At 34.9% G+C, this 72,089-nt stretch overlaps 2 long non-coding RNA genes across 2 annotated transcripts; both read left to right on the top strand.

Annotated features, from left to right (window-relative positions):
• Window positions 1-35,126: 35,126 nt before the first annotated feature.
• LOC148762097 (uncharacterized) lies at window positions 35,127-36,852 on the top strand. The gene is made up of 3 exons (XR_016027013.1): window positions 35,127-35,164; window positions 35,818-35,903; window positions 36,741-36,852. It is a non-coding gene; the product is annotated as an uncharacterized LOC148762097 (long non-coding RNA).
• A 6,457-nt stretch (window positions 36,853-43,309) lies between these two features.
• LOC148762096 (uncharacterized) lies at window positions 43,310-45,035 on the top strand. The gene is made up of 3 exons (XR_016027015.1): window positions 43,310-43,347; window positions 44,001-44,086; window positions 44,924-45,035. It is a non-coding gene; the product is annotated as an uncharacterized LOC148762096 (long non-coding RNA).
• Window positions 45,036-72,089: the final 27,054 nt, after the last annotated feature.

Raw genomic sequence — 72,089 nt, 5'->3', positions numbered from 1 at the left:
ATCCATTATCATTTTCATAAAATAAAATTTGTGCATGAATTTTGAAACAACAACTCGCATGGTGAATAAGCATTATAATCATGGATGCATACTACACAAATATAAGGCACATATTTTGAGGCAAAACAGTGCGAAGGGCTTGTTTCCCAAATTTCAAAACTCTTTACATAAAATTTATACATATATATATTCAAAACAATTTCTAAAAATAATTTGCATTCACAATTCCCTAAAATGTCTACCAGCACATGCTATCCACAAATTTTGTGCTTAACATAAAATATGCGTACATGTATATATATATGAAAATTTTAAAATGGACACCCCCTACTCACCTCACAATAACGGGACATTACCTCCCTATTAATTCGTGCGTGTATATAATTAATCTCATTTGTCGATCACCCATTATCTCCCCCAGTACACCACCGCGGCAAACCTTTCTCATTTACACACTTCCTCACTTGGGCTCGGGTAGTGACCCAAATAATCTGTTGCAGTTCACCAGAAGACTCAGGGAGTGATTTTTTTTTTTTACTCTATTTTGATACAGCACCATTTTGGAGCTCTTTTTCTTTTTCTCTTCTGCTCTCACTTTCTTTTCTTTTCTTGCCCTCTTTCACCGTTTATGTTACCATTTTCACTAAAAAATTTTCCATTTTTACACTTTTTCACCAGCTCTTTCTCTCACATGGTTTAGCTTCCATCTTTATTCTTCCTCCCCCAACGTCGGAGATAAACAACCCCTTTTTGCCTTTCCTCCAAACCGGTGACAAACAACCCAAATTTTTCCTCTCCAATCGACGGTGCACCCAAGAACTTCTCCCCTCAAAACTAGTTGCAACCACCCAAAAACTTGTCCGTTTAAAATTGGTAGCACTTCCTCCTTTCTTATTTCTTTTCTTCTCGATTTTAGCTTAATTACCTTTTCTCTTTTTCTTTCCAGTCGAACCACCCTCATTTATCTCCTTTTTATTTTGTTTTTCTCTCTATCTCTTACAAAACTGACGCACCTTTTCTTTATTTCTCTATTTTATATGGCCTTTCATCTCAATGGCCAGCCCCCTTTACTTTCATACATGATTTAAAATAATAATAATAATAGCTTTGACTCTCTTTTGTCTCCATAACCGATTGGTAACAAAAACAAATTGATAAAATTTTGTTTGATGTGGGTTGCAAGTGGGGCTGATAATGACAAGCTTGCTTGTCGATTCTCCATTTTTTTTCTTTTATTTCTCTTTTGTTTCTCCACTCAACCTGCCTCTCTATCTTTATCTTAAACAAAATTTGTCTCCCTTATTTTCCCAACATGGGCAGCTGCCCAATTCATCACTTTTTACCACACATTTTTTTTCCTTGCTTGTCTTTTCTTCTCTCATCCTTATCTCATTTTACTTCTCACTTGACTTGTCTTATCTTCATTCCCATCCACCACCTCTCAATTTGTCACAACCTATTTCCTGGGCCATGACCTGCTCAAGGACTCAATGGGTTCAGCCCATTAAGCCCAAGCAAGCCTACTAAATTGATCTTATACATTAATCCCTATTCATTTAGAATTCGAAATTCAAAATATTCAAATACCGTTCCTTTAAAAATAATTCATAAAACTCAATCATACATTCATAATGGCATCATCCACCTATATATTTATAGATAGAGTAACAAATGATTCTTAATATTTCACACCAAGTATTCATATACACATGATTAGACCTTGACCGTCAGCGGAGTGACTCTGGATGGGAGATATGACTACTGAATGTCAAAGTACTTGCCCAAAAGATGGGAGTACACGAACACCTCAATCTACGTCTCAACCACCCTTGAATCTGAAAACATGAAGTTGAAAACGTGAGTATAAACTCAGTGAGTGAACATAGGAAGGGAACAAGCAATTACAAGGAATGATTTAGAAATCATGATGCACTTAAGTTCGAAAACAGTGCAACCTAGTTCAAGTTCTTATTAAAATCCTTCCATCAACCCCGGGTTATTAAATCATTTCATAATGAAGGAACCATATTTAGCAGGAAATCAAAAAGAAAGGAAATTTCCAACAATCATCCAAGCAAGGCAGTATAAATAGAATGTTCTTGTTGCAATAAAATCAATTCACATGTAAATGGGAAATTTTCAAGATTTATCATGCCATATAATCACATATTATAATCATAATCTTTCTATTGCATATACATATGCTTAAGCATATATCAATTAACATAGCACCACACCTCATCCAGCTCATGTACATCATCACTGGCATGTGCACTGCCTACTCTGCACATGCACGGTTGTAATTATAACAATAGCATCATTATCAGCATGTGCACTGCCCACTCCTCACATGCACGGTTGTAATTATCACGACATCATCATTACCGACATGCACACTGCCCACTTCACACATGCACGGTTGTAATTATCATGACAGAATCATTACCAACATGTGCACTGCCCACTCCGCACATGCACGGTTGCATTTGCCACACAATGGTACCATTTATGACATAGTATATATATATATCATTATACCGAAACATATGAATTCATCACACTATCCATTTCATAACATAAAAACATTTCTTAAGGGCTTGTTCCTGTGCAAGTTTTTGAAGAAAAACCAATAAAACGTTTTAGACGATTCAATCAAACATAAATGTGTATTATCCCAAGACATTTTAATGCAAGTTCACTCACTTGGCAACAATGAGATTTTAAGTCGATATTTGTTCGGAGGTGTCTTTAACTATTTTCACTGGCCGGTCGCTCGTTATTTACTCCAACATGCCACCACAGTTCTCTAACTTTATCTTTACACTTCCTAGCAATAATGCGAACTCAATATATTTAATTACATACGTATACGAGCAGCACTTCAATCAATTAATCCTTACTCAAATTTATATTTTCATTCTATCATGAAACCATCTTCAATTAACTGACTTCTTAATACATTTTTACCAAAATTACTTACATCCATTGATTACGAAATTCCTTAGATTATATTACCGGTAACTTATTTATGATGTCATGTGCCTACTTCAACCTTTCTAAATAATTTTCACCCAAATCCATCTTATATTTCCACACATAATCCACATATATGGCAGCAACAATTATTCTGACTTTCACTCAATTATTTCCTAGCTTACACGCATCATTATCTATCTAACTTTCAATACTTTGTTTCTCAATCCTCCATCCACAATATTATTTTTTTATTTCTTTCAAACGACATGCCATACAATCTTAACAGTTTTCAACTAGCTTATGCAAATAGATCCTTTCAACAACCATAATTCCATCACAATATTCAACTAACCGTAGGCTTTAAAACGTAGTGTTAAGCTTACCGTTTTCCTTTTCCACTTTGAGTCCTTCATGTACCCATGGGTTTATTGGCTTACATGTTACCAATTTTTCTCCAATCAAGCCAATCTTTGCTGCTACAAGACATTTCTCTAAGTCACTGACTCATTTTCAAAAACTACGCAAGCCAAAAACAAGAATTCTTACCATTCTTTACTCGAATCGCTAAAACCAAGCCTTTTCTTCCTTTCTCTCTTTTTCTTTCTTCTCTTCCTAGGGTTTAGGTGTGCTGGAAATTGGGGTTAAAGGCTATAAATTTAATGCTTAAGAAGTTTGGAGAAGAAAGGAAAAGAAAACATGGAAAGAGAAGTGAAGAAAACTTGATTTCATGGTGGATAAAGAGAAAATGGCATGGAAGCTTCAAGAATGGCGTGGAGCATGGATGAAGAAGAAGAAAAATCTGCTGGGGGAAAGGATAAGGTTGGTCTTGGCCTAAAAAAAATCAGAGTCAAAGCTTCCTTTGGAAGCTTTGACCATACTTCATATAAAATTACCGTTTGGCCCTTTTTTTTGTTGCCTTCCATTTTAATTTAGTCCTCCCAACACTCATTTAACTCCAATTTCATTATATTACCTTCTTCTAAAAATGTATAAATAGAGTATGAAGTTTGTACTCCAACGTGGTGTCCCCATAATATTTAACATATTTATTTGCTCGTGCTATCTTTACTTAATAAAGACACACGGCCCCATTAACGTCATTTTTTCTCCAAAATTCTCTCATTCTTCTTCTCCCTTACTTAGATTGACCATATACTCCTTCATGAAAAATTTTGACATTGAATAAAATGTTAATATTTTAATATTATTTTATTAATAAAATATTATTTTATTCTAAAAATTTCCTCTTGTCCCCTTGGTACCCAAAATACCTTATTATGCTTCAATTGACTTCTAAATCACTTTTTATCTCATAAATTCTTCTCTGATAGAAGTATCATTATTTTATTATTATTTCCTCGTATGCGAATTATTTTATCTCAAACTATTCCTTTCATCTTTCATCATTTCTAAACAATATAATTAACTGCAATTGGCATCCAAGAACCTTTATTAGTCACCATATCAAAATACGGGATATTATAGATTTTTTTTTATTTCTTTATTATTTTATTATTTATTTTATTCCCTCGAAATATTAAAATTTACATGTAAATCCTCAACTTTATTTTATTTACTACACAACCCTCCAACTTTCATATTTTAAAATTTAGTCCTTCCGACACATTTAAAAATTCTAATTTCCTTCTATCTTTCCTCCTTTACACGTATACAACCAAAATATAAAAATTACATTTTAATGCAATATCACCATAATATTTAAATATTTATTTACTCGTGCTAGCTCGATTTAATAAAACACACGGGTCTCACTTACGTCATTTATCTCCAAAATTCATTCGTTCTTCTTCTCCCCCACTTAAATTGATCATATAATCCTTCTTCAGACTGATTCCCTTAATTAATAAAATATTAATATTTTAATATTATTTTATTTTAAAATATTTTTCTCACCTGTAATCGCTCTTTGACACTTAACTTTACATTAAGTGACCCTTCGTCTTGTTAATAAAGTCTTATTGACTGCTAAACGAGGTCACGGGGTGTTACAGTGTGCATCCCCCACATCGTGCACAAGCAATATCATCATCCACACTCCCGCACCCGTCATCACCGGCATGTGCTCCCCCACATCGCGCACATGCTCGGTTTCAATTACAAACGATATTACTATCAATACATATCATATATATTTAGATATATATATATATCAACATAACACAAGGCACATGGATTCATCACGGTCGCATTCCACAACGCAAAACCTTTCATTAAAAGCTTGTTCCCATGCATATTTTAGATAAAGACAGATAAAATATTTCAATGGATTTAATCAAACACATATTCCCTAATCCCAAACATTTTGATACAAGTTCACTCACCTTGGTGGGTTTGTAATTGAGTTTCTTTTCAAAATTCTTCCAAGCTATTGTAGAAGCTCCCTCTTTCTTTCTCTAAAACACGTAGCTAGTGAGAGGAAGTATGGAAGTAAGACTTTTCAAGGGTTTTAAAGTAAGAGAGTGAAAGAGCACAAAAGGTTCTCTGAAAGGGCGCACAAAAGCATGAAAATTGAGCTAGCTTGAGAGAAGTTATGGAGGTTTCAAAACAAGCTTCCATGGAGGATGAAAGATGTAAAACCCGACCCTATAAATACATGTCATGACATACATGCATTGAGTAGCATGTTATTACGCTAGAAAAGCACCTAAGAATAGACGAAACCCGATATTGTACCTAACGGTACACTTAAATTGATTTAACCTCGAACTAGTTCAAATAGGAATTGTAGGATGAAATTTAATATTTTATAGTCCAGGAATGACTAAAAAATGATTGTTCGGAGTTCGAGGGTTCATTTGGGGTAAAATTAGAAATTTTGATATTCAAGGGTAAAATCGTCATTTTGCCACCTAAGATAATAATTTGATCATGGAGTGAAATTTTTGACCAAGATTAACTATTTGGAGTATAATTTAATGATAAGAAGTGAAAAATTTTAATTCTGGTGATTTTTGGAATGTAGGGGCAAAATCGTAATGTTGCCACCCACGGACAAAATTTAAGATTTTGAGAGAATTTAGATCAAATTTGACAAATTGGAGAATGGTATGAGTATAAGGGATGAAAAATATGTCTATGGGCAATTTTTCAGTTTTTTGGGCAAAAATATAATTTTTCACTTTTACGGGGGCAAAAGTGTAAATTTCAAAAATTACTCCACCGAGACTTTGGATGAGTCTGAGAATTTTATCTAAGCTATGAATATATGAGACAAGTGTATGGTGAAAATTTGGAAACAAATGGATGAAATTTTAAAAATGGGCCAATGGGAAAGTAACATGTGGCATTTTTTAATGAAATAATATTATTTTAATGAAAAGTCAGCCCATTTAAACCCAAATTTTGAGTGCTGGCCGGCCATAAGGAAGAACAAGAGAGGAAATAGAGAGGAAAGGAAGAAAAAAAGAAAAACCAAAGAGAAACAAGAAAATTCAAAGGGAAATTCACGGTTTTCGACCGTTTACGCGTCTAACGGTAAGATTTTTCGATTTTAGCTTGATTTCTACCTTTCCTATGCCTTTATTTCCATTTAGCATGCTTGAGGAGAGAGATCAAAAAGTGATATCAAGGGCTGGACGAAATTCTAGGGGAGAGAAATTGAAATTTTTAGGTTTTGATTTTTAGTTAAATTGATAGTTTTAGTTAGTTAAATGTGTTTAGAAATTAAATTGGGCAAGAAATCATTAAATTTTCACAATACCCACTCTTGGCTGAATGCTCAATGCTGTACAATGATGATGAATTGATTTTATTCTAAGGGAAATGAAGAGAAAATGATGAAAAACGATTAAACGTGATAGAAAGACAAAGTAGAAAATTAACCGAGTTAATGTCCCATTTTTGGCCAAATTTTCCAAGGAAGGGAGTGAGCTGATTTTGTTGTTTTTAGAAGGTTATTGGCTGATATTTAATGGTTAGAAATGTTGGAGAGAGAATGGGATGATTTAGAGCTAAAATGGAGCGCGTTAGCAATTTATCGGGCAGAGTGCCCAAAATAGGTTAATACTGCGTTTAAGCCGTTTTAGGCTATTGCATTTCATACCATGCATTAGTATAGGATTTAAGTTAATTATATAGTGACTTAGCATCAATGTGATGAATTGTGTAAATTTTTGTAATGTGTCTAAGAGGAGAGCCTTCCGGAAAAGGCAAAGAAGTCGTACCCGACGAGTAGTGATCGGGGCGCTTAGAAAGCTTTTAGTTTGTACAAACGGTGAGTAAACTTACTATTATTGTAAATTATCTAGAGTTTATTTTTAAATGCCCTTTATGTATTTTATGAAATGAAAACGAGATTTTTGATGTTTTAGGAATAAATGTGATAAATAAAAATATATTGTATTGATTATGAAATTGAGTAATTGGAGGCTACAAATTGACTTGAAAAATATATATTTTCCTAGGAATGGCTTATGAGAAATGAGTATATGTGGCTATATTTTGTGAATGCATTGGGAAATTTATGTAAGTTGTTTTACTATGCAGGCTGGATAAATAAATAAAAGACACGTTATACTGTCGAAATTTTATTAAAATTGGTGGGTTACTCACTGCAGTGACGGGTTTCCGTGGACTGCCTATTAAAGGGGCACGGTAAACCTAGTTATATAGTTACTCCGGTTGTAGAGGCGAGGAGGGTAACTCTCGGGGTAGTATTAGAGCTCACTTCACGTCGAACCCCCACGTGAATGTGTAACTCGGCCAACGCCAAGGAACGGCTGGTTTTTAAAAATAAAAATGTGTTTCACGTGTGAATATTTTAACACCCTTGGCAAACTCGGTTAGATGCCTCAGCCAAGGTATCCCGGATGATTAGTTTTGGCTTGAGCCTTGTTTTAATAAAAGACATAAGACTTAACAATTGTTTTGGTAAATTACAAATATTTTATGGTTTAAGAAATAAATTGAAAACATTATGAATGGGTTGAAATTTATTGTTTAAACTTGCCTCCATTTTACTCGCCTTTAGATATTTATGATAATGTATGTTTACTCATTGGGATTTTATAATCTCACCACCCTCCTTTCCACCCATTTCAGGTTCAGTATAGACTGTAGATAGCTGATCTCATCGAGGACTACCATTGGATCTGCATTTTCCAAATCGTAGGTTCACAGTCCTCTTTACTTTTGTTTATTTGGGGGCTCTCTTATTATTGTAAATTAAATTAAATATTTTGGCTTACTGTATTTCAGTATGTATAAATTTATTTAGCTTTTACGCTATAAAAATTATTCACGTATAACTCTATAAATATTGTTTTATAAGAAAATAGAATATTTCCCTTAATATTTCTTTTATTTTCTTATTATATTCAAATAACCGTAATTTTGTTTTAAATGAAGATTTTAGACTTTTAAACTCATTTTGAATATAAATTATGTATTTTGTACTTGTATATTACGTTTTAGCCAGTTTTGAAATTTTTTAGAAAAAAATGACCAAAATACCCCTGTGTGGCGAAAATTTTATTTTGATTGTTTTTGATCTAAAATAGTATATATTCTCTAAAAACTTGATATTTAACAATGATTGCTCACAGGAAAGGAAAGAAACTGATATGTAAGCCTTGCGGGGTTCCGGTTGGCATTCCGGATAATGAGTGTCAATCGGGACGTCGCGGCGATTGTCATGGGCCTTTGAGGGAGGTTCCGGGTCGTGACAAAAGAAACGTGAGATGGGAGGAAGAAGAAGAAGAAGCTGCTAGAAAAATGATATTTATAGCTAAAGCTTATCCAATCTGTACTCAAATTACGAAAATACCCTTAACAAGTTGGCTTGTTCTCCTCCAATCCTTGGTGCAATCTTTTTACTCTTTTGATACTAGGAAAAAGTCCATAATAGTCTAAAAATACTCGAGTTCATGAAAACTTAAAATTTCAACTCGATATGAAAAATGACCATTTTGCCTTTACCTTGCGAATCATCATTATTTTTATTTTCTTCATCATTTTACCCTTAGTTTCATCATTCATTTATGCCTTAGGCCTACTTCGGTCTTAATATTGTTTGAAAGCCTACTTCTAGAGGCTCACTAAAGAAATGATGAAATTACCCTTGGTCCATGTTATCGAGTCTACACCTAGTTACGGGCCTATAAAGATCGAGGTCTCATAATTTTTAACCAAAACTGAAAAACATTTTGATTTAAAATAATTGATAAGATTATATAATCATTTAAAGTAAATAACAAGGCTTTCAAAGGCATGAGTGATTATAAAAATACTTTTCTTGTAAATAGATGGCTTTTGCTTCATGTTTTCCAATGCTAACATCCAATAATGATCTGTTTTAATCAAAAATGAAAAAAATTTGATTTAAAATCATTTATAAGATTATTAAAACACTTGAAGCATGTAACAAGACTTTTGAAGGCATGATTGACTGTAATGGACTTTTTTTTTTTCGAATGGACAATTTTTGTTTCACGTTTCCCAATGCAAACATCCAGTTATGATTGATTTTAACCAAAAATGAAAGAAATTTAGAAGATTATAAAATAATTTAAAGTGAGTAACAAGGCTTTCGAAGGAATGAGTGAATATAAATGGACTTTTCTTCTCAATGGCTGGCATCCACTTAATGTTTCCCTATGCAAACGTTTAATTATGATAGATTTTTGACAAACACTAAGATATTTTGCCTTAAAATAATGTATAAGATTATAAAATAATTTAAAGCGAGTAACAAGGCTTTAAAAAGTATAAGTGACTATTAGTGGGCTTTTCTTGTCAATAAATTGCTTTCACTTCACATTTCCTAATGCAAACAGCCGATTATGATTTGTTTTAACCAAAAATGAAAAAGGTTTGATTTAAAATCATTTATATGATTATTAAACCATTTAAAACGAGTAACAAGGCTTTTGAAGGCATGAGTGACTATAAATGGACTTTTCTTGGCAATGGATGTCATCTGCGTCATGTTTCTTGATGCAAACATCCAATTACGAGAGATTTTAAGCAAAAATAAAAATGATTTTGATTTAAAATCTTTTATGAGATTATAAATCCATTTAAAGCGAGTGATAAGGCTTTCGATGACATGAGTAAATATATAAACTTTTCTTCTTTATGGATGTCATTCGCTTTCACGTTTTCTGATGCAAACATCCAATTATGATTAATTTAAAAAAATAAAAAATATTTTATAAGATTATAAAAGCATTTAAAGCGAGTAATAAGGCTTTCGAAGGCATGAGTTACTATAAAAGGACTTTTTTATGAATGGATGGCTTTTGCTTCACGTTTCTCAATGTAAACATCTAATTATGATTTGTTTTAACCAGAAATGAAAGAAATTTTGATTTAAAATCATTTATAAGATTATTAAACCACTTAAACTGTGTAACAAGGTTTTTGAAGGCATGAGTGACTATAAATTGACTTTTCCTATCAATTGATACCTTTCGCTTCACGTTTCTCAATACTAACATTCAATAATGATCTATTTTAACCAAAAATGAAAAAAAATTAAATTTAAAATCATTTATAATATTCTTAAACCACTTAAAGTGAGTAATAAGGCTTTTAAAGGCATGAGTGACTAAATGGACTTTTATTGTCAATGGATGACTTTCACTTCCTATTTCCTGATGTAAACATCCAATTATGATATGTTTGAACCAGAAATGAGAACAATTTTGATTTAAAATTATTTATAAGATTATTAAATGACTTAAACAAAGAAACAAGGCATTCGATGGCATAAGTGACTATAAATGAGCTTTTTTGTCAATGCATGGCATCTGCTTCATGTTTCCTGATGCAAACATCCATCTATGAAGGATTTTAAAAAAAAAAGAAAAAGATTTTGATTTAAAATCATTTATAAGTTTATAAAACCATTTAAAGCAAGTAACAAGACTTTTGATGGGATGAGTGACTACAAATGGACTTTGCTTCTCAATGGATGGCTTTTACTTCACGTTTCCTGATGCAAACATCCAATTATGATATGTTTTAAAGAAAAAGGAAAAACAATTTGATTGGAAATCATTTATAAGATTATAAAACGGTTTAAAGCGAGTAATTAGGCTTTCGAAAATATGAGTGAGTATGTGATACCCTGTACCCCTGTATAGTAGTCAACATAACCTTATCGATAAGACGAAGGGCTAATTGACATGGAGTTAAGTGTCAAAGAGTGGTGGTGGGTGAAAGGAATATTCTAGAGTAAAATATTTTGCACGTGAGGAAATGATAATTAAATAATAATATTTTTATTGAGGATGAATTAGTAAGATAAAAAGTGATTTGGAAGTGAATCGAGGCATAATAAGACATTTTGGGTTCCAAAGAGATAAGTGAAAAATCTTGGAATAAAATAATATTTTATTAATGAAATTAATGTAAAAAAATCGTTAAAAGACGACAATGTACCAAATGGTACAATTAAGTTAATTTAAGCCTCGAACTAGATCAAATAGAGAATTTAAAATGAAATTTAGAATATTAAAGTCCCATAATGGTTTAATATGGTGATTTGGAGTTCGAGGATCAATTTGGAGTCAAACCAGAATTTTCTCTGTCTAGGGGTAAAATGGTCATTTGCCACCTAGGGACACAATGGAAATTTTTAGAAAAGATTTTTTTGGCCCCATTTGACTTATTGGAGTATAATTTGAGGGTTTGGCAGTGAAAAAGTTTAATTCCAGTGATTTCTAGAGTGTAGGGGTAAAATCGTAATTTTGCCACTCGCGAACAAAATTTGAGATTTTGAGAGAATTTAGATCAAATTTGACAAATTGGAGAATGGTATGAGTATAAGGATGAAAAAAATGTCAATGGGCAATTTTTCAATCATTGGGGCAAAAATGTAATTTTTGACTTTTACGGGGGTAAAAGTGTAAATTTAAAAAATTACTCCACCAAGACTTTGGATAAGTCTGAGAATTTTATCTAAGCTATGGATATGTGGGACAAGTGTATGGTGAAAATTTGGAAACAAATGGATGGCTAGAATTTAAGGAATTAATAAAACAAAAAAATGAATAAAATAATATTATATTATTTTAGCCTTTAAAAAGGTCAAAATTTCCAGAATTTTCATCTTCTTCAAGCCGTCCAAACCAGGAGAGAAAAGGGGGAAAAAAAAAAGAACCCTAGCTGAAAATTTTGGGGAAAATCAAGAGAAATTAAGAAATCAAGCATTAAAAAGGTAAATTTCATTGATTTTCCTTGTGATTTTCACTACCCATGCATTTTTTCTCATTTCCATGCAAAATTAGAAAGTGGGTATGGACACTCATGCTGACCAAACCTCCATGGATGAGTTTTGAGCTTGAGTTTTGGTTGATTTTAGTTGAGTTAAGTGATTTTAGTTAGGTTATATTGAAATATAACAAAAATAAGCTAGAGATATAATTTTCTCCCATTGAAACCCATTATGCCAAATTTTTTAGGGGAATATTGGCTGCTGATCTTGATGTTTATTTGAGGAATTATGATGAATAATGATGAATTATGAGCCTAGAAAAATAATGGGAATTTTTAGAGCAAAAATACGAATTTTTACCTACTAGGGGTATTTTCGTAATTTGCTATCGAGACTGATAATTTGCACCACACTGAGGGACATTAAGTCAATTTGGGTGCAATTGAGGCATAGAAACTGAAAAAAATTAATTTGGAGTTTAAACGGACGTGTATATCGATTTATCGGGTAAAAGACCGAAATAGGCTAACACCGCGTTTAGGCAAAATTTAGACATTTTGCACTTCATATCATGCATTAGTAGTATAAATTAGTTTATTTTGGTTTAGTACCAATGTAGTAAACCTCTTAATTGTGCAATTTGTCAAGGTGGCGAATCCCCTAGCAAAGGCAAAGAAATCGCACCTGATGAGTAATAGTTGGAGTACCCGAATTTAGTTTTCGAAAACAGTGAGTAACCTTACCATCATTTTAATTATCTAAAGTATGTTTTTTTTCAGTTTTGGTGAATATTATGAAAATGAGTTCAAATGGTAAATTTTTTTGTTTTGTAAACAAAATGAGTTTAAATGAAAATATTTTATAAATTGTCTTGAAATGAAATAACGATTTTGAAAATAGAGTAATTAAAGACCACTTGTTATGAATTAAATTTATTATTTGAATCGAATGGCTTATGACAATATTTGCATGAATGGCTGAATTGATATTTGTGTTGAAATATATAAAATATATATTTAGCCTTGAAAGGCTGTGAATTGCAATAATAGCCATATCATGTTATCAAATTTTATTGTATGGTGGGTTTGACCTGCTGCAGTGGGCTAGGTTCTTTGGACTAGCTTATTAGAGGGGCACGGAATCCTATTATATTTTTTACCTCTGTTGGAGAGGCGAGTAGGGTAACTCCCGAGGTATAACTTTTGGAGTTCACTTCACGCCAAACCACGACGTGAAGGGGAACTCGGACAACGCCAAGGAACGGCTATGTTTTCAAAATAAAAACATGACTTTCTAATAGCCTTGACGGACTCAGTTGGGATAGCCCTCGGCCAAGGTATCACAGATAACTGAGTATGATAATAGTTTTTAGCATGAGCCAAGCTTTTAAAGAAATTCATAAGCCATCCTGATTACTTGCTTTAAATAAATTGATTTCATTTGGTTGAAATAAGTTGAAAGAGGATAAATTACAGTTTGATGAAATGTTTTAATAGTCTCCTTTTACTCGACTTTAGATATTTTGAGTGATGTTTGTCTACTCACTGGGATTTTATAATCTCACCACCCTCATTTCCACCCATTTCAGGCACAGAATACATTGTAGATAACTGATATCGGCAAGGATTACAGTTGAACTTGCCACATCCAAAAACTGTAGGTTCATTTCTTTTGATACTTTTGGTCATTCGTGGGCTCACGTGTCACTGTAAATTAAATTCTATACTTTGGTTATCTGCAATACGGTATATAGGAATTTATTTTACTTTTACGCTGTAAAAATTATTAGAAATACCCCATACTTTGATATGGTGATAAATAAAATTGATCGAATGCAAATTGAGGTCAATTAAATGTTTAAAAGTGATAAAAGACGAAAGGAGTAGTTTAGGATAAAATATTCCGAAAGTGAGAAAATAACAATAAAATAATAATAATTTTATCGGAGGAGAATTTGTGAGATAAAAGGCGATTCGGAAGTCAAGTGAGGCATAATAAGGTATTTTGGGTGCCAAGGAGACAAGATAAAATTTTTAGAATAAAATAATATTTTATTAATAAAGAATATTAAAATATTAATATTTAGCCGGATGTCGAAATCAGTCATGAAGAAGGATCATACGGTTGATCCAAGTGGGGGAGAAGATGACAAGCCCGACTCTATAAAAATATTTATCATGACATACATGGGATGGATAGCATGTTTGCATGCTAGGAAAGTTCCGAAAAATTTACAAAAGTCAGTATTTTACCTAGAGGTACAATAAAGTTGATTTAAGCCTCGAACTAGAACAAATAAAGAATATACAATGAAATTAAGAATTTTAAAGTCCCAAAATGGTTTAATATGGTGATTCGGAGTTCGATGATCAATTTGGAGTCAAACTAGAATGTTTGCTATCTAGGGGCAAAATGGTCATTTGCCACCTAGAGACAAAATGGGAATTTTAGAAAAGTTTTTTTTGGCCCCATTTGACTTATTGGAGTAGGATTTGAGGTTTAGAAGTGAAAAATTTTAATTTCGGTATAATTTGGAGTAAAAAGGTAAAATGGTAATTTTGCCACCCCAGGGGCAAAATTGTAATTTTTCTCCACCAGGACATTTTTCCAGCACATGGTCTTCCTTTATCCTCATTTTGACCATTGACTAATTGTGTGGTGGAGATAAAAAGGATTAAAATTTTAAAATTTTAAAAATAGACCAACAAGAAAATGCCATGTGTCATACCTTTATTATTTTATTGTTTCTTTATAAAAAGGCATAAAATCAGCCCATTTTCTTCATATGGCCGGCCAAGCAAGGAAGAGAGAGAAAGAGAGGAAGAACAAAGGGAAAAACAAGAAAACCTAGGTGAAAATTCAAAGAAAAAGTGAAGAAATCAAGGAAACAAGCTAGGTAAGTTAGAATTTCTTTAGTTCTCCTTGATACCTAGCTTACCCATGCTTTTGTTCTTGATTTTCATGGTTGAATATTGAGTTATTATGATGAATTCAATTCTGAAAAATGGGTATGGAAGAGGAATTGTTGTTAGATTAATTTGATTTTAAGTTATGTTAGTGTTTTTAGTTAGTTTAGCATATTTAGGAATAAAACAACAAGAAAAGAATTTATTTTTCTCCATTACCATTATTGGCCGAATTTTCTAGGGGAATATTGGCTGATAATCTTGATGTTTGTTTGTGGAATTATGATGAATAATGATGAATTATGAGCCTAGAAAAATAATGGTAATTTTTGGAGCAAAAATATGAATTTTTACCCACTAGGGGTATTTTCGTAATTTGCTATCGAGATTGATAAATTAAATCTCATTCACAGTCACTAAGGTAATTTAAGTATAATTGGTGTGTAGAAAGTGAGAAAAATTGATTTGGAGTTAAATTGGAGATAATAGGTCGAATTAGGTCAGCACCGCATTTAAGCGGTAGTCGGATAAGTTGTATATCATATCATGCATATATACCAAGCCTGAATTGATTTTATAATGGTCAAGCATTGATGTGGTGAATTATGTATTATGCATTATGGATAGGTGGTGAGCAAAGTACACTGGTAAAAGTACAGAGATTGTGCTTGGAGACTAGGATTAGGAGTACATCGACTCCTAGAACTGTGAGTGAACTTATTATCGTCTTAATTATCTAGAGTAGTTTTATACAATTGTGTGATTTTATGAAAAATGGGTTTAAATGGTAAATTGCTATGTTTTAGGAAAAATTGTGATTTTATAAAATGATTTTATAAATTTTTTGGAAAATCGAATACTAGTTTTGAAAATAGAGTAATTGGAGACTGCCTACTTGTGTTGCAAATTTATGATTTTGAATTGAATGGCTTATGACAATAAATGAGCATGAATGGCTAAAATGATTTTGGTGTTAGAATTATTTATACTGTGTATTCAGCCTTGAGAGGCTAGGTTGCGATAAATTGCCATGTCATGCTAGAATGAATTTTATTGATTGGTGAATTATATATTAATTATTCACTGCAGAGGGGGTTCCGTGGATCAACCTATTAGAGGGGCACGGTAAACTCCATTATATTCTTCCCTCGAACGGAGAGGCGTGTAGGGTATCTCTTGGGGTAAAGCTTAGGGTTCACTTCACGCCAAACCACCACGTGAAGGGGAACTCAGCCAACGCTAAGGAACAGTTGTATTTTTCTCAAACTAAAAATATATTTTAAGTGTATAAAAAAATTTTAACAGCCTTGGCGGACTCGGTTGGATGCACTGCGCAAGGTATCACGGAGTATGAGTTTTGGCACGAGCCAAAGTTTTAAGAAATTCATAAGCCAAGTTGATTACTCAATTTATATGGATTGATTTTATTTGGTTGAAATGAGTTGAAAGGTAATGAAATTACAGTATGATGACTTATTTTAATTGTCTCCATTTACTCGACTTTAGATAGTTTAGATGGTATCTGTTTACTCACTGGGATTTTATAATCTCACCACCCTAATTTTCTCACATTTCAAGCTCGGGGAATTCCATAGTTAGCTAACTTTGACAAGGACCTTCATTTGGACTCGAATCAGTAAAAGCTGTAGGTTTCCAGCTTTCGATGCATTTTGTATAGATGTGGGCCCACGTGTCACTGTAAAAGAAATTTTATGCTTTGGTTATTTGCTTTATAGTATATATATAAATATAATTAACTTTTACGCTATAAGAATTATGTACCGATAATTTTATGAAAATTATTTTACAAAAAAATAGTTTATTTTATTGAATATTTTTATTATATTCAAATGGTCAAATTTTCACTTCCAATGAACGTTTTAGATACTTAATTTGTTTTTAAATCATTAAATACATATTTTCTGCTTACCTACTATATTTTTAGCAAGTTTTGATATTTTCAAAAAAAATGAAATGACAAAAATGCCCCTGTGAGCTAGAAAACAAAATGTTATGTTCTTATTTGGAAATGATTTGTAATCCCTTGAATTTTGATATTTGATAACTATTGCTCACCGGAGAAGTGCGAAAGATGATATGAGAGCCTTGCGGGGTTTCGATCGGCATTCGGGGTGAAGAATGTCTGTCGAGGCCTCGTGGCGGTTGTCACGAGCCTGATGGGGAGTTCCGGGTCGTGACAATTTAGATTGGTTTCAGAGCATGGTTTAAAGATCAGATATTTTGATTTTAAAGCATTGGATTTTAAAGTCTTTGGTTTTAAAGTTGTTTTAAGGAATCCATACTGACACTGCGTGGCCCCAAGTCCAGTTAAGTTAAGATAAGTTAAGTTAAGTTAAGTTAGGTTAGATTAAATAGAATGTATGCATCTACATATAGAAATCTACCTACTTTTGAGATGCATAAATAATTAAACAATTACTATTTGATTGCATATAGGTTTTGAGGTGCACTGCTGACATACACACCATGTCTAGAAGAGGTGGTAGTCTCGATACCTCTCATAGTGATAGCGAGGGATCTCTAGATTCTACGGCTAGAAGCAAATGGCACCCTGATCTAGGTGATTCGGAAGGTGGTCCATCCCGAATTCCTAATAACAGAATTCCTCTGAACTTAGCAGAATGGGTTCATAATAAGGAAAGCTTTGAGAGTAGCCAGAATTTTGAAAGTAAGAGTAACTCCAATATTTTGAAAACTGAAATAGATTTCCTTTTAAAACAATCCGAAGGGTACCATAGAGAACATACGAGGAAGGCAATTGCAAGGGGAGATATTCATCTTAGGAAGGGGGTAAACGTTGTACGCCATTTTCCTCCTGGATGTGGAAAAAATGCTGCACCGGTGAGTGCCGAGGAAATTAGGAGAAGACAACAAGCCTGGATTGAAAAGCAAAGAAAAAAATCTCAGGAGGAAAACCCAGAAAAGGATCTTTAGGAGGACTCGGAGTAGAATCTTTCGATAATATCAGATTAAGATGATGATCCCAAGGACATGTAATATTTTCGTAGGATTTTACACTACCTTAACTCTAAGTAGATGTTGTGTAAAAGACATAATAATGATCTGTACAAAGAAGTAAAAATAGTTTAGCTTTTAAAAGTATATGACTAGAATGTATTATAAAATGGCTATTTAAGTAACTGAATGTATATGGGAATCTTTAGTATGATAGGGATAAATTGGTAATATAATTATTAAGGAAGGTTATAGAATGAAGCAATAAGGTTATAAATGACATTCGGAATGGATAATGTGATTACGTTAATGATTGTAATTTAAGCATGAAGGGGATTATTCAGTGATGTTATGATACTATGAGGCAATAGTTGGGCCAAATATACCCCAATGAAGTTAAATTATGGAATATGGGGAATATAAAATTTTGATTCAGTAAGGATTGCGAGAATAAAGTGAGGAGAAAGCTGGGCTATTTTCGTAGTTAATTATACCGAAAGTCAATAAAATTATTGGAGTATAAGACAATGAAGATAATTGGATAGGGATGACGATAAATTTGAGGAAAATTGTAGATAGTAAGCAACTTATGTGTGGAGTGGTATATGTATCATGAATTTATTACACTGTATGGAAAGGATGTTTTGAGGTGGAATTTTATGAATGTTGATAAAAGTCAAAAGATGACATGAAATGAAAGTATTAAACTGGCTTAGTGTGTATGACAAGAAAATAGAAGGTACCTATACTTATGGAACTCATGATATATATCTAGAAGGGAAACCACTAGTTGAGAATGATTGATGTGGTGACTTTGAATGCAGACAAATAGCTTTGATGAGAAAATTTCTAATAGCTACAGTATTTCAGCATTGACTGTTCAACGCTGTAATGCTCCGAATACCTCATGCCTATGATGCATGAGTAAGATGGGAGTGACACGATAATGAGCTTACAAATTGAATTTTGGTTATTGGTCATTGTGTTTTGTTATCTGGGAGTGTTGAATATTCTAGAGAATGTTTACCCAAATGAATTGAAAAACTTCTTTATTGCCTTATATTTGGGCATATAATTAAAAGAAAAAAATTTAAAGATTCTTGAAATGACTATATTGAGATGACTTACCAAGTAATGAAAGTATGAAGGAAGAATTACGAGACTCGTATAGAAAATCAGTTTATATAGAATATCATTACGAGAATTTGTAATATCTGTTTTGATACAATAAAATGACAAGGGTTAGTAACAACATGAGGCTAATTGTGTGACACCCTAGAAACCTATGAAGATGAGTTAGGGATTGAATGGATGAGTACGTATTTATATACCTTTAAGATTAAGTGTTTTAGGAATACATAAACATCTTTGAGAAGAGATTCTAATCATACACAGCAAGTATGAAACGTAAAATTTTTAAAACTTGCTGAGAAGCCTAACGGCTAAATCACAAGTTAAGGGATCACATGCTGCGAGACATAAGTTTAAGATAGATATTCCCAAGGAAATACTCAAGAGAAGTTTTACTCTGGATCTCGTTAAAGCAAGCACTAAGTTATGTGATTATAAAAAGGAAGCTGTAAGCTGAGAGTGATATTAGTATTAATATTGAAAAATACTTAAGGAAAATCTAGTTTTAAGTTTTACAACTTCAAGTACAATTTATAAATTGGTTAAGGAAGAATGAAGTTATGTTCATATGAAAGAGTGGAACAAAGGATGATAGAAGTTGACCCTGAAAATGAAGTCAGATAATGAAACTTTCCTAATACATATTATGGAAATTGGAATTCGAAAATGCTTGAGGCATACATGATTCAAATGAGTTTGAGTCTTAAGTGACAAATCAATATCGTAATGCAAGAAAGATACAAGGTAATATAGAGGCATGAAAGATGATTAAGGACAAAAGGATGACTCTTAGGAATTGTGGTATTGCATGAGATGCAATGATCAAGTTAAGATAAATCTTTGAGGCATCAATAGGATTATAAAGCATACACGCATAATAGATTATAATTCAATGGAGATGACATTGTGATGAATGATATATAGTATAAGGAAACTCAAACATATGGTTGGAAAAGATATGAATGATATGAAGTTATACGCAAGTATAATAAGAAGGTTGACATGCACTATAAGAATTATTATATTGAAACTAGGATTGGGATATGGATGAATAAAGGGGGAATGTAGTCCAAGGCATGTGAACACATGGATTCCTATATATAAAGAGAGATGTTGACATTTGAAAATGCATGTATATATGTATATATGAAATTGATAATTTTACTAACTAAAGTGAAAAATGGTTCTCGATAATTGGGAGATTTTGAAATAGTGTCAAGAGAGGTTAGTGAGCTAAAGTGTTAACGGACATGTAATAAATGATTAAAGTTATGAATGACTTTGAAAGTAAACCTTGAATTGTTTAAGTTCTTAATGGAACTCTATTAAAGGAAGGGTATGGACCAGTATAAGATGAATGAATTAAGGTTGAGAAATTTGGTATGGAGCAAATTAAAAAAATGATGAATAGGTATACATAAGTAAGTATGATATGTGATCGAAATCGGTATAATTGAGATGAAGTTATGGTTCAAATTTAATAATGGTGATAAAGGCATGCTTAGTGTCTCGATATAAGAGATCATGGTTGTCAAAAGTATTACTAATCCGGTTCCAAAGGATGATAATTGCCATAAATAAAGCATTTAATTGAACTGAAGGTGAACAAGGTAAATAAATTGAATGTCCCCATAAAAGGAACAAGGAGTAGGATCATAGAAGGAGATTGATAATGCAACATCGATGGGAATTCGGGGACGAATTCTATTTAAGTGGGGGAGATTGAAATACCCCATACTTTGATATGGTGATAAATAAAGTTGATCGAATGCAAATTGAGGTCAATTAAAATGTTTAAAAGTGATACAAGACGAAAGGAGTAGTTGAGGATAAAATATTCAAAAAGTGAGAAAATAACAATAAAATAATAATAATTTTATCGGAGGAGAATTTGTGAGATAAAAGGCTATTCAGAAGTCAAGTGAGGCATAATAAGGTGTTTTGGGTACCAAGGAGACAAGATAAAATTTTTAGAATAAAATAATATTTTATTAATGAAAGAATATTAAAATATTAATATTTAGCCGGATGTCGAAATCAGTCATGAAGAAGGATCATATGGTTGATCCAAGTGGGGGAGAAGATGACAAGCCCGACTCTATAAAAATATTTATCATGACATACATGTGATGGATAGCATGTTTGCATGCTAGGAGAGTCTCGAAAAATTTACAAAAGTCGATATTGTACCTAGAGATACAATAAAGTTGATTTAAGCCTCGAACTATATCAAATAGAGAATTTATGATGAAATTAAGAATTTTAAAGTCCCAAAATGGTTTAATATGGTGATTCGGAGTTCGAGGATCAATTTGGAGTCAAATCGAAATTTTCTCTATCTAGGGGTAAAATGCTCATTTGCCACTTAGAGACAAAATGAGAATTTTAGAAAAGCTTTTTTTGGCCCCATTTGACTTATTGGAGTATAATTTGACTTATTGGAGTAAGATTTGAGATTTAGAAGTGAAAAATTTTAATTTCGGTATAATTTGAAGTAAAAGGGTAAAATAGTAATTTTGCCACCCCAGGGGCAAAATTATAATTTTCCACCAACAGGACATTTTTCCAGCACATGGTCTACCTTTATCCTCATTTTGACCATTGACTAATTATGTGGTGGAGATAAAAAGGATTAAACTTTTAAAATTTTAAAAATAGACCAATAAGAAAATGCCATGTGTCATACCTTTATTATTTTATTGTTTCTTTAGAAAAAGGCATAAAATCAGCCCATTTTCTTCATATGGCCGGCCAAGCAAGGAAGAGAGGAGAGGAAGAACAAAGGGAAAAACAAGAAAACCTAGGTGGAAATTCAAAGAAAAAGTGAAGAAATCAAGGAAACAAGCTAGGTAAGTTAGAATTTCCTTAGTTCTCCTTGATGCCTAGCTTACCCATGTTTTTGTTCTTGATTTCCATGGTTGAATATTGAGTTATTATGATGAATTCAATTCTGAAAAATGGGTATGGAAGAGGAATTGTTGTTAGATTAATTTGATTTTAAGTTATGTTAGTATTTTTAGTTAGTTTAGCATATTTAGGAATAAAACAACAAGAAAATAATTTATTTTCCTCCATTACCATTATTGGCTGAATTTTTTAGGGGAATATTGGCTGATAATCTTGATGTTTATTTGAGGAATTATGATGAATAATGATGAATTATGAGTCTAGAAAAATAATGGGAATTTTTGGAGCAAAAATATGAATTTTTACCCACTAGGGGTATTTTCGTAATTTGGTATCAAAACCGATAAATTGAATCTCATTCACAGTCACTAAGGTAATTTAAGTATAATTGGAGTGTAGAAAGTGAGAAAAATTGATTTGGAGTTAAATTGGAGATAATAGGTCGAATTAGGTTAACACCGCATTTAAGCGGTAGTCGGATAAGTTGTATATCATATCATGCATATATACCAAGCCTGAATTGATTTTATAATGGTCAAGCATTGATGTGGTGAATTATGTATTATACATTATGGATAGGATGTGAGCAAAGTACACTGGTAAAAGTACAGAGATTGTGCTTGGAAACTGGGATTAGGAGTACATCGACTCCTAGAACTGTGAGTGAACTTATTGTCGTCTTAATTATCTAGAGTAGTTTTATACAATTGTGTGATTTTATGAAAAATGGGTTTAAATGGTAAATTGCTATGTTTTAGGAAAAATTGTGAATTTATAAAATGATTTTATAAATTTTCTGGAAAATCGAATACTGGTTTTGAAAATAGAGTAATTGGAGACTGCTTGCTTGTGTTGCAAATTTATGGTTTTGAATTGAATGGCTTATGACAATAAATGAGCATGAATGGCTAAACTGATTTTGGTGTTAGAATTATTTATACTGTGTATTTAGGCTTGAGAGGCTAGGTGCGATAAATTGCCATGTTATGCTAGAATGAATTTTATTGATCGGTGGATTATATATTAATTATTCACTGCAGAGGGGGTTCCGTGGACCAGCATATTAGAGGGGCACGGTAAACTCCATTATATTCTTACCTCGAACAGAGAGGCGCGTAGGGTATCTCCTAGGGTAAAGTTTAGGGTTCACTTCACGTCAAACCACCACGTAAAGGGGAACTCAGCCAACGCCAAGGAAAGACTATATTTTTCTCAAACTAAAAATATATTTTAAGTGTATACAAAAATTTTAACAGCCTTGGCAGACTCGGTTGGATGCCCTTTGCAAGGTATCACCGAGTATGAGTTTTGGCACGAGCCAAAGTTTTAAGAAGTTCATAAGCCAAGTTGATTACTCAATTTATATGGATTGATTTTTTTTTGTTGAAATGAGTTGAAAGGTAATGAAATTACAATATGATGACTTATTTTAATTGTCTCCATTTACTTGACTTTAGATAGTTTAGATGGTACCTGTTTACTCAGTGGGATTTTATAATCTCTCCACCCTCATTTCCTCACATTTCAGGCTCGGGGAATTCCATAGTTAGTTGACTTTGACAAGGATCTTCATTTGGACTCGAATCGGTAAAAGCTGTAGGTTTTCAGCTTCCGATGCATTTTGGTTAGATGTGGGCCCACGTGTCATTGTAAAAGAAATTTTATGCTTTGGTTATTTGCTTTATAGTGTATATATGAATATAATTAACTTTTACGCTATAAGAATTACGTACCGATAGTTTTATGAAAATTATTTTGCAAGAAAATAGTTTATTTTATTGAATATTTTTATTATATTCAAATGGTCAAATTTTCACTTCAAATGAACGTTTTAGATACTTAATTTTGTTTTTCAATTATTAAATATATATTTTCGCTTACCTACTACATTTTTAGCAAGTTTTAAGATTTGCAAAAATAAAAAATGAAATGACGAAAATGCCCTTGTGAGTTAGAAAACAAAATGTTATGTTCTGATTTGGAAATGATTTGTAATCCCTTGAATTTTGATATTTGATAACTATTGCTCACCGGGGAAGTGTGAAAGCTGATACGAGAGCTTTGCGGGATTTCGATCGGCATTCGGGGTGAAGAATGTCTGTTGAGGCCTCGCGGCGGTTGTCACGGGCCCGATGGGGAGTTCTGGGTCGTGACATTATTTATGCAGTGCTCTTAAAATATTGTTTTATGTGAAAATTAAATATTTTATTTAATATTTTTATTTTATTCTGGCAGTCATAATTCCATTTTAAACGAATGTTTTAGACATCCAAAAATTATTTTTGATTATGAAATATGTATTTTTCACTTACATAGTATATTTTTAGCTAATTTTGAGATTTTTGGGATAAATGACCAAAATACCCCTGTGAGACGAAAATTATTATTTTATTTATTTAAGTTGGAAACAGTTTAAAATCTTTTAAAATGTGGTATTTGGCAACAGTTACCCAGAGGGGAAATGAGAAGCTGATATTAAAGCCTTGCGGGGTTTTGGTTGACATTATAGGTAATGAATGTCGATCGAGACGTCGCGACGATTGTCACGAGCTCGATGGGAGTTTCGGATTATGACAAACTTAGAGGGCAAAATGATAATTTTTCCATGAGCTTGGTCAAAGCTTCCAAAGGAAGCTTTGACTATTTTCTTCCTTATCCATGGTTGATCTTTATCTTCTCTAAAAGCATTTTCTTCTTCCTCCTATGCCATTTTCCTTTTTTCACCATAAAAATCAAGTTTTTTCTTCTCCTTTCTCTTATTTTCTTACTTCTCGATTCTTCTACCCCTTTATTCACCCAACCCACAACTCTCAACCTCATTTTTCATCCCAACCAAACCCTAGGAGAGAGAAAGTAAGAAAAAAGAAAGGAAAGAAAAAAAAGAAAAGGAAAAAAAAACTCGAAGGAGACTCGACCTTGGAGGAGAAAAGAGAAAACTGAGAGGTTTTCCTCCCCACCCATACACCATTGTTGAGATTTGAAAAGATTTTGGTGGTTTGCCTTGTGGATTTCAAGGTAAGGAAGTAGGAATTGATGTTTTGTTTGAAAGCATGTAGTTTGAACCAATTATGATGTGAGGTTTTGTTTGTGGTAGCAAGGATCAATAAAAATCCAAGGAACTTGAGGCATGCGATGTGGGAGAGCACATGATGATGATATATGCCATGTGAGGTGTGGGAGTGCACATGAAGATATTAGCTATTTGCGATATGGGAGTGCACATGAGCTGAGTTGAGGTTGGCAGGTGTATGTGCGGAGCCGTGGTGACTAGTGAGGGAATGACCTTGGTGTATTTATATAGACATAATGTATACGTAACTTTTTACACGCGTGTGCACATGTCTTGTAGAGTAGAGATTTTGGAAAATGTAATGTGATTGAATTGTATATTGAAAGTTGATATTCTTAAATGTTTTCAAAATGAGTTGAAAAATAGCATGGCATCAGGTTTTTTTTATGATATACAAATTGCATGGTTTCAATACAAGTGCATCGTGTTTTCTAAAAATTCTTACTTATCGTTTGCTTGTTCCTTTCCTATGTTCACTCATTGAGTTTATACTCATTCTTTCAACTTCATGTTTTAGTCTTCAAGATCAAAGGTAGTTGGATCCTAAGTCGAGGTGCTCCCTCCCATTCATCTTTTGGTAGGTTCACTACGACTCTCAATGATAGCACCCAAGCCCAGAGTCACTCCACTGATTGTCAAGGGTCAGTTGTATGTTTATATATGATGGTTTAATGTAAATTGTGAGATTTATTTTGTGAACTTTGTATGTACTTGATTTTCACGATTTTAATTTGAAGAGATTGTTATTAGAAATCACAAGTCTTAGATCCTAAAGAAAGAAGTGATAGATGGACTACTGATGGGTTTACATAGAGAGGCTTGCTTGGGCCTAGTGGGCTATGCCTATTGGGCCCATGCGCCAGTCATGGTGCGGGTTTTAGGCCGTGACAAAGTTTGTATCAAAGCTCTAGGTTTAGTTGAGTCCTAAGGATTCTTATGTCTGTCAACGGAGTTGGGGGAGTCTGTGTAGAGTTTTATCCTTGGATTGTGGGTGCGCAATGCAAGCTAAGGACAGGAGGCTACATAGGCCCTTAATTCTTTAGAAAACCTAGCTCTTCCTATAATGTATAAATAACTAAGAAATTGATGTTTGGTTAAGTACAAGTTTAGGGGTGTGCCTATAACACGCGTCATGTCTAGAAGTAACGGTAGTCAGGATACCCCTTATAATACTAGCAAGGGATCGTTAAGTTCCACTGCTAAGAGCCAGTGGCGCCCTGATCTGGGAAGTCAAAAAAGTGGCCAGTCTCGGATTCCTATTGGATGGATTCCAAATGGATTGGAAATAATGTTTCTCAGTGGGGAAAGCCTCGAAAGTAGTGAAAGTCTTGAAAGCAACGACAGCACTAAGATTTAGGAAGGCATAAAAAATTTCTTGTTGGAAAAATCTATGGAAAATATGAAAGAGGCAATTACAAGAGGAGGTTATCATCCTAGGAAGGTATCCGTTGTCTGAAACATTCCTCCTAAATGTGGAAGGGGTGCTGCACCTGTCAGTAGGGAGGAATGCATAAGAATACAACAAGTTTGGATTAAGGATAACATGGAGAATCCTCAGGAGATGGAAGAGGATCCAAAAGAGGATCCGTCGATGTGTCCGAATCAAGGCAACGATGATCCTAGTAACACTTAACAGTTTCACTGAACTTTGTATTACTTTAAGTATGGGTAAATGCGGTGTGAACTAAGTAGTATATGCTATCTGTATAAAGGATTTAAGAGTTTGGCTAGTATCTTATGTGACTCAAATAGATTATGAAGTAGTTATTTAAATGACTTAGCGTGTGTCAAAATTTTCATGTATGACAAATGTAGATTAGCACTATAATGATTAAGGAAAGATATTCACCCTAGTGGCGTGGTTGGTTGCCTTAGGTAATTATTGAAGGTTAACTTAGAAAGTCATTAATGATTCAAGCAACTACAAGACCTGATGATAAATATGCTTTACAGTATTATGAAATGGTTCCTAACAAATGTGATGGACTTTTGAGTGGTAACTCTAGTTTTTGACAAGGTATAAAATGCCATTTGAATTGATAGTGTTTATTAGAAATTATCATTTATCATGGAATGTGGGTTTGGCATGATTTCGAATACAAAAATAAATAAATAAAGTCCTAGTTTATGAGGCAAGTTGTATCAAAGAAGTTGATTTTTGAGTAAACACACTGAACTAGGGGACGACGTTAGGATCAGAGAGTTCAATGTGTCGTAATTGCATAGGATATCATGAGACAACGCGGTAAGGCCAACAACCAATCGTAGAAATGTGAAACTGGAAATCTTAATTACAGTTGCAATTTTGAAAAGATGTAGGAAGATTCCATGAGATTATAGGTGATACTTTGAATAGTTAACGTGCTTAATGTTGAGGATTGTAAACTTAAGTATTGAGGGAATTATAACCCGACATTCCTATGGATGAGAAATGTTAAGGGGTATATGCTGGATAAACAGAGAAAAGGTCAAAAGAGATAATTCATTGGTCAAGTGGCTGTAGTGTGTAGGTAGGTCTTGAAGAGTTATGCAATGCAAAAAAGAAGAAAAAAGGTATGTAAGTCTTTTAATTATTTCTTATGAATGTGCGATGGGTAGTAAGGATGGAGACACATGATGCCATGACATTATAAAATGATAATTGGACACAAATGTAGACCTTTGGAGGTAAAATAAGGAACTTAGGAAAAATAAATCCTTAATTTAATAAGAATTGAGGGATGTTAATACTAAGGGATGAAATTGTGAATGAAGGAGTATAAGGGTGGCATAGCAAATGAGTTGATATAATGTATTGTTATGAGGATTTATAAATTTTTTCTTGATTTAGTTGAATGAAAATTATTAGTAACAACAAAAGGCCAATTATGTGGCATGCTAGAAACCCATGAAGATAAATTAAAGTATGAATAGATGAGCATGCGTTTGAATATCTTGGTGAATAAGTGCATGCCTTTTTGGAATGATATGCTCGGGATGTTAAAGAGCAAATAAGTGATTAAGTGTTTCGGGAATGCATGAACATCCTTGAGAAGGAATTACCAAACATACGCAGTAAGTATAATATGTGGGATTTTGAAACTTGCTAAGGAGCCTAAAAGCTAAACCACAAGTTAAGTGATCAAATGCGGTGAGACATAAGTCTCAGGTAAGTATCTACAAGGAAATACTCAAAAGGAATCCTACTATGAATCTTATGAAAACAAGCATTAAGTTACGTGGTTACAAAAAGGAAGCTGTAAGCTGAAAATGATATCCGTATTGACATTGAGAAGTACTTGAGAAGAACTTTGTTTCAAGTCTTGCAATATCAAGTACAAATTGTAAAATGGCTAAGGGAGAATGGTGTTATATTAGTTTGAAAGAATGGTACAAAAGACGACTGAAGGTAACCTTGATAATGAAGTCGGATAATGAAAACCTCATAATGTATTATGCAAATTGGAATTCGAAAATGCGTGAGGCACGCATAATTCGAATGAGTCTAGGTCTTAAGTGACTAATTAATATCGAAATGTAATCAAGATATAATATATATGTTAGAGGTATGAAAGATAATTAAGAAACAAGGATGACTTTTAGGGATTGTGGTATTGCGTAAGATGCAATGATCAAGTAAAGATGAATCCTTGAACGATCAATGAGATTATAAAGCATATACGGATATTGGATTATAATTTAATGAAAATGACATTTGGCAAGTGAGATGTGACTATTGACATTGTGATGTAAGGATATATAGTACAATGAAACTTAAGCATATAGTTGGAAATTATATAAATGATATGAAACTGTGCATAAGCATAATGAGAATTCGTATGGATTACATAAGGAATAACTTATTGTAAGACGCAAGTGGAATGATAATTTAAACATCTAAAAAGGGCAATTTGAAATTGATTATACCCTAATGTTCGTAGATTAAATATGAGAGTGTTGACATGCACTATGAGAATTATTCTATTGAATCTTGGTAATGGATGGGAATTGTGAGACCCCAACCTCTATAGGCTTGTAACTAAGCATAGATGTAATAATACGAGCTAGGGGTAGTTTCGTCATTTTCTCTAATAAGCTCCTAGAATAAAGTTTTATGATATTTTAAGGTCTAAATAGGTATAAGACTCCATAAATGATGTGTACTGATGAAAACACAAAGAAAACTAGAAGTTTCAACAATTTTCATAATAGGGGCAAAATGGTCATTTTTCATCTCAAGTCAAAATTTTAAGTTTTCATGAACCCGAACATGTCTAGACCTTTATGGACCTTGTCCTAGTGTTAAAAGAGCAAAAAGATTGCATAAGAGATTAGAGGAGAATAAGTTAATTAGTGGAGGGGTATTTTGGTAATTTAAGTGGAGCGGATAAGTTTGGCTATAAATATCTTGAATTTCCAGCAGCTTCTTGAAATTTCCAGTAGCTTGTCTTCTTCTTCCTTCTTCCCTCTCATGTTTCTTCAATTCCTCCATGGGAGTTTTCTTCAAGCATCCATAACTTTCTCTCTTTAGCTCTAATTTTCATGCTTTTGGTGCACCCTTCCATAAACCCTTGTGCTATTTCATCCTCTCACTTTAAAACCCTTGAAAAATCTTGTTTTCATACTCTCTCTCACTAGCTACGTGTTTAGAGAGAGAAAGAGAAAGAAAGCCCCTAAAATAGCTTGGAAATTGTTGGAAAGAATTTCAAAGTTTTAAAGCTACTAAGGTGAGTGGACTTGCATTTCAAACTTGGTTTGGGAATATGAATGATTTTATCAAATTTGTCTTTGAAAATGTGTGCTAGGGAACAAGCCTTGATTAAATGTTTTGATAGTGTGCAATGGAAAAAGTGTATAAAGATGAATCCATGTGTTAATTATTATGTTGGTATGTATGTATATATATTTTATGAATATGTGTTGTGTTTTAGTGAATGAGGTTGGGTGATGATATTAAGGTGTGCGAGTAGGGACTGCACACATGATGATGATTGAGTGTGCGAGTAGGGAGTACACACATGACGATGATGGAGTGTACGAGTAGGGACTGCACACATGATGATGATGTATTTATATGTAAATGTGTGAGTTATAGAAAGTTCATATTATTGTATATGGTTGAATTGCTTGTGAAATTTGACATGTTAAACTTTGGGGAAACTATATAAGTTTCATGTTGTGTTGGTCATGTGAACAAGGTGGCTTTTGTTTGAGAAAAAGAGGGATTTTTACCGGTGCCCTGTTTCTCACTACAGCAAGATTGAATTTCGCTGCAACGAGTAGCTCTCGGGTTGTGAGAGTTTTCACCAGATTTGGATCTCGTTGCAGCGAGAAAGTTACTATAGCATTTTGCTGCAGCGAGAAACTGTCCATTTGTCCAACCAAATTTCGCTGCAGCGAGAAACCTTCTGTCCATTTTGCTATCTTGCGGGTTTTTGCCATATTTTTCTATTTCATTTATACCTTAGTGGAGTATGGACTTCCAACATGTTTGGGGATTATCTACCTAAGTTTGGAATGAGGAAATTTTGAGAGAAATCCTCAGTTGGTTGAGAAGCCCTAGTTCTGGTAATAATTTAAATCCCAACGTCGCTGTAGCAAAAATTCATTCTCGCTACAGCTAATGCCTTCCCACTGTAGTGAAGATTTGTTGTCGCATTCGACTTGCTTGTGTATCACTGAGGCTTTCATTTTTCAACTTATTCGTTATGTATGGGTTAATCATTACAAGTGATTAATATTTAAAGGTATAATGAGGGGTTTTCAATATGAATGAAATTAAATTGCATTGTTTTAAAACAAGTGCATCATGATTGTAAATTCTCCCTTATGGTTGCTTGTTCCCTTCCTTGTTCACTCACTGGGTTTATACTCACTATTTTTAAACTTCATGTTTTCAAATCACGAGGCAATCGGTAACCAGGACAAGGTGTCCTTGTAGATTTGTGTCCATCTTTTGGTAGGTGTCTCGACATTCAGTAGCTGTATATTCGTCCGAGTCCCTCCGCTGGAAGTCGAGTATTATTTTGTTGTGTATAGACGAACCTAATGTAAATTGTTAAGATACATGTTGTAGACAATGTATATACACTTGTTTGGTATGCTAGTATGGGATGGCAATGTGTAGTAATATTTTGATTCTAAGTTATGAAATGTGACTTAGCAGTTTATGATGGAATGATAAACATGTCAGATTAATAGGCTTACTTGGGCTTAGTGGATTACGTCTGTTGGGCCCATGCATCGATCATGGCTTGGAATTTGGGTCGCGACAAGAATGAACAAAGAGAAATTAGTCGACGGCACTTGAGCACAAGGATCCCTACACATAATGAGGAATATGGATATTTAAATATGCGTGTACATACGTATGTGTGGAGTTGATAATGTGACCAACTAAAGTGAAGAATTGTTTTTAGTGATTTGAGATTTGAACTCAATATATTTGATGAGTTGTATAGATAATACAATGATAAGAAATCCTATCAGAAATTGAGCTATGTTGTTATCAGAAATTTTTGGAGTAATAGTCAAAGAAATGATATCAAGGAAATGTAACCTGTAGTGTGATTAAGGCATACAAGATGGACAAATATGATTAAGAAGATTTAAGTTGCATAAATATGAGATCAATATGAAGAATGAGAGAATGATTGAAAGATTCAACTTCCCATAATGTTGGAAATATGTATAGGAATGAATAGGGCACGTTTATAATGCCATAAGTTGTGTGATAACGCGTGGGATAATTCGAATGAATGTCGAAAAGTTTGACAAGAATCGAAATAAAGATATATTTAAGGTTAGTAATGGAATTAAAGGCATATTTGAGATCTTAGTGATGAAAGAAAACAATGGTTGAAGGGTATCGTTGTTTGATGCAAAGATGATAAAAGGTATAAGTTACGTACCTTGACCTTGTCAAGTATTCTAGTCGAACTAAAGGTAAGGAGGTGCATAAATCAAAATTCGCCATGAATAAGGAAATAAAATAAGATCATTGAGTGAGATTAACAACCCATTGTTGAGGTGAATTCGAGGACGAATTCTTTCTAAATGGGGGACACTGTGATGCCTTGTACCCCCGTATAGTAGTCAACATAACCGTATCGATAAGACAAAGGGCTAATTGACATGGAGTTAAGTGTCAAAGAGTGGTGGCGGGTGAAAGGAATATTTTACAGTAAAATATTTCACACGCGAGAAAATAATAATTAAATAATAATATTTTTATTAGGGATGAATTAGTTAGATAAAAAGTGATTTAAAAGTGAATCGGGGCATAACAAGACATTTTGAGTTCCAAGAAGATAAGTAGATAATCTTGGAATAAAAAATAGTTTATTAATAAAATAATATTAAAATATTAATATTTTATTTGATGTCGAAATTAGACATGAAGGAGGCGTATATGGTCAATCTAAGTGGGGGAGAAGAAGAATGAGGGAATTTCAGAGAAAAACGATGTTAGTTGTGAGACCCCAACCTCTATAGGCTTGTAGCTAAGCATAGATGTAATAATACGAGCTAGGGGTAGTTTCGCCATTTTCTCTAATAAGCTCCCATAAGAAAGTTTTATGATATTTTAAGGTCTAAATAGGTATAAGACTGCATAAATGATGTGTACTGATGAAAACACGAAGAAAACTAGAAGTTTTAATAATTTTCATAATAGGGGCAAAATGGTCATTTTTCACCTCGGGTTAAAATTTTAAGTTTTTATGAACCCGAGTATATTTAGACCATTATGGACCTTGTCGTAGTGTCAAAAGAGCAAAAAGATTGCATAAAGGGTTGCATGAGAACAAGTTAACTAGTCAAGAGCTTTTTCGTAATTTTAAAGGAATGGATAAGATTGGCTATAAATACCTTTCTTCCAGTAGCTTCTTCTCCCATTTTCCAGCAGCTTGTCTTCTTCTTCTTCTTCCCTCTCACGTTTCTTCAAAACTCCATGGAAGCTTGATATGGAGCTTGCGTGATTTTCTCTCTCTAGCTCTAGTTTTCATACCTTTGAGCCCTTTTGACTAGAACTCTTTAATTCTTTCACTCTCTCACTTCAAAACCCTTGATAAAGCTTATTTCCAGACTTTCTATCACTAGCTGGGCATTTTAGAGAGAGAAAAAGAGAATTACCCCATTAATTTAGAAGCTATTGGAAGAGAATTCAACTACAAAGAAACCCAAGGGTGAGTGATGAAGTAAATTCGGTTTTTAGCTGTGAATAATAACTAGTAATTTAGAGTAAGAACTGTTTTATTGTTGAGTACATTACTTTTTCGGTGATTAAGATAGTGAACATAGATAGCCATTTAATGTTGCAATTGAAAGCTAGCTAAGAGATAGCTTTTAGGGTTCATAGTGTGTGAATTGACCTATTGTTTATGCTAATGTGATCCTAGGTTCTAATGAAGTCCCATCCTTCCAGTTGGATCATTAGGGGAATTAGAGTCAACTAAAGGCTCAACAATAAATCAGTGAGTGGACTGCCTTCAAAACTTGTTTTGGGAAATATAATGTAATTGCCACCCATTTGAATGAATTATCAAGCTTTTCATGAAAACAAGTGCCTTGGGAACAAGCTTTTGCAAAATGGTTTTATGTTGTAATATGTGATTGCTATGGATTCATGCACTATTGTATTATAATGATATATATATATATATATATATATATATGTGTGTGTGTGTGTGTTGTGCATGATGAACGATATTGTGTATAATGACTATAACCGTGTGTGTGCAAGATGTGGGGGAAATGCACATGCTGGTGATGATTGTGGCATGAGAGATAGATGATGATAGTGTCCGTGTGCACGATGTGGGGGGATGTACACAATGGCACTGATTGTGCACGTTGTGGTGGGGTACACACGATGGTGCCGGCTATGTGCACGATGTGGGGGGCTGTACATGAGCCGAGAGTGATTATGATGATGTTGATGTTTATCTATGTAATTATGCATATCTAGACTTATGAAATGAAAACTTATGAACGTGATATATGATTGACATATAAAAGAAATTTGATACATTGAACTTTGGGAAATTTCATGTGTTGTATGTTGATTTTATTAGTTTAATAGGATGGCTTTTTTGTCGAGTGAGGGGAAACTTTTCTCTTGGTGCCCTGTATCTCGCTTGTAAAACCCAACCCTATAAATACATGTCATGACATACATGCACTAAGTAGCATGTTATTATGCTAGGAAAGCACATAAGAAAAGACGAAACCCGATATCGTACCTAACGGTACACTTGAGTTGATTTAACCTCGAACTAGTTCAAATAGGAATTGTAGGATGAAATTTAATATTTTATAGTTCAGGAATGACTAAAAATGATTGTTCGGAGTTCGAGGGTTCATTTGGGGTAAAATTAGAAATTTTGATATTCAAGGGCAAAATCGTCATTTTGCCACCTAAGATAATAATTTGATCATGGAGTGAAATTTTTGACCAAGATTAACTATTTGGAGTATAATTTAATGATAGGAAGTGAAAAAGTTTAATTCTGGTGATTTTTGGAGTGTAGGGGCAAAATCATAATTTTGCCACCCATGGACAAAATTTGAGATTTTGAGAGAATTTTGATCAAATTTGACAAATTGGAGAATGGTATGAGTATAAGGGATGAAAAATATGTCTATGGGCAATTTTTCAATTTTTGGGGCAAAAATGTAATTTTTGACTTTTACGGGGGCAAAAGTGTAAATTGCAAAAATTACTCCACCGAGACTTTGGATGAGTCTGAGAATTTTATCTAAGCTATGAATATATGAGATAAGTGTATGGTGAAAATTTGGAAACAAATGGATGAAATTTTAAAAATGGGCCAATGGGAAAGTGACACATGGCATTTTTTAATGAAATAATATTATTTTAATGAAAAGTCAGCCATTTAAACCCAAATTTTGAGTGCTGGCCGGCCATAAGGAAGAAAAACAGAGGAAATAGAGAGGAAAGGAAGAAGAAAAGAAAAACCAAAGAGAAACAAGAAAATTCAAAGAGAAATTCGCGGTTTTCGACCGTTTACGCGTCTAACGGTAAGATTTTTCGATTTTAGCTTGATTTCTACCTTTCCTATGCCTTTATTTCCATTTAGCATGCTTGAGGAGAGAGATCAAAAAGTGATATCAAGGGCTGGACGAAATTCTAGGAGAGAGAAATTGAAATTTTTAGGTTTTGATTTTTAGTTAAATTGATAGTTTTAGTTAGTTAAATGTGTTTAGAAATTAAATTGGGCAAGAAATCAGTAAATTTTCACAATACCCACTCTTGGCTGGATGCTCAATGCTGTACAATGATGATGAATTGATTTTATTCTAAGGAAAATGAAGAGAAATGATGAAAAACGATTAAACGTGATAGAAAAACAAAGTAGAAAATTTACCGAGTTAATGTCCCATTTTTGGCCGAATTTTCCAAGGAAGGGAGTGAGCTGATTTTTGTTGTTTTTAGAAGGTTATTGGCTGATATTTGATGGTTAGAAATGTTGGAGAGAGAATGGGATGATTTAGAGCTAAAATGGAGCGCGTTAGCAATTTATCGGGCAAAGTGCCAAAAATAGGTTAATACCGCATTTAAGCCGTTTTAGGCTATTGCATTTCATACCATGCATTAGTATAGGATTTAAGTTAATTATATAGTGATTTAGCATCAATGTGATGAATTGTGTAAATTTTTGTAATGTGTCTAGGAGGAGAGCCTTCCGGAAAAGGCAAAGAAGTCGTACCCGACGAGTAGTGATCGGGGCGCTTAGAAAGCTTTTAGTTTGTACAAACGGTGAGTAAACTTATTATTATTGTAAATTATCTAGAGTTTATTTTAAATGCCCTTTATGTATTTTATGAAATGAGAACGAGATTAAAACGGGATTTTTGATGTTTTAGGAATAAATGTGACAAATAAAAATATATTGTATTGATTATGAAATTGAGTAATTGGAGGCTACAAATTGACTTGAAAAATATATATTTTCCTAGGAATGGCTTATGCGAAATGAGTATATGTGGCTATATTTTGTGAATGCATTGGGAAATTTATGTAAGTTGTTTTACTATGCAGGCTGGATAAATAAATAAAAGCCACGTTATACTGTCGAAATTTTATTAAAATTGGTGGGTTAGTCACTGCAGTGACGGGTTTCCGTGGACTGCCTATTAGAGGGGCACGGTAAACCCAGTTATATAGTTACTCCGGTTGTAGAGGCGAGGAGGGTAACTCCTGGGGTAGTATTAGAGCTCACTTCACGTCGAACCCCCACGTGAATGTGTAACTCGGCCAACGCCAAGGGACGGCTGGTTTTAAAAATAACAATGTGTTTCACGTGTGAATATTTTAACACCCTTGGCGGACTCGGTTAGATGCCTCGGCCAAGGTATCCCCGAGGATTAGTTTTGGCTTGAGCCTTGTTTTAATAAAAGACATAAGCCTTAACAATTGTTTTGGTAAATTACAAATATTTTATGGTTTAAGAAATAAATTGAAAACATTATGAAATGGGTTGAAATTTATTGTTTAAACTTGCCTCCATTTTACTCGCCTTTAGATATTTATGATAATGTCTGTTTACTCATTGGGATTGCAAAATCTCACCCAACTCCTTTCCACCCATTTCAGGTTCAGTATAGACTGTAGATAGCTGATCTCATCGAGGACTACTATTGGATCTGCATTTTCCAAACCGCAGGTTCACAGTCCTCTTTACTTTTGTTTATTCGGGGGCCCTCTGGTTATTGTAAATTAAATTAAATATTTTGGCTTACTGTATTTCAGTATGTATAAATTTATTTAGCTTTTACGCTATAAAAATTATTCACGTATAACTTTATAAATATTGTTTTATAAGAAAATAGAATATTTCCCTTAATATTTCTTTTATTTTCTTATTTTATTCAAATAATCGTAATTTCGTTTTAAATGAAGATTTTAGACTTTTAAACTCATTTTGAATATGAATTATGTATTTTGTACTTGTATATTACGTTTTAGCCAGTTTTGAAATTTTTGAGAAAAAAATGACCAAAATACCCCTATGTGGCGAAAATTTTATTTTGATTGTTTTTGATCTAAAATAGTATATATTCTCTAAAGACTCGATATCTAACAATGATTGCTCACAAGAAAGGAAAGAAACTGATATGTAAGCCTTGCGGGGTTCCGGTTGGCATTCCGGATAATGAGTGTCAATCGGGACGTCGCGGCGATTGTCATGGGCCTGAGGGAGGTTCCCGGTCGTGACAATTCTATTGGTATCAGAGCTTTTGGTTTTAAAGATCAAAGTTTTTAGTTTTAAAGTTGTTTTAAAAATTTACAATATCAGTGTGGCCCCGGATTAAGTTAAGTTAGGTTAGGTTGAATAGAATGCATGCATCTGCATATAGAGCCTAAGGTTACCTAAACTTGCTCGTATTTTTTATAGATTACAATGCCTCCTAGACGCGGACGTCCACCTCTCACTAGATCGGTTGGGAGGGAAAAAGGTCGTTCCCAACGTCATCAGCCAAATACAGTAGAGGAGGAATCAGCTGCATCTACCATTCGGGCAGCACCTGCTGCTGAGCAGGCCGATAGTCCTCCACATCCTCCATCTCCTCAGCCACCTACGGGTATTCCCGCCATGCCTACTGAGGCAGCACAAGCATTGGCAGCTTTCTTTGCAGCAATGGCTGGTCAAGCTCAGACTGGTCAAGTTCCACCTGTAGTGCCTCCAACTACTCCTTTAGTTCCACCACCAGTACAGGATGTATCCATTTCCAAGAAGCTGAAGGAGGCTAGGCAATTGGGTTGTGTATCTTTCACGGGTGAGTTGGATGCCACTGTGGCAAAGGACTGGATTAATCAGGTTTCAGAGACTCTCTCTGATATGAGATTAGACGACGACATGAAGCTGATGGTGGCTACGAGATTATTAGAGAAGAGGGCTCGTACTTGGTGGAATTCGGTGAAGTCCCGTTCCGCTACTCCTCAGACATGGTCTGATTTTCTCAGGGAATTCGATGGTCAGTATTTCACTTATTTCCATCAGAAAGAAAAGAAGAGAGAATTTCTGAGTTTGAAACAGGGAAATCTAACTGTAGAGGAGTACGAGACTCGTTTTAACGAGTTAATGTTATATGTACCAGATCTGGTGAAATCTGAGCAGGATCAGGCCAGTTATTTCGAGGAAGGGCTCCGTAATGAGATTAGAGAGCGGATGACAGTGACTGGTAGGGAGCCGCATAAGGAGGTGGTACAGATGGCTTTACGAGCTGAGAAGCTCGCGACTGAGAATAGGAGGATTCGGACTGAGTTTGCAAAAAGGAGGAATCCTGGTATGTCTTCTAGTCAGCCAGTAAAAAGAGGCAAGGACTCAGCGATTTCAGGGAGTACTACTTCTGTTTCCATGACATCTCCTCGACCTCCATTTTCACCATCACAACAGAGACCTTCGAGGTTTAGCATATCTGCTATGACTGGTTCTTGGAAGAGTTTCGGAGGTTCTGACAGATGCAGAAATTATGGGAATTATCATAGTGGGCTATGTAGAGAGCCAACAAGATGTTTCCAATGTGGACAAACGGGTCATATTAGGAGTAATTGCCCACGGTTAGGACGAGCCACGGTAGTTGCATCATCTTCACCAGCTCGCACTGATATACAGAGGAGAGATTCTTCTGGGTTGCCACCGAGACAGGGAGTAGCCATACGGTCCGGTGTGGAGAGTAATACCCCGGCACATCCACCTTCGAGACCACAGACTCGTACCTCGACAAGAGTTTTCGCTGTGACGGAAGATGAGGCAGAGGTCCGACCTGGAGTAGTGACAGGTACTATGTCTTTATTTGATAAAGATGCTTATGTTTTGATAGATTCTGGCTCAGATAGGTCTTATGTGAGCACCACATTTGCATCAATTGCTGATAGAAACTTGTCACCATTAGAGGAAGAAATTGTAATTCACACCCCTTTAGGAGAAAAGCTAGTTAGAAATAGTTGTTATAGAGACTGTGGGGTAAGGGTAGGCGAGGAAGAATTTAGGGGTGACTTAATTCCTCTAGAGATCCTAGATTTTGATCTAATATTGGGTATGGACTGGTTAACTGCACATCGAGCGAACGTGGATTGTTTCCGAAAGGAAGTTGTTCTTCGAAATTCGGAGGGAGCAGAGATTGTGTTTGTAGGGAAACGTCGAGTATTACCGTCCTGTGTAATCTCGGCCATCAAAGCTTCAAAATTAGTGCAGAAAGGGTATCCGACTTATTTGGCATACGTAATTGATACTTCAAAGGGGGAACCTAAGTTAGAGGATGTCCCGATAGTAAGTGAGTTTCCTGATGTATTTCCTGATGATTTACCGGGACTGCCTCCTGATCGAGAGCTTGAGTTCCCTATTGATTTACTTTCGGGTACCGCACCTATTTCTATCCCTCCATATAGAATGGCTCCGGCAGAGTTGAAGGAGTTGAAAGTACAATTGCAAGAGTTGGTGGACAAGGGTTTTATACGCCCTAGTATATCTCCGTGGGGAGCACCGGTTTTATTTGTGAAAAAGAAAGACGGTACACTTCGGTTATGTATCGATTACCGACAGCTTAACAGAATGACCATTAAGAACAAGTATCCGTTACCGAGGATTGATGATCTTTTCGATCAATTACAGGGAGCTACAGTGTTTTTCAAGGTTGATCTAAGGTCTGGGTATCATCAGTTGAGGATTAAAGAACAAGATGTACCCAAGACAGCGTTCAGGACTCGGTACGGTCATTATGAGTTCTTGGTCATGCCTTTCGGGTTAACTAACGCACCGGCAGCTTTTATGGATCTCATGAATAGGGTGTTCCACCCTTACCTGGACAAGTTTGTTATTGTGTTCATTGATGACATACTGGTTTACTCGAGAGATAATGATGAGCACACTGCCCACTTGCGTATAGTATTACAAACTTTGAGGGAAAGACAGTTGTATGCAAAGTTTTCGAAGTGTGAGTTTTGGTTACAGGAAGTGGTATTCTTGGGACACGTAGTATCGAGAACTGGAATATATGTTGATCCTAAGAAAGTAGAGGCAATTTTACAATGGGAGCAACCTAAGACAGTGACGGAGATTCGTAGTTTCCTCGGATTAGCCGGTTATTATCGGAGGTTTGTTCAGGGGTTTTCCTTAATAGCAGCTCCTTTGACCCGTCTAACTCGTAAGGGAGTTAAGTTTGTGTGGGATGATGTTTGTGAGAATCGATTTCAGGAGCTAAAGAACCGGTTAACCTCCGCTCCCGTTTTAACACTTCCTGTTAATGGTAAGGGATTTGTAGTATATAGTGATGCCTCAAAGTTGGGGTTAGGGTGCGTATTGATGCAGGATGAAAAAGTTGTGGCTTATGCTTCTAGACAGCTAAAGAGGCATGAAGCAAATTACCCTACCCATGATTTAGAGTTAGCAGCAGTGGTGTTTGCTTTAAAAATCTGGAGGCATTACTTGTATGGTGAGCATTGTCGGATATTTACGGATCATAAGAGTTTAAAATATTTGCTCACCCAAAAGGAGCTTAATTTGAGGCAAAGGCGATGGTTGGAGTTGATAAAAGATTATGACTTGGTGATAGACTATCATCCGGGGAAGGCGAACGTTGTAGCTGATGCCTTAAGTCGTAAGTCTTCATCGTCTTTAGCAGCACTTCAGAGTTGTTATTTTTCAGCATTAATAGAGATGAAATCTCTTGGGGTCCAGTTGAAAAATGGTGAGGATGGATCCTTATTGGCAAACTTCATTGTGCGACCTTCGTTACTTAATCAGATCAAGGACATTCAGAGGTCTGATGATGAGTTAAGAAAAGAAATTCAAAAACTGACCGATGGGGGAGTTAGTGAGTTCAGATTTGGAGAGGATAACGTCTTGATGTTTAAAGATCGAGTTTGTGTTCCTGAGGGAAACCAGTTGAGACAAGCGATCATGGAAGAAGCCCATTCATCTGCCTATGCATTGCATCCCGGAAGCACCAAGATGTATAGGACTATCAGGGAGAATTATTGGTGGCCGGGTATGAAGCGAGACGTAGCAGAATTCGTAGCAAAGTGTCTCGTATGTCAGCAAGTTAAGGCGGAGCATCAGAGGCCAGCAGGTACACTTCAGTCTTTACCTGTTCCTGAGTGGAAATGGGAGCATGTAACTATGGATTTTGTTTTGGGATTATCGCGGACACAGAGGGGAAAGGATGCGATCTGGGTGATCGTAGATCGGTTGACTAAGTCCGCTCATTTTTTAGCTGTCCATAGTACATACTCTATTGAGAAGCTGGCTCAGCTCTATATAGATGAGATTGTGAGGCTAAATGGAGTTCCCGTTTCTATAGTGTCAGATCGAGATCCTCGATTCACTTCTCGATTCTGGCCGAAATTTCAAGAAGCTCTCGGAACCAAATTGAAATTTAGCACTGCTTTTCACCCACAGACTGATGGTCAGTCAGAGAGGACTATCCAGACCTTGGAGGATATGTTACGGGCTTGTGTCATTGACTTTATTGGGAGTTGGGACAGACATTTGCCATTGGTGGAATTTGCTTACAACAATAGCTTTCAGTCTAGCATTGGTATGGCACCATACGAAGCTTTATATGGAAGGAAATGTCGTACTCCACTTTGTTGGGATGAAGTGGGTGAAAGAAAGTTAGTGAGTGTGGAATTGATCGAGCTAACTAATGACAAGATCAAGGTTATACGAGAGAGGCTAAAGGTAGCCCAGGATAGGCAGAAGAGCTATGCAGATAAACGGAGAAAAGACTGGGAGTTTGAGATCGATGATAAAGTTTTTCTTAAGGTTTCTCCTTGGAAAGGTAATAATTTGAATACTTTGAAGTATTAAATCTTATTGATTATACTATCATGATAAATTATGGTGTTTTATTGGATAATGAAAGGTGTGATTCGATTTGCGAAGAGGGGAAAGCTCAACCCGAGATATATTGGACCATTCCGAATCATTGAAAGGATTGGACCAGTGGCTTATCGGTTAGAATTACCTCCGGAGTTAGATCGGATCCACAACGTTTTCCATGTCTCCATGCTTAAGAAATATGTACCAGATCCCTCTCACGTCCTCGAAGCACCTCCGATCGAGTTGCATGACGATTTGAAGTTCGAGGTACAACCTGTGAGTATCTTGGATCGAAAGGATCGAGTACTGAGAAACAAGAGTATTTCAATGGTCAAAGTATTGTGGAAAAATGCTCGAATGGAGGAAATGACATGGGAAGTAGAGCATCAGATGAGAAACCAATACCCGCATCTATTTGTCGAATCTGGTAAGTGAAATTTTGAGGTCAAAATTTTATTTTAAGGGGGGTAGAATTGTAAAACCCAACCCTATAAATACATGTCATGACATACATGCACTAAGTAGCATGTTATTATGCTAGGAAAGCACATAAGAAAAGACGAAACCCGATATCGTACCTAACGGTACACTTGAGTTGATTTAACCTCGAACTAGTTCAAATAGGAATTGTAGGATGAAATTTAATATTTTATAGTTCAGGAATGACTAAAAATGATTGTTCGGAGTTCGAGGGTTTATTTGGGGTAAAATTAGAAATTTTGATATTCAAGGGTAAAATCGTCATTTTGCCACCTAAGATAATAATTTGATCATGGAGTGAAATTTTTGACCAAGATTAACTATTTGGAGTATAATTTAATGATAGGAAGTGAAAAAGTTTAATTCTGGTGATTTTTGGAGTGTAGGGGCAAAATCGTAATTTTGCCACCCATGGACAAAATTTGAGATTTTGAGAGAATTTTGATCAAATTTGACAAATTGGAGAATGGTATGAGTATAAGGGATGAAAAATATGTCTATGGGCAATTTTTCAATTTTTGGGGCAAAAATGTAATTTTTGACTTTTACGGGGGCAAAAGTGTAAATTGCAAAAATTACTCCACCGAGACTTTGGATGAGTCTGAGAATTTTATCTAAGCTATGAATATATGAGACAAGTGTATGGTCAAAATTTGGAAACAAATGGATGAAATTTTAAAAATGGGCCAATGGGAAAGTGACACATGGCATTTTTTAATGAAATAATATTATTTTAATGAAAAGTCAGCCATTTAAACCCAAATTTTGAGTGCTGGCCGGCCATAAGGAAGAAAAACAGAGGAAATAGAGAGGAAAGGAAGAAGAAAAGAAAAACCAAAGAGAAACAAGAAAATTCAAAGAGAAATTCGCGGTTTTCGACCGTTTACGCGTCTAACGGTAAGATTTTTCGATTTTAGCTTGATTTCTACCTTTCCTATGCCTTTATTTCCATTTAGCATGCTTGAGGAGAGAGATCAAAAAGTGATATCAAGGGCTGGACGAAATTCTAGGAGAGAGAAATTGAAATTTTTAGGTTTTGATTTTTAGTTAAATTGATAGTTTTAGTTAGTTAAATGTGTTTAGAAATTAAATTGGGCAAGAAATCAGTAAATTTTCACAATACCCACTCTTGGCTGGATGCTCAATGCTGTACAATGATGATGAATTGATTTTATTCTAAGGAAAATGAAGAGAAATGATGAAAAACGATTAAACGTGATAGAAAAACAAAGTAGAAAATTTACCGAGTTAATGTCCCATTTTTGGCCGAATTTTCCAAGGAAGGGAGTGAGCTGATTTTTGTTGTTTTTAGAAGGTTATTGGCTGATATTTGATGGTTAGAAATGTTGGAGAGAGAATGGGATGATTTAGAGCTAAAATGGAGCGCGTTAGCAATTTATCGGGCAAAGTGCCAAAAATAGGTTAATACCGCATTTAAGCCGTTTTAGGCTATTGCATTTCATACCATGCATTAGTATAGGATTTAAGTTAATTATATAGTGATTTAGCATCAATGTGATGAATTGTGTAAATTTTTGTAATGTGTCTAGGAGGAGAGCCTTCCGGAAAAGGCAAAGAAGTCGTACCCGACGAGTAGTGATCGGGGCGCTTAGAAAGCTTTTAGTTTGTACAAACGGTGAGTAAACTTATTATTATTGTAAATTATCTAGAGTTTATTTTAAATGCCCTTTATGTATTTTATGAAATGAGAACGAGATTAAAACGGGATTTTTGATGTTTTAGGAATAAATGTGACAAATAAAAATATATTGTATTGATTATGAAATTGAGTAATTGGAGGCTACAAATTGACTTGAAAAATATATATTTTCCTAGGAATGGCTTATGCGAAATGAGTATATGTGGCTATATTTTGTGAATGCATTGGGAAATTTATGTAAGTTGTTTTACTATGCAGGCTGGATAAATAAATAAAAGCCACGTTATACTGTCGAAATTTTATTAAAATTGGTGGGTTAGTCACTGCAGTGACGGGTTTCCGTGGACTGCCTATTAGAGGGGCACGGTAAACCCAGTTATATAGTTACTCCGGTTGTAGAGGCGAGGAGGGTAACTCCTGGGGTAGTATTAGAGCTCACTTCACGTCGAACCCCCACGTGAATGTGTAACTCGGCCAACGCCAAGGGACGGCTGGTTTTAAAAATAACAATGTGTTTCACGTGTGAATATTTTAACACCCTTGGCGGACTCGGTTAGATGCCTCGGCCAAGGTATCCCCGAGGATTAGTTTTGGCTTGAGCCTTGTTTTAATAAAAGACATAAGCCTTAACAATTGTTTTGGTAAATTACAAATATTTTATGGTTTAAGAAATAAATTGAAAACATTATGAAATGGGTTGAAATTTATTGTTTAAACTTGCCTCCATTTTACTCGCCTTTAGATATTTATGATAATGTCTGTTTACTCATTGGGATTGCAAAATCTCACCCAACTCCTTTCCACCCATTTCAGGTTCAGTATAGACTGTAGATAGCTGATCTCATCGAGGACTACTATTGGATCTGCATTTTCCAAACCGCAGGTTCACAGTCCTCTTTACTTTTGTTTATTCGGGGGCCCTCTGGTTATTGTAAATTAAATTAAATATTTTGGCTTACTGTATTTCAGTATGTATAAATTTATTTAGCTTTTACGCTATAAAAATTATTCACGTATAACTTTATAAATATTGTTTTATAAGAAAATAGAATATTTCCCTTAATATTTCTTTTATTTTCTTATTTTATTCAAATAATCGTAATTTCGTTTTAAATGAAGATTTTAGACTTTTAAACTCATTTTGAATATGAATTATGTATTTTGTACTTGTATATTACGTTTTAGCCAGTTTTGAAATTTTTGAGAAAAAAATGACCAAAATACCCCTATGTGGCGAAAATTTTATTTTGATTGTTTTTGATCTAAAATAGTATATATTCTCTAAAGACTCGATATCTAACAATGATTGCTCACAAGAAAGGAAAGAAACTGATATGTAAGCCTTGCGGGGTTCCGGTTGGCATTCCGGATAATGAGTGTCAATCGGGACGTCGCGGCGATTGTCATGGGCCTGAGGGAGGTTCCCGGTCGTGACATCGCTGCAGCGAGAATCATTTTGGCTACAGCAAGAAACTTTCTGGTTGTGAGAGTTTTTCCAGATTTGGATCTCACTGCAGCGAGAATGAATTTTGCTGCGGCGAGAATGAATCTCGCTGCAATGAGAAACTCTCTGTTTGTCTAACCAAATTTCACTGTAGCGAGAAACCTTCTGTCCATTTTGCTATCTTGTGGGTTTTTGCCATATTTTTTCATTTCTTTTATACCCTAGTGGAGTATGGACTTTCAACATGTTTAGGGATTATCTAACTAAGTTTGAAATGAGGAAATTTTGAGAGAAACCCTTAGTTGGTTGAGAAGCCTTAGTTCGGCTAATAACTTGCTTACGTATCATTGAAGCTTTCATTCTTCAAATGGTTCTTTATGTATGGGTTCATGATTTCCAAATGATTAATCATTTAAGGGCTTGATGAGGGGTTTTTAACATGAATGGAACTAAATTGCATTGTTTTGAAACAAGTGCATCATGATTTTAAATTCTCCCTAATTGTTGCTTGTTCCCTTCCTTGTTCACTCATTGGGTTTATACTCACCATTTTCAAATTCATGTTTTCAAATCACGAGGCAGTCGGTAACTAGGACGAGGTGTCCTTGTAGACTTGTGTCCATCTTTTGGTAGGTGTCTCGGCATTCAGTAGTTGTATATTCATCCGAGTCCCTCCACTGGAAATCGAGTATTATTTTGTTGTGTATAGATGAACCTAATGTAAATTGTTAAGATATATGTTGTAGACAATGTATATACACTTGTTTGGTATGCCAGTATGAGATGGCAAATGTTAAATATTATTTTGGTTCTAAGTTGTGAAATATGACTTAGTAGTTTATGATGGGATGATGAACATGTCAAATTAATAGGCTTGCTTGGGCTTAGTGGACTACGTTCATTGGGCCCATGCAAAGGTCATGGCCCGAAAATTGGGTCGTGACATTAGTGGGGCTCGCGTGTCTTTATTAAATAAAGCTAGCGCGGGTAAGTATATATTTAAATATTACGGTGATACCGCATTAAAGTGCAAACTTTATATTTTGTTTGCACACATGTAAAGGAAGAAAAATAGAAGGAAATTGGAATTAAAAGATTGTTGGGAGGACTAAATTAAAAAAAGGATAAACTTGGAGGGCAAAACGCTAATTTTTTCATAAACTTGGTCAAAGCTTCCATAGGAAGCTTTGACTCTTTTCTTCCTTATCCATGGCTGATCCTTATCTTCTCCAAAAGGCATTTTCTTTTCCATCTTCTTCCTTCCATGCCATTTTCCTTTCTTCACCATAAAAATCAAGTTTTTTCTTATCTTTTCTCTTCTTTTCTTACTTCTCCATTCTCCTACCCCTTTCTTCACCCAACCCACAACTCTCAACCTCATTTTTCATCCCAACTAAACCCTAGGAGATAGAAAGGAAGAACAAAGAAAGGAAAGAAAGAAAGGAAAAAGGAAGAGAAAAGCTAGGAGGCGGCTCAGCCTTTGAGGAGAAAAAAGAAAACCGAGAGGTTTTCCTCTCCACCCACACACCATTGTTAAGGTTTGAAAAGATTTGGGTGGTTTGCCTTATGGATTTCAAGGTAAGAAAGGTAGAAATTGATGTTTTGTTTGAAAGCATGTAGTTTGAACCAATTATGATGTGAGGTTTTGTTTGTGGTAACAAGGATCAATAAAGATCCAAGGAACCCGAGGCATGCATGTGGAAGAATCTTGGAATGTGTGGTGATTTTAGCTAGATTAAGTGGTGGGTAAGCGTTTTAACCTCTAAATCACAAGTAGAAAGGAAAAATGAGATATGTATTGATTGTTTGTGCTTGTGGCAGCATGTAAAGTAAATTACGGTGCATGTGGACTCAGAAAATGCTTGATGGAGTTAAATTTATAGCTGTTACCATATGCTAGGTTATTAGTGTGGAAATGATGGTTGAACTTGATAAATATCTTTAGAAAAGATTAATATATGTGCTAAAGTCATAAATAAGTTACCGGTATTTATAATATAAAGAATTACGCAAGCAAAGGATAAAGGCAACTTTGGTAAAAATGTGTCAAGATATAAGTTAGTTGAATAAGGATTCACGATTGAATGAAAAAGAGATGTAGAAATGATATAAACTAAAGATATTAAATTTGGATTGTTTTTAGAAAGTGCAAACATATAGATAGTATACTGTGGTGGCATGCCAAAGGAAATAACGAGTGACCGACAAGTAGAAATAGCTAGATACGCCTCTGAACTAATAGCGATGTAGTATTCCGCTATCGTAAGGTGAGTGAACTTGCATTTAAAAGGTTTTGAACAAATGCATATGTGTTGAATGAAATGTTAGAATATCCTTGGTTGACTCTTTTCAAATTTATGCACGAGAACAAGCTTTTCACAAGTGATACTTCTACGTTTTTAAACATATAATGTGATGAATTATGTATTTGAAATATTATGTTGAATTGCCAATTGATTTGTGGCATGTGATGTATTGCTATGCAAAGATTCTTGTTACATGTTGTTATGAGTGCCATGCATTGAAATGTAATGTTGAATGATAATTATAACCATGCGTGTGCGGTGTGAGAGTGCACATGACGGTGCCGGTAGTGTGTGGTGTGAGAGAGCACATGATGATGATATATGCCATGTGCGATGTGGGAGTGCACATAAGGATATTAGCTATGTGCGGTGTGGGAGTGCACATGAGCTGAGTTGAGGTTGGCGAGTGCATGTGCGGAGCCGTGGTGACTAGTGTGGAGATGACCTTGGTGTATATTTGAATTATCTATATATTTATATATACATAATGTATACGTGAATTTTTACACGCATGTGCATCTGTCCTGTAGAGTAGAGATTGTTGGAAAATGTAATGTGATTGAATTGTATATTGAAAGTTGATATTCTTAAATGTTTTTAAACTGAGTTGAAAAATAGCATTGCATCGAGTTTTGTTTATGATATACAAATTGCATGGTTTCAATAAAACTGCATCGTGTTTTCTAAAAAATCTTCCACATCGTTTGCTTGTTCCCTTCCTATGTTCACACACTGAGTTTATACTCATTTTTTTCAACTTCATGTTTTAGTCTTCAAGATTGAAGGTAGTTGGATCCTAGGTCGAGGTGCTCCCTCCTATTCATCTTTCGGTAGGTTCACTATGACTCTCAATGATAGCACCCATGCCCAGAGTCACTCTTTTGATTGTCAAAGGTCGGTTGTATGTTTATATGTGATGGTTTAATGTAAATTATGAGATTTGTTGTGAACTTTGTATGTACTTGATTTTCATAATTTAAATTTGAAGAGATTGTTATTAGAAATCACGAGTCTTAGATCTTAAAGAAAAAGAAGTGATAGATGGACTACTGACGGGTTTACATAGAGAGGCTTGCTTGGGCCTAGTGGGCTATGCCTATTGGGCCTATGCACCGGTCATGGCCCGGGTTTTGGGCTGTGACAGACTATAAATGGCCTTTTTGCACAATGAATTGCTTTCGTTTCATGTTTCCCAATGCAAACATCCAATTAGGATTTGTTTTAACTGAAATTGAAAATAATTCAATTTAAAATCATTTATCAGATTATAAAACCACTTGAAGTGAGTAACTTGGCTTTTGATGGCTTGAGTGACTATAAACGAACTTTTCTTGTTAGAGGATGCCATCCGCTTCACATTTCCTAATGCAAATATTCAATTATGATCGATTTTAACAAAAAATGAAAAATATTTTGATTTAAAATCAGTTATAAGAATATACAACCACTTAAAGCGAATAACAAGGCTTTCGAAGGCATGAGTGAATATAAATGGACTTTTCTTGTCAATGGCTGGCTTTCGCTTCACATTTTCTGATGCAAACATCCAGTTATGATCTGTTTGAATGAAAAATGAAAAAAATTTTGATTCAAGATCATTTATAAGATTATTATACCAATTAAAACAAGTAACAAGGCATTCAAAAGCATGAGTGACTATAAATAGACTTTTCTTGTCAATGGATGCCATCCGCTTCATGTATTTCGATCCAAACATCCAATTACAAGAGATTGAAAGAAAAACTGAAAAAGATTTTGATTTAAAATCACTTATAAGATTATAAATCCATTTAAAGTGAGTGACAAGGTTTTTAGATAGCATGAATGACTATAAATAGACTTTTCTTCTTAATGGATGATAGCCATTTCATGTTTCTCGATGAAAATATCCAATTATGATCAATTTTAAACAAAAACATTATATATGTATATACTAATTTAAAATAATTGACAAGATTGTAAAACTATAGAAAGTGAGCAACAAGGCTTTTGAAGGCATTAGCGACTTTAAAAGGACTTTTCGTGTCAATGGATGGCTTCTATTTCACGTTTCTTGATGCAAACATCTAATTATGATCTGTCTTAACTAGGAAGGAAAAAAATTTCGATTTAAAATCATTTATAAGGTTATTGAACCGCTTAAAGCATGTAACAAGGCTTTCAAAGGCATGAGTGACTATAAATGGACTTTTCCTGTCAATGGAAGGCTTTCGCTTCATGTTTTTCAATGCAAACATCCAATTATGACTTGTTTTAACCAGAAATGAAAAACATTTTGATTTAAAATCATTTATAAGATTATAAAAACTAATTAAAGTAAGTAACAAAGCTTTCAAAGGCTTAAGTGGCAATAAATGGATGGCATTCGCTTCACATTTCCCAATATAAACATCAAATAATGATTGATTTCAACCAAAAATGAAAAATATTTCAATTTAAAGTCATTTATAAGAACAAGGCGTTCGATGGGATGAGTGACTATAAAGAGACTTTTCTCGCCAATGGATGGCACCCACTTCACGTTTCTCTATGCAAATATCCAATTATGATCTATTTTAATCAAAATCAAAAAATATTTTAATTTAAAATCATTTGTAAGTTTATAAAATCATTTAAAGCAAGTAACAAGACTTTCGATGGGATGAGTGACCACAAGTGTACTTTTCTTCTCAATGGATGGCTTTTACTTCATGTTTCCTAATGTAAACATCCAATTATGATTTGTTTTAACCAAAAATTAAAAAAACTTTGATTTAAAATTATTTATATGATTATTAAACCGCCTAAAATGAGTAATAAGACATTTGAAGGCATGAGTGACTATAAATGGACTTTTTGTAACGACCTTCTCCCCAATCGTTACCGATGTCCAAGACTTGCCAGTGAACCAGCCAAATCCTGAACAAGCCTTAGTTGACATTCCGGATACTTAAGTACAACATTTTAGTGCATAAGTAAATCGACTTGCAATATTAATACCATCATTTACTTAAAATGGATAGATAGCTGTAATCAAGGTGCAATAACTAGATACAATATCCATGTTTAACCAACTTCAAGATAGTTTCAACATCACACTTAGAATCCATTACACAACCTCAAGGTTTTAGCAAATACATTTTTGATAACTAATAATTTTTATAAGTCTAACTATTTTACACAATCGACCCCTATGCAGAGGAGTGACTCAGAGTAGAAGTCTAAGAGATGTCATTACCTACATTGCAGCGAATCTCGATGTGCTGGACAATATACTTGAGCTGATCTCTTATCTACAAAAGAAAGATAAGGAGGTGAGTCTCACTGACTCAGTGATCATCGGCACCGTGAGCAAGACGTAGATAGGAAACAAACTAAGGACAAGAGATTTGAATCTTAAAACATAAAAGCATGTATAAACAATTTAACTCAAAAGAAAGTTTTGTGCCTTACTAATAAAAAATAAGAATTTTAATGCAACGTAATCATTTTAGCAATTATATATCAAAATCAGTGCAAGTGAAAGATTTCCACCTTTGAAATCATTTGACAACTTTGCTCCAATCAATCCAACATAAACACGCATGCTCCCTTGAAGTCCAGCATGATCAAAGCTTATACACAAATTTCCAAATTGCCTCATCCTCAAGGAGTTAAATACGAAGTCATAGTATGAATAGGGGAGCTACAGAAAAACTTATAATTCTCACCATGCGAAAGAATACATGTTTGAAAACCCAAAGAGATACCGCTCTCGAGCAGGTAATCATAGTAATAAACTCGTGGACCTGCTTCCACGTAATAACATCCAGGAGGTCCTCCTCCACCGGATTCCCATAGCTATGGCAGTCTTGACGATGTTGGCCGACATCAGACCTTGTGGCCTAGCCACGTATATACATCACAGATCGTGGCCCCAGCCACGTCTAACAACCCATCGGTGACCTAAAGGTTCTCTAGCTAGAGCTCACTTGTGCAAAAGGGTCACACTTTTTTTGATGTGACATCAGACCTACTCTCGAATCTCTCAATTTGATAAAACCATTTAAAAGCAAATTAGGTTTTCAAAAGTTTATTTTGAATCAATTACCAAAATACCAATCATAGTGACATGATAAAACCCCTTTAGGTTTATTAATCGTATATCGATATATAGTTATGGAAGTTTTGAAATAGACACCCTCTACTCACCTTACAATAGCGGGACACTATGTTGCTATCGATCCAGGTGCGTATCTAGCTAATTCTACCTGCCGGTCACCTGTTATCTCCTCTGGTACACCACCACGATAGACCTTCCTCACTTACACACTTCCTAGCAACAATTCAAACTCAATATACTTAATTATTCACTTGTACGGCAGCACTTCAATCAATGAATGCTTAACCCAATTTCATATTTTTCATCACTATTATTCATAATCATTTAACATGCAATCCACATACTTTCAACCAACCATAGCCAACATAACATAATGTACTCACATTGCAAGCTTACTTTTCTGTTTTAGCTTGAATTCCATGTATAGTTCACAATTTTCTCACATCTTGGATCACCATTACTGCCACAAGCATAAGCAATTAATACACATCTCATTTCTCCTTTCTACTTGTGATTTCAAGATTAAAACACTTACCCATTACTTATCTAGCTCAAAATCACCATGCATTCCAAGATCCACCAACATGCATGCATCCGGTTCTTGAATCCTTGAAGATTCTTGTTACCACAAACAAAATCCCACATTGTAATCGGTTCACAAGGCATGCATTCAAACAAAAATGATAATTTTTTTACCTTCCTTACCTTGGAATCTCTAAGCCGAATCACCAATGTCTTCTTTAGCTCCAACAATGGTGTGTGTGGGGGAGGAAAACCTCTCAATTTTTCTCTAACTCCTCCAAAACCAAACCTCCCTTTTTGCTTTTCTTCTTTCTTCCTTCTTCTTTCTCGTTTCTTCTTTTTGCCTCCAAGTAGATTCTCTCTTTCTTTCTCAAAGGTTCGATTTTTGAAGCCTTTTCCTCACATTTCATTTCCTTATTTATTCCTTATCGTCCATTGGACCAATTCACCCCCCACTCAAATTTCATACATCAATTTCCTTCCCTATTCATTGGCTTATAATCTATCATAATTATCTTTCCATCCACCACCTTGACTATTTCATCTTTCTTTTCTTCATTCTTTATTTCATTCACCACCTTATTCCTCCAATCACATTGCATGTACAAGCTTCACTTTATATTTTAATTGGTTATTTATTAAACCATTCAAATCACATGCATCCTACATTTTACTTTCCTCATTTGGCTACCTAATGCACCAATTTCATTACATGCAAATAAACTTAATCTTATCCTTCCTTTTACTTCACAGGTAGGGGTCCCACATGTTCCCCACTAACTTTCTCCTTTTTGTATGCTATAATTTGTATGTAATAGTGAATTCACATGTACATCTCATATCTCTCATAATCTAACTTTCCTTGGTTAGTTAATTCCCATTTAACTTGAAATGTTAAAATTGAACATAAGTCCTCAAACTTTTCCTTATTTACCATTTACCCCTCCAAACTTTTCATCCTTTACACTTTGGTCCTTCCAACATTTCTTTAATTCCAATTTCCTTCTATTTTCCTTCCTTTACACTTGTACAAATAAGATATAAAATTTGCACTTCACCAAGGTGTCATCATAATATTTGAATATATACTTACTCGTTTTAACTTTATTTAATAAAGGCAAGTGGGCCCCATTCTCGTTGTTTTTCTTCAAAATTCTTTCTTTCTTCTTCTCCCCCACTTAGACTAGGCATATAATCCTACTTCATGACCAATTGCAACAATAGATAAAATATTAATATTTAATATTATTTTATTAATAACATATTATTTTATTTCAAAATATTCTTTTCACCCGTTACCGCTCTTAGGCACTTAAATTTATGTCAATTGACCCTTCATCTTATCGATAAGGTCTTATTGGCTTCTATATAAGGGTACGGGGTGTTATACTTTTCTTGTCAATGGATGGCATTTGTTTTGCGTTTCCCAATGCAAACATCTAATTATGATTTATTTTAATCAAAAATGAAAAAAGATTTTGATTTAAAATCATTTATAAGATTATAAAACCAATTAGAACTACTAACAAGGCTTTCAATGGCATGAATGGCTATAAATGAACTTTTCTTATCAATGGAAGGCATCTGCTTCACGTTTCCCAACAGAAAAATCTAATTATGATCGATTTTACCCAAAAGTGAAAAAATTTTTGATTTAAAATCAATTATAAGATTATTGTGTTGGCTCCATTAGTTTTTTATGATAATAAAACATTCCCATTTTTTTGTGTCTAATTCCTTGATTTGAGTGTATAGGAAATTAATATATGAAATTTATTTAATTAACTCCTTAAAGAGTATTTTTGAAAGAAAAAGAGGGATAAAATCAACAAGATGTAATTGAATAACAAGGAGGAAGCTTATTGGTGAAATAAAAAAGAACATTGGTTGACCAAATTTCAAATTGGAGAAATGACGGGCTGAAAAGTTTGAGAAACAGAACCAACTTAGTTAACCAAGTCAATAGACTAAGTGCCCTTTGCTAGAATTTGCAAACCAGAAACAGAATCAACTTAGTCAACCAAGTTAGTCGACTAAGAGCTCTCTATCTGTAATTTGAACCAGAGCACTACAAGACAGATTAACGGCTAGAACTCATCCTCAACTATTTTCAATAGCCATAAACTGTCAAACTGCCATCAAAGTTGCATCTCCAAGTATAAAAGTGTCTTCCAACAATGAGAAACAAGTTTTTGAAGCCTTGAATGAGATTGGAGCTGTAGAAAGTTGAAAAACTAGAAAAGCTTCACTGCACTTGTCAGCACTTAAACGCCTACTCTTTGCCATTGTATTTAGCACTCAATCTTGTACCATTCAGATCAACTTGTGATCATAGGTACTTTCTTTAACTTCTCTTCTTGTATACTTAGAGTGAAGGAGTCACTCTAAGGGGTTGTTCAAGCTTGGGAAAGCTTGAATGTTATAGGCTGTGGTTGAACCTTAGAAAACAACTTTGGGTTTTAGTTGAGCCCGTGAAAAACTAGTGTAAAAAGTTTTTGGCTGAGCCTGGTAAAAGCCATTGTAAAGCTTGGTGAAAGCTTGTGAATTTCACCGATCCATAGTGGATTTGTGGGAAAATCCTTGATTGGATAATCAAGGTAGTTGATGTAGGTCTTGGACCAAACCACTCTAAATTACTGTGCATTTTATACTCTGTTTTTGTTTTCTTAAGTTCTTGAAATTAGTTTCCAATGTTGTCAAGAGCCAAATTATGCTATTCAGCCCCTCTCTAGCACATATTATCGGGACCAACAATTGGTATCAAAGCTAGTCCTCTATTATTAAGGCTTAACATCCTTTGGGAGGATCCAAATGGCTCAACAAAAATCAGTAATGGCTGAGGGACAATCAACAAACAGACCACCTCTATTTGATGGCTCTAATTACCTTTATTGGAGCACTAGGATGTCAATTTACATTAGAGCTATAGACTATGAAATGTAGGACGTCATAACTGATGGACCCTTTATGCCCTCAACCGTGAATGTGGTGACAAATGAATTGATGCCCAAGCCACGGTCTGAATGGACTGAGGCTGAAACTAAGAAAGTTCAAATAAATTTTAAGGCCATCAACACATTGCACTGTGCATTAACCCCCACTGAGTTGAACAAAGTCTCAAGCTGTACAACAGCTAAACAAGTGTGGGAAAAACTTAGAATAATCCATGAAGGGACTTCTCAAGTAAAGGAGTCCAAAATTTCTCTCTTAATACATAGTTATGAAATGTTCAAAATTGAGCCTGGTGAAGACATCACCAGCATGTTTGATAGGTTTACAAACATCACAAATAAATTGAGTCAGCTAGGCAAGCCTATCCCTGAACATGAATTAGTTAAGAGACTGCTTAGATGCCTACCAAAATCCTAAAAACCAAAAGTGACTGTCATTAGAGGCGTTAAAAATCTGAACATCATCACTCTCGATGAATCTTGTGGTTCTCTTCTCACTCATGAGCTAGAGCTTATGGAAGAAGAAGAAGAAGACTGAAGGGAAGTAAAGAAAAAGAAAAAGAGTATTGCACTTAAAGCCAGCATCCTTGAAGAAGAGCTGGAAGAGCTTTCCTGTGATGATGATGATGAATTAGCTCTAGTTGCTAGAAAATTCAGAAAGCTATTGAGCAGAAGAAACCGAAGGATAGCTAGAAGAGGTTTTAGGAAAGACCAAGGTGTTTCATGGAAAATAAGAACCAAAAATCACTCTAACAAAAAGGAGGAAATGATCTACTATGAATGTAAGAAACTTGGTCACTTTAAGTCCAAGTGTCCATTGTTGAAAGATGAAACCCCAAAGAAAATTAAGAAATCCAAGAAAGCAATGGTGGCTGCTACATGGTCGAACAGTGACACTTCGAGCTTTGAAATTGATGGTGAAAAATCTGAGGAAAGAGTAAATATCTGTTTAATGGCACAAGAGGATGAATCAGAGGTATCATCATCCCCTGCATTAATTCTTATGATGATTTACAAGATGAATAAGAATGCCTTTATGATGAATTTGAAAAACTTTTTTCAAAATACAAATCATTGAAGAAAAAGGCTACATTACTTGAAAATGATTTGGAACAAATCAAACAAGAGTCACCTCTATTTTTGAGCAAAGAAATATTTTGCAAGTTGAGTTAGAACACTCAAAAATAGACTTTGAGTTTTTAAAATAAGAGTTGGAAAAAAAGTCTGAAACCTTGCAAATAACTCTTGATGAAAACACAACTCTTAAATGTTTGAAAAATGAATCTTCAAAAAGAGATGCATACCACAATAAATATTCAGCTAAAGCATTACCTAGATGTTATAATTGTGGTAAACATGGTCATTGTCATATGACTGTTTTAAGAAAAGAAAAGTGCAGAAAGTTAAGAAAATTTGGGTTCTTAAGGGATCTTTTGCTGCAACTAACACTCAAGGACCCATCAAAGTATGGGTACCTATAAAGAAAAACTAAAATTCTATTTTGTAGGTTGAGTTGGACTTAAAAGAGACATGTTCGAGAGCTCAACTCAAGAAGAAACAGCCTTCGTACTTGGATAGTGGCTGTTCATGGCACATGATAGGACATGAAATGTTGTTTGCTCAGTTAGATAAGAGAAAGGGAGGAACTGTATCATTTAGAGATGATTCAAAAGGTAGAATCCATGGTATCAGTATGGTTGGTAAGAGTTCCCAAGCTTAAATTAGTCATGTGTTGCTAGTTAAAGGCTTAAAGCATAATCTACTAAGTATTAGTTAATTATGTGATAAAAGATTTAAAGTATGTTTTGATTCAACTAAGTGTGAAGTGATTGATATGAGTACAAATAAAATCTCATTTATAGGAAAAAGGTTGAAGAACATGTATGTAATTTTTCTTCAAGACCTTGATGTGAATAGTGAAGTATGTCTTGTTGCAAATGCTGACAATGATAGCTGGTTATGGCATAGGAGATTAGGACATGTGAGCATGGATACTATGTCTAAATTAATAAAGAAAAATCTTGTTGCTAGACTGCCGAAATTGAAATTTGAAACAAATAGGATATGTGATGCTTGCCAACTAGGAAAACAAGTTAGAACATCCTTTAAGACTAAGAAAATAGTGTCAACATCTAGACCTCTTGAATTGTTGCACATTGATCTATTTGGTCGAATAAGCACAACTAGCTTAGGAGGTAAATCTTATGGCTTTGTAATAATTGATGACTATTCTAGATATACTTGGGTATACTTCCTTGCTCATAAGAATGATGCTCTACAAGCATTCTTAAGTTACTGTAAGAAATTAGAAAATGAAAAAGGATTAGCCATAGTTAGCTTAAAGAGTGATCATGGAGGAGAATTTGAGAATGATGAGTTTGAAAAATTTTACAATGACAAGGGGTTGGATCACAATTTTTCTGCACCTAGAACACCCCAGCAAAATAGAGAGGAAAAACAGAACATTAAAAGAAATGGCTAGGACCATGTTATGTGAGAACAACCTACCTAAATATCTTTAGGCTGAGGTAGTAAATACAACAGCTTATATTCTTAATCGAGTCTCAATAAGACCTTTGATTTCAAAGACTCCATATGAACTTTACAAAGGTAGGAAACCAAATATTTCTCACCTTAGGAGTTTTGGCTGTAAATGCTTTGTATTGAACAATGGAAAACAGCCCCTAGGGAAGTTTGATTTAAAGAGTGATGAAGGAATATTTTTAGGATAGGCATTAAACTCAAAGGCCTATAAAGTTTTTAACAAAAGGACCTTAACCGTTGAAGAATCAGTCCATGTAGTTTTTGATGAGTCAAATGCTTTACAAAAAGAAGTTCATGATGATGATGATGATGATATACAAATCCTAGAAAAACAAATGGAGGAAATGAGCTTAGAGAACAATAAAAATAATGAAGAAAGCTCATCTAGAAGTGGAAATGAAACTCCATCTCTAGAAAATTGCAAATAGCAAAAAATCAACATGATGATCTACCAAGGAGTTGGAGATTTGTAAGAGATCACCCACAAGACCAAATAATAGGTGGCATTTCACAAGGAGTTAGAACTAGGAAAGCAACTAGAGAAACTTGTGAGTTTTCAGCTTTTATATCTGAAATTGAACCTAAAAGCTTTTTGAAGCTGAAAAGAAGGAAAGTTTGATAATGGCCATGCAAGAAGAACTTGATCAATTCACTAAGAATCATGTATGGTCATTGGTACCTAGACCTTTAAATCATCCTATTGTTGGTACTAAATGGGTATTTAGAAATAAAATAGATGAGCAAGGAAATGTAGTTAGAAACAAAGCTAGGCTGGTAGCAAAAGGATACAACAAAGAAGAAGGAATAGATTATGATGAAACCTTTGCTCCTGTAGCTAGGATCGAAGCCATAAGATTGTTGCTAGCTTTTGCATGCTTCATGAATTTTAAGTTGTACCAAATGGATGTAAAAAGTGCATTCTTAAATGGATTAATTCAAGAGGAAGTTTTGTAGAACAACCACCTAGCTTTGAAGATTTTGAAAAATCTGATCATGTTTTTAAGCTTCACAAAGCATTGTATGGATAGAATCAAATTCCTCGAGCTTGGTATGAGAGGCTTTCAAAATTTCTAATTGAAAAAAGATATGATAGAGGAAGCATCGATACTAAATTGTTCATAAAAAGATATCTAAATGATTTAATTATTATGCAAATATATGTGGATGATATTGTATTTGGTGCAACTAATAAACTTTATGCAAGAACTTTGCAAAGGAAATGCAGGGTGAATTTGAGATGAGCATGATGGGAGAGTTGAAGTACTTCCTTGGTCTTCAAATCAAACAAAGTAAGGAAAGAATCTTCATCAACCAAGAAAGATATACTCATGATATGCTCAAGAAATTTGATATGATGAAGTTGAAATCAATTTCCACACCAATGAGTACATCTACCAAACTTGACACAGATAAAAAAGGAAAATATGTAGATCAAAAGCTCTATAGAGGTATGATCGGCTCTCTTCTTTACTTAATAGCAAGTAGACCAGATATTCAGTTTAGTGTGTGCTTGTGTGCTAGATTCCAGTCACATCCTAAATAATCACACCAAACAGCTGTTAAGAGAATTTTTATATACCTCATAGACACTCAAGAACTAGGAATATGGTACTCTAGAGACTCAACTATTAGCTTATTTGGATATTCAGATGCTGACTTTGCTGGTAGCAGAACTGATAGGAAAAGCACTAGTGGAACATGCCAATTTTTAGGAAGGATGCTTGTGTCTTGGTGCAGCAAGAAGCAAAACTCAATAGCACTATCTACAGCAAAGGCTGAATATGTATCATTAGGTAGCTGCTGTGCACAAATCTTTTGGATCAAGCAACAATTAAAAGACTATGGAATAACTATGCATAATGTACCAATATACTGTGATAATACAAGTGCAATCAATATATCAAAAAATCCTGTGCAACATTCTAGGACAAAACACATTGAAATTATACACAATTTTATTAGACACCATGTAATGAAAAATGACATTAAAATAGTTTTGTGAATACTCTACATCAATTAGTAGACATTTTTACCAAACCACTGAGTGAAGATAGATTTTGTGAGATTAGAAGAAATTTGTGGATGGTTAATGTGAAAGAATTATAAGAAAATCTTTGGCTCTCACATTGAAAACCGAATGCATTCAATCGACTAAGGAATTCTTAGTCAACTAAGAGTGGCCTGACATCCTTAAGTAATAAGACTTAGTGAGTTTAAAGAAATAGGAGTAAATTGTGGTAAAAACTTGATTTACCGGGTGTAAAGAGGAATAAAGCAGAGTTGCCAAAGGTAAATAATCAAAATTTTAGAGGGAGATTTGAAAATATGAAGAAATAAAAGTAGGGCAATTTTTAAAGGAATATGAGAAGTGTTTTGAGCAATAACTGCTGCCAACCTTTTCTTCCCTCTCTTCTGCAACTTGTTGTTCTAAAAACAAAAACCTAAATCCTCCTAGTTGCCTCTAAAATCGACTCAAACCTTTAGAAATTTCTGGAACCAAAATGGCTAGAACATCTCAGAGTAAAGAAGTATCAAAGAAGTAGAAAGGAAAAACGCCAATGGAGGAAGAAATCGGAACAAAAAGTCAGAAGAAGAAAATCATGCCTGCTTCAGTGAAGGAAATAGCAGAGAAACTAAGAGAAAAAAAGCAGAAAACAGACAAGAAGAAAGATACAGAACCCTCACTCTAGAAAGGTATCAATTCTTCTTATTCTTCGAAATTTAGAAATAAGCTGCATGAGTATAGATTTAAGAATATAGAAAATGCACCAATCTCCTGCGAAAAGTTTATTGATTGGAAGAGTTTTGAGAAAAATGTAGAAATCCATACCAGTCTATCTGAGTACTTTGATGAGCTAAAACTTAAAGGTTACAACACCTTTAAGAATAGGTCATATAGTCCAAGTCTGGTTAAAGAATTTTACTCTGGCATTGCTCTGAAAGAAAATGAATTAATAGATTCTTATGACTATGTAGAAGATGGCTTGAATGTTTATTTGAATTGAAAAGAGTTTGTTGTGACTGTTAGAGATTTAGGGAACCTACTGAAAATAAAAGGTGAAATATGTGAATTTGAACTTCCAGAAAAATATGATCCGTCCTCACTGTGGGAGATCATCACTGGAAGGAAAGAAAAATACTCATCTAAAAGTAATTCAGTTCTGATAATCAATCCACAGATTAGGATACTAAATTACTTTATAGCAACAAATATTCAAGGGAGGAGTGGAAGTCTTAGCTACATCAGCCTCTAGGATCTTTGGCTGATGGAGCATGCTTTTAATGGAGTGTCTCCAAATCTAGGGAGATTTATGATTGAGAAAATGAGAAGTGCCTGCAGACTTGATAAGGTCAATCTGCCATATGGGAATGTGATTACATCCCTTATGCAGAAGAAAAGAATATGGGCTAAAAGGGATGATATGCACCTAGTGAAAACCAGAGACCAAGCCATTTATTATGGCAGCTTAGTTAAGTTGGGGTATGTGCTCGATGAAGAGAAGTTTATCAAAACCTCTAAAACTAGTCCAAGAAAAGAACACAGTCTGCCTGGTCAACCTGCAAAAGCTTCCTCCATATTTTCAAATGAAGTGATTTTTAATTTGCTTATGAGGATTGATGGTGAGCTAACTGACCAAAGAGTGAAGTTCCAAAAAATGGAAGAAAAAATTACTGAGTTGGAAAGCAAATTGAAGGAGAAAGAAAACATGTCATTTAAACTTGTGGCTGTAGACAGTTCTGCAACATCCAGCACTGCACCTGTATAGCAAGGTGTTGAAGGTTCAATAGAGCCAGCAGAGAAGTCTGCTCCTCATACTGGAAGTTTTGGCACTCAAGCTAAAGGCTCTACCTACAAGTCTACCAATCCTGTTATGCAAACTGAGGACTCCCCACAAGGAGTTGATCAGCTAGCCAAAACACCCTCCCCTGAACCTCAAAGGAAAAATGACTCAAAACAAAGGACTAAAGTAGCTGGTGTAGAAATTGAGAAACATCAGGCCTCTTCTCCAAATTCAGAGGAAGTTTCCATTATGGACATTTTTCACCAAATGGTCAGAGAGGAACAAGCTGAAAAAGACACTATCAAGACAGCAACTCATAAGCATTGGTCAAATGTAAGAAAAGGAAAGAAACCTGCTTCAACTCCCAAACTAAAGGCAAAAACAGGGAAACCAGAAGCCATCATAGCACCATCAGTTGAGGCAAAACAACCAACCAAAGGCAGGAAGACAATGGCAACCAAGACAGCTTTTCTCAAAAGAAGAAAGTCTTCTAGGTTGGTAGAGAAATCCAAACTAGTTTTAGCCTCATCTTCAATCCTTGTCTCAAACAAGTCTTCTCCAGAACCTTCCCCAAGACAATCATCACCTCTTCGAGAGCCCTCTCTGTTTCCTCTCAACCCTTTCTACAGCACTGAATCCTCACCCTTCGACACATCAGATGAATAGAAGCCCCTCCCTTTGATGCTGATAAAAAGGTGGAATAGAATAGAATGGGTGCAGGAACCAAGAACCAGAATAGTATAATTATTTAAAAAAAGTGTTAGGATAGAGGAACTAAGATTGAACCTAGGAAAGGAAAGAAAACAGAACCAGGGGTGCATGAACTTAGAGAAATAGGAGATAGGAAGCAAAAATAGTCCAGGGGCAATTTCGAAATGTTTTTGATTAACTGTTGTTTATGTCATGGTGGCACTTGAACACTTAGTTTTAATTCTGTTGTTTATATGGCTGTGTGTGAAACATGAATATTGATATGGCTATGTTGCTTAACTGCTATAACTTGAAGTTTGCTAATATTTTGCTATTTTGGTATCTTCACTATCATGAATAAAAATCTGCTAATGATATGTTGATATTGATTTACATGCTGATAAGTGATTTTTGTTATGACATAGTAAATAATCTCTGGTTGTAAATAGATATAGATGCTATGCATAAAATGCCAATTGAATCATGAAGGGAATAGATTAAATCTGATAATTATATGACTGATAATTATATGGCTGTTGACAGAACTCTACTGAATTCTTTATGAAAATCTGTCAACTTTCATTGCTGTAAATCATTCCAGATTTTTGCATAAATGCATACTTAAAATGTTCAATATCATTCTCTCTTATGACAAAAATGAAATTTACTGGAGTAAAAGTAAGAAAAGTTTGCACAAACTAAAGGGGAGCTTATAGTTAGGGGGAGCAATCTCCCTTTTCTACAGAAAACTAAAAAGAGTAAAACGACACCATGCTATTAATCAAGGAATGTTGTCATCATCAAAAAGGGGGAGATTGTTGGCTCCATTAGTTTTTGATGATAATAAAACATTCCCATTTATTTGTGTCTAATTCCTTTATTTGAGTGTGTAGGAAATTAATATACGAAATTAATTTAATTAACTCCTCAAAAAGTATTTTTGAAAGAAAAAGAGGGATAAAATCAACAAGATGTAATTGAATAACAAGGAGGAAGCTTATTGGCGAAAAAAGGAAGAACATTGGTTGACTAAATTTCAAATTGGAGAAATGGCGGGTTAAAGAGTTTGAGAAACAGAACCAACTTAGTCAACCAAGTCAATCGACTAAGTGCCCTCTGCCAAAATTTGCAAACTAGAAACAGAATCAACTTAGTCAACCAAGTTAGTCGACTAAGAGTTCTTTGTTTGTAATTTGAATTAGAGCACTACAAAACAGCTTAACGGCTAGAACTCATCCTCAATTGTTTCCAACAGCCATAAACTGTCAAACTGCCCTCAAAGTTGCATCCCCAAGTATAAAAAGGTCTTCTAACAATGAGAAACAAGTTTTTGAAGCCTTGAATGAGATTTGAGCTATAGAAAGTTGAAAAACCAGAAAAGCTTCACTACACTTGTCTGCACTTAAGCGCCTACTCTTTGCCATTGTATTTAGCACTCAATCTTGTATCATTCAGATCAACTTGTGATCATAGGTACTTTCTTTAACTTATCTTATTGTATACTTAGAGTGAGGGAGTCACTCTAAAGGGTTGTTCAAGCTTGGGAAAGCTTGAATGTTATAGGTTGTGGTTAAGCCTTGGAAAACCACTTTGGGTTTTAGTTGACCTTGTGAAAAACTAGTGTAAAAGGTTTTTGGCTGAGTTGGTAAAGGCCATTGTAAAGCTTGGTAAGAGCTTGTGAATTTCACCGGTCCATTGTGGATTTGTGGGAAAATCCTTGGTTGGATAATCAAGGTAGTGGATGTAGGCCTTGGACTGAACCACTTTAAATTGCTATGCATTTTATACTCTGTTTTTGTTTTCTTAAGTTCTAGAAATTAGTTTCCAATCTTGTCAAGAGCCAAATTGTGCTATTCACCCCCATCTAGCACATATTTTCGGGACCAACATATTGAACCATTTAGAGTGAGTAACAAGACTTTCGAAGGCATGAGTTGCTATAAGTGGACTTTTTCTGTTAATGGATAGCTTCTGCTTCATGTTGCTTGATACAAACATGCAATTATAAGGGTCTTTCACCAAAAACAAAAAAGATTTTCATTTAAAATCATTTATAAGATTATAAAACATTAATGCGAATGACAAGGCTTTTGATGGCATGAGTGACTAAAAATTGACTTTTCTTCTCAATGGATGACATCCACTTCGCATTTCCTAATGCAGATATTTAATTATGATTGATTTTAAACAAAAATTAAATATTTTGATTTAAAATAATTTATAAGATTATAAAATAATTTAAAGTGAGTAATAGGCTTTTGAAGGCATGAGTGACTATAAATGGACATTTCCTTTCAATGGATGGCTTATGCTTCATGTTTCCCCATGCAAACATCCAATTATGACATGTTTGAAGAAGAAATGAAAAAAGAATTTGATTTAAAATCGTTTATTAAATTGTTAAACCACTTAAAGCAAGTAACAATACTTTCGAAGGCATTAGTGACTATAAATTGACTTTTCTTATCAATGGATGGCATCTACTTCATGTTTCTCGATGCAAACCTCCAATTATGATGAAATTTAATTAAAAATGAAAAGAAATTTGATTTAAAATCATTTATAAGATTATAAAACCATTTAAAGTAAGTAACAAGACTTTCGATGGGATTAGTGACTATAAATGGACTTTTCTTGTCAATGGATGGCATCTGCTTCATGTTTCCTGATGTAAACATCCAATTATGAGGGATTTTAACCAAAAATGAAAAAAAGTTTAATTTAAAATCATTTGTAAGATTATAAATCCATTAAAAGCAAGTAACAAGGCTTTCAATGGGATGAGAGACTAGAAATGGACTTTTCTTCTCAATGGATGACTTTTGCTTCACGTTTCCTAATGCAAATATCCAATCATGATCTGTTTTAGTTAAAATTGGAAAACAATTCAATTTAAAATCATTTATATGATTAAAAAACCACTTGAAGCGAGTAATTAGGCTTTCGCTTATAATGACACTCCTCGATCACTACCGGCATCCGAGACATCTGGGAGAACCTGTCAAGTCCTGAACAAGCCTTATTAGAAATTCTCGTTAATTCACAATACTCGTTCACCAATCCATGTTATTGCTTTAAACCACATACTCTCGTGACATGATTTGAACAATAAGCATAATAAATCATTTTTACCTTTAATCCATACGATCATATGTAAATACATCATAATCTAAAATCTCTAATTGAATATTTATGTTGAGACTAGTATTCATTTACAAAAGAAAAACAAAGTATGATGACTTGACCTCTAGCAGTGGAGCGACTTAGAATAAGATGCTATGAGATGCCTTTACCTATCTGCGGTGGACAATGATTGCCGATGAATGCACGCTAGGCCGATCGCTATCTGCAAAAGGGAAATAATAAGTTGAGTCTCACAGACTCAGTGATCATTAGCTCTGTGAGCAGGGTGTAGATGGGAAACAAGCTACGAATAGGAAATTTGAAAATTAAAAATATAAGAATCTATGTAAACGAATTAGTTCAAAAGGGTAATTTGTGCCTTACATGTAAAACCAGAAATTTTAATGCAAGATAATCATCTAAATCAAGTATCAAACCAATTCATGTAAAGATCTTTGCTGTCGAAACCATTTAACAACTATAGTCATGCATGCTCCCGTAAAAAAAAAATCCAACATTCACAAAGTTTGTATGGAAATTCGTAAATGACCTCATACACGAGGAGTTAAATCCAATGTCATCGTGTAAGTAAGGGAGCTGAGGAAAAATCATTATTTCTCACCATGTGAAAAACTACGTATGTGAAAACCCAAAGAGATATCACTCTCGACTAGGTAATAGTAATTGTTTGTGGACTTATTTCCACGTAATAATAATCTAAGAGCACGCTCCACTGGATTTCCACAACCATGGTAGTCTAGACGATGTTGGCCACCATCGGAGAAGTTAAGCGATCGCAGCCGCATATATCATTTGTGGCCTAGCCACGTATATCATTTCTTGGCCTGGCCATGTATAATCATAAACTGTGGCCCCACCCACATCTAACAGCCCATTGGTAACCCCAAGGTTCTCTTGCTAGAGCTCACTAGTGCACAAGGGTCACACTATCTCGATGTGACATTCGACCTACTCTCGAATCTACAAGTTTGATAAAATCATTTAAAGGCACATTGAGTTTTCAAAAGCTCATTTCAAAATTATTTCAAAAGTGTCAATCGTGGTAACATGATTCTTTTTGTAAGACTTTGCAATGTAAAACCTTTGCATGAATTTTAAATATCAAGTCAGCATGGTGAATATATGTTGTTGGTCCCTATAATATGTGCTAGAGGGGAGGGAATAGCACAATTTGGCTCTTAACAATATTGGAAACTAATTTTCAGAACTTAAGAAAATAAAAACAGAGTATAAGATGCTCAGTAATTTAGAGTGGTTCGGTCCAAGACTTACATCCACTACCTTGATTATCCAACCTAGGATTTTCCCACAAATTCACTAAACACCGATGAAATTCACAAGCTTTCACCAAGCTTTACAATGGCTTTACTAGGCTCAGCCACAACCTTTTACACTAGTTTTTCACGAGCTCAACCAAAACCCAAAGTGGTTTTCCAAGGCTCAACCACAACATTCAACAATCAAGCTATCCCAAGCTTGAACAACCCCTTAGAATGACTCCCTCGCTCTAAAAACACAAGAGAAGTAGTAAAAGAATGTACCTATGATCACTGGTTGATCTGAGTGGTACAAGATTGAGTGCTAAATACAAATGTAAGGAGCAAGCGTTTAAGTGCAGACAAGTGTAATGAAGCTTTTCTGGTTTTTCAAGTTTTTATAGCTAAAATCTCTTTCAAGACTTCTAAAAAACTTGTTTCTAATTGTTGGAAGACCTTTTTATACTTGGAGATGCAACTCTGATGGCAGTTTAATAGTTTATGGCCATTGGAAATAGTTAAGGATGAGTTATAGCCGTTAATCTGTCTTGTAGTGCTCTGGTTCAAATTACAGACAGAGAGCTCTTAGTCGACTGACTTGGTCAACTAAGTTGGTTCTGTTTCTGGTTGTAGATTCTGGCAGAGAGTAGTTAGTCGACTGACTTGGTTGACTAAGTTGATTCTATTTCTCAAACTCTTCAACCTGCCATTCCTCCAATTTGAAACTTGGTCAACCAATATTCTTCCTTGTTTCATCAATAGGCTTCCTCCTTGTTAGATAGTTACATCTTATCATTTTTATTCCACTTTTTCTTTTGATATACTCTTTAAGGAGTTAAATGATTGATTTCATATATTAATTTTTCGGCACATTCAAGTAAAGATATTAGACATAAATGAATGGAAGTGTTTTATTATCATCTAAAACTAATGGAGCTAACAATCTCCCCCTTTTTGATGATGACAAAACATTCCTTGATTGATAGCATAGTGTCTTTTTAGTTCTCTGCAGAAAGTGAGGATTGCTCCCCCTAAGTATGTGCATATTTTTGCTTACTTTATTCCATCAAATTTTATTTTTGTCATATAGAAAGTGACATTGTACATATATGCAGAAATATGGAGTGATTTGCAGCAAGTAAGTATTAGCAGATCATCATTAAACTTTCAGCAATAGGTGTTGACAAATTTTCATAAATGTTCCAGCAGTTGTCAACAGTTTATTGATTTCAGATTTTGTCTACATCATTCATGTTTCAATTGATATACTATTCACCCCATCTATATCTATTTACAAACAAAAATCATTCATAATGCCATAACAAAAATCATTTATCAGCATCAGTATCAGCATAGCATCAGTAGATTTTGTTCATGACAGTAAAAATACCAAGATAACAAAATATCAGTAGACTTCAATTTGTAGCAGTTAAACAACATAGACATTTCAGCATTCACTTTTCACACACAACTATATAAACAACAGAATTAAACTTAAGTGTTCAAGTGCCACCATGGCACAAATAGCAGTTAATTAAAAAGTATTTCAAAATTGCCTTTGGACAATTTTGCTTCCTATCTCCAATTTTTCTAAGTTCCTGCTCCTGATTCTGCTTTCTTTTCTTTCCTAGGTTCTTGGTTCCTCCACCTTAACATTTTTTTTTTAATTCCTGCACCCATTTTACTCCCCCTTTTTGTTAGCATCAAAGGAAGGGGCTTCTACTCATCTGATGTGTCAGAGGGTGAGGATTTAGTGTAATAGAAAGGGTTTAGAGGAAAAGGAGAGGGCTCTCGAAGAGGTGATGACTTTCTAAGGGGAGGACTTTGGTGAGAACTTGTTTGAGACAGGTATTGGATTCTAAAGAGAAGAGGTTGAAACTGGTCTACATTTCTCTACCAACCTAAAAGACTTTCTTCTCTTGTGAAAAGCTGTCTTGGTTGCCATAGTTTTCCTACCCTTGGTTGGTGGTTTTGCCTCAATTGGTGGTGCTGCAGTGGCTTTGGCTTTTTCTACTTTTGCCTTTACTCTGGTAGCTGATGCAGGTTTCTTTCGTTTTCCTACATCTTCACCATCCTTTTGAGTTTTTGTCTTGATAGTGTCTTTTTCAGCTTGTCCCTCCTTAACCATTTGGTGGAAGACATCCAGAATGGAAACTTCCTCTGAATTTGAAGGAAAGGCCTGTTGTTTCTCTATCCAACTACTTCTGTCCCTTATTCTGAATCATTTTTGCTTTGAGGTTCAGGAAAGGATGTCTTGGATGTCTGATCAACCCCTTGAGGAGAGTCTTCAGTTTGTAAAATAGGACTGGTAGACTTGTAGGTGGAACCTTCAGCTTGAAAGCCATAACTTTCAACATGAGGAGCAGATTTTTCTGCTGGCTCAGTTGAACCTTCAGCACCTTGCTATGCTGGTGCAGTGCTAGATATTGCAAATGGAATGCTTTCCTTCTCCTTCAGCTTGTTTTCCAACTCAGTGATTTTCTCTTCAATTTTCTATATCTTTTCTCATTGGTTAGTCAGCTTTCCATCAATTCTCATGAACAAATTAAAAATTACTTCATTTGAGAATCTGGAAGGGGTTTCTTTAGGTTGAGCAAGTAGGTTGTGTTCTTTTATTGGACCAGTCTTGGGGGTCTTAATAAATCTTTCCCCATCGAGTATATACCCCATTTTTGTAACACCCGACCCTAAATTATCTCTGATGTATCATTCACATGCTTTGGATAGCATGTTTGTATATTGAATTGCCCCGAAAAACAAGTTAAATGATTATATTGCCCCTAACGGTACAGTTCAGTTAAATAAGTCTTGAACTAATTTAAATAGAGAATCGAGGATGAATTTGAGAAAAACTAAAACCTATGGATTGATTTAAAATGAGGATTCAAAGTTTGAGGTCCGATTTGGAGTTAATCCGAACTTTAAGTATTTCAGGGGCAAAATGGTAATTTGTCATCTGAAGACGAATATGGAATTTTTGAAAAAAAAAAGATTTTTTTTAATCCCGTTTGATTAAAATTGATTATATTAGATTTATTGGAGTATAATTTGAGGGTTTGGCAGCGAAAAAGTTTAATTTCGATGATTTTTGGAGTGTAGGGGCAAAATCGTAATTTTACCACCCGCGGACAAAATTTGAGATGACTAATAGGCCATGGGCACCCACCCGTAGGGGACGAGGTAGACGTGACAGGGTCGCTAGGCCAGTGAGAGCGAGTACGCCTGTGAATAGGAGAGATGAGGGACAGCCCTTAGGTGAGACTGTTAGGCCACTGACAGAGGCATTATTATTGAGGACTTGGCAGCAGGTCTGCAGGGAGTCAATCGGGTTGTAGAAATGATGGCAGCTCGTATGGAGGATATACAGAAAATAGTAGAGGGGAGACATATGGAGCAAGAGTCCCCTAGTTCCTAAGGCCAGACAGACTGCCAACCTCCCGAGGGTGACAGAGGTCAGATAGAGGTTTCACTCACTAACTTTCTGAAGCTTAAGCCTTCCTCATTTACGAGGTCAGATGTATCGGAGAAACCTCAGGTTTTCTTAAACAAGATGGAGAAGACTTGTAATGCTATGGGGTGTTCTAGCGTTAGGTCAGTGGAGCTAGTAGCTTTTCAATTGGAGGATGTAGCACAGGAAGGGTATGACTCCATGCTAAGGGGTAGGCCGATAGATGCTACACCACTAACTTGGAGTGAATTTAGTACAGCTTTCCTAGATCGATTTTTATCGCACAGTGTGCGAAATACCCGAGCCAGAGAGTTTCAGGCATTGGTGAAGACTCCGAGCATGACGATGTTGGAGTATGATATAAAATTTACGCAGATGTCTCGGTATGCACCTTACTTGGTTTCCACAGAGGAGATGAAAATCCAAAGGTTTGTGGATGGATTAGTGGAACCATTGTTTCAGGCTGTGGCCTCCCGAGATTTCAACACTTACTCTACGGCTGTGGATTGTGCTCAACGAATTGAGATGAGGACTAGTGAGAGTAAGGTCGCAAAAGATGTAGCAAAATGAGCCAAGACTGAGGGTTATCAGGGTCGTAGAGACTTTAGCAGTGGGATTTCATTTTCTAACCGTCAAGGCCCACATGGGGAATTAAGGTTACCCCAACAAGGGAGTAACGTGATGAGTACTAGTGTTGAGTCAAGGCAGGAAGTTTTTAGTGGAAGGAGGCAACAACAAGACTCAAGGCAAATTAGTTAAGCCATTCCTCCCTGTGATAATTGTTGAAGATGACACAGAAGACGATGCTATTTTCCCATGAAAACTTGTTTTGATTGTGGCTAGCTTGGACATAGAGTGAGGAATTATTCGATGGCCCAATAATCGCAAGGTTCTGTTCACAGTCCTAATCAGCCAGCTTTGTCTGCTCCTTCGACAATTGTTTCAATTGGCCAAGAGGTTAACGAGATAAGAGATAGAGGCGCTAGTGCTTCCTCTCGAGGTAGACCATATGGGTCTGGACGTCAGAGCTTATTGGGAGCGACCCAAGCGAGGGTGTATGCTTTAACTCCTCAAGAGGCCCAAACCTCAAATGCAGTGGTCTCAAGTATTTTTCCTATCTATGATATGAATGCTTGGGTGTTGTTTGAGCTTGGTTTAACCTATCTGCTTATTTCTACATGTTTTGCACATCGATTGAGTAAGAATCGTGTTAGGAGAGAAGAATACTTGGTGGTACCTACTCCTTTAAAGGAGGTATTTGTGACTGAATAAGAAAATAAATCTTGCGTAGCTCGAATCAAAGATAAAAATACCTTAGTGAATTTAGTGGTGTTAGACACCTTAAGGAGCTTAAGGATCAGTTGGAGGATCCTTATGGAAAGAAAGAAAAGATGTTTACCAAAGGCACATATGAAATGTTGAGGTATGGAAATAGACTTTATGTGCCGGATAATGATGAATTGAGGAGAGAGATATTGGAGGAGGCGCATATGGCAGCCTATGTGGTACATTCAGGAGCTTGGCAACGAGGCTGAGTGATACTGCTTGCCAAGTGCTCTGATAGGTACCCTTTGTTGCTCGTCGCGGAAGGGAGAAAGGGCTTCCCTGAAGGGTGGAGCCATCCCTAGTGACAATATTGGTATCAGGATTTAAAAGAGGTGATGTGGGAAGCTGAGGATGAGATGCAGAAAAAGCTTCCACACCTCTTCGATATGTAAAGGTAAGCCACTCTACATTGAATTTAAATTCGGGGATCGAATTTTTATTAGTGGGGGAGAATGTGAGACCCTGTCAAGCTCGATTAAAAGACG

This window comes from Theobroma cacao, chromosome 6 (genome assembly GCF_053813885.1).
Source record: "Theobroma cacao isolate CCN51 chromosome 6, ASM5381388v1, whole genome shotgun sequence".
Lineage (NCBI taxonomy): Eukaryota > Viridiplantae > Streptophyta > Magnoliopsida > Malvales > Malvaceae > Theobroma > Theobroma cacao.
Note: the sequence above shows the minus strand (reverse complement) of the source record. Positions and strands in the feature narration are given on the sequence as shown.